Here is a 60948-nt window from a genome sequence, read left to right on the forward strand (position 1 = left end):
CCTAACCTAACCTAACCTAACTCTATACGCCGCCGCCTGCGAGAGCGGGTCGTTAGATGACGAAAGGTCTATATTATGGTCTGGCACATGCGAAGGCAAAGCTATTGGTCTATGTACTGATCCATGCTTTAGAGATGTTCACACCCAAAATAAGTTATAAGACAGTTGTATGGGTTTTCCAATAACAGGTGTAACAAGTGAATGGATTGCGCTATCGAGAGATGAATAACGATTTTTTAAGGCCGGAATTGGATGGTATTGATCTGGACAACGACTACTTTCCACAAGACGGCGCTACGTGCCACACAAGCAACGAAACCATTGATCTTTTACGGAAAAAGTATCCGAACCGTGTTATCTCTCCAAGAGGTGATCATAATTGGCCACCGAGACCTTGTGATTTAACACCTTATGACTTTTTCTTTGGGGCCACGTGAAAGAGAAGGTCTACGCCAAAAGACCAGGGACGATTTAAGACCTCAAAGATGGAGTTCGTGAGGCTATCGAGGACATAGGGCAGCCACTTTGCAATTCGGTTTTGGAAAATTTCATGAAAAGGATATTGTCTTGTAAGCGTAGTCATGGCGATGTTTGCAGTTACTCTGTAGGAGGGAGTCGACTGCTGTAAGAGCGAACAGAACAGTTAACAGTAAAGAGCAATTAAGTGTGAAGTTCATCTTCATCCGATTAGAATTGGTTAATGGGAGTTCTTTTCAAATGAACCAGCTTGGAGATGACTACGATTGTTAGCTTAACTAAGCTTACAAGATTATTGTAAATTCTTTCGTTAAGAAATAAATATTTTATAATTTACATACATATGTACATTTGTAATATTTGCTGTTTTCGTCATCGTCTTTATCATTTGTATTCCTCTAGCAAGCGTCATATTTTACGTTTTCGGTTTTATTGTTTGTATAGTTTCTGATTTTGGTCTGCAGGTAATAGGTAATATTTTCGGTCATCCAAATTGATGATTATGTTATTTTCGATTCAAATTTCCATAAGTGGCTACACAACAAAAAAAAAAAATACAGAAACTTTTGCTTTGTTCAAAGAATAGAATTCGAAGAAAAGACAGCAAGCCTTAAAATTCTGCGATAACAACTAATAACAATTTTCGAATAACATAAGTTTGGTCACTAACTGTTCAGTAAAATTATTTATAGTTAATTTCAATTGACGTAATTTGCTAACAAAGGCATTATCGGTTATCAGTGGAACTTATCAAAAAACCAACAAAAAAAAAGGAGAAACAATTGAGAAATTGATAGTAAATAAGTTTGCATTGTTTGATTACCCCCAGAAATGCATAGAAATATTCCATGTAGTTTGTTATATCAGCAGTTAGTTGTAACAGAGAGTAACTGAATTTGGCAAAAAATCATTGGGGTACACACGAGCAAGTACTATTTTGCCTTATCTCTACTACTACTACTTTTGAATAATTTTTGTGGCTTACCATTTTCGGTTTGTCCTACAATGAAAATAAATGTATGCGCAATAGTGTCTTAAAATCAATAACTGCAATTACGTGCATTGAATGGTGTGCATACATACATGCATACAAAATAACACAGCCAACCAAATTAGAAATGAGAAATGAGTTGATTTCCAAAGTTTTCATATATACATACATATGTAGGTACATACGTGTACGTATGTAAAGCGACTTTTAAAAGTGATGCCTATATGTCAGTAGCGTATAATTCTAAAAGGTATCTTTCTTTAGTCATCTTTGGCATTTGTCTGTCAGCAATACAGATGTACAATTTTACACGATAGAACTTTTTATGAAAATAGTCGATCTTTTAGAAGAAAATATTGCAAAATTCCTGATTTTTTTGGTAGAAATTCAAGAAACTGGTGTTGGTTCTCTCGAGCATAAAAATGGACTGACTGATCTAAAACTAAACGTAGTAGTATTAGTTAGAACTTAATCGCTCAGAGCGTACACTTGTTGGTGTATGCCGATGATATTGACATCATCGGCCTTAGCAACCGCGCTGTTAGTTTTGCCTTCTCCAAACTGGACAACGAGGACAAAACGAAGTACCTCCTGTCATCAAACAAATAGTCAGCACACTCGTGTATCGGCACCCACGTCACTGTTGACACCGTATTAACACCGATAACAATGTCAGCCTTGAAATCCAACGTAGAATCTCTCTTGCCAACAAGTGCTACTTTGGACTAAGTAGGCAACTGAGCAGTAAAGTCCTCTCTCGACGAACAAAACTAACACTCTACAAGACTCTCATCATGCCCGTCCTAACTTATGGCGCAGAAGCTTGGGCGATGACAACATCCGATGAGGCAGCGCTTGGAGTGTTTGAGCAAGATTTTGCATGTTGGCGACGGCGAATATCGCAGGCGATAGAGCGATGAGCTGTATGAGCTTTACGACGACATAGACATAGCACAGCGAATAAAGATCCAGCAGCTACGTTGGCTGAGTCATGTCGTCCGAATGGATACAAACACTCCGGCTTTGAAAGTATTCGATGCGGTACCAGCTGGTGGTAGCAGAGGAAGAGGAAGGCCTCCTTTGCGTTGCAAAAATTAGATGGAGAAGAGCTTGGCTTCACTTAGAGTTTTCCACTGGAGTCGGTTGGCTCGAGAAAGAAACGACGGGCGCGTTTGTTAAACTCGGCCAAAATCGCGTAAGTGATTATCGCGCCAATTAAGAAGAAGAAGAAGAAGTAGTGGTATTAGTAGTATTATTAGTTTTTTATTTTCAATACAATTTGTATAATAATAAATTATAGTACAAATTATATAAGCGACACTAGCTACGAGACGTTCAGTCGTCTTTTTATTAAAAAAATCTTTGTTTTATTTAAGTTCAGTAATATGAAACTATAGTTAAACTAGATTAGTTTTAAGATATTATTGTCCCTTAGAAAATTGTACCCTTGAAGAATATTGTTAGTACTAGGTGAAGATAATGCTGTGTTTAGGTTAATGTTGTCAGACCACTGGCATTCGATTATTTTCTGGCATTGAGTGATCAGGTGTTGTACTGTGTTTGGTCCACCGCATAAGGGACAGCAGGATGGGCTTTTCCTAGTGATCAAGTGAGAGTGGTAAATATTAAGGACGTTTGAAGACAAAATTGTAGGATAGCACAGTGACAATCTTTTTGGGTTTAAATTGTAGTAATGATGATCTTGCGTTTTCCAATCGTCTAATTCTTCAAGCATTATTTTTTCTTTTAATGAAGTTGTAGAGATCAGCTCTTCTAAAACACTTAAGCATTAGTGCTGGGGATTTAATAACTCGTCTGGGATAAGTCTCACTTGAATCTGATGTATTCTTTCTTCAATTGTTGGTAGACCAGCCTCTGCTAAGACGTTTCTTATTGAAGTTGTGCGAAGTGCAAAAATACTCGTTCGCGCCGCTTGGTGATACTATACCGACCTGAAGATGTTTAAAGCCGATTTTGGTTTCCTCTTTGGGAACAGCCCGTAGTCGATTTTGTTTAGTAAAAGTGTTTTGGTTAAATATATAAGAGTATTAATGCGTACATGACATTTCTTACCTGAAAGGTATGTAGTAATGTTTATTCTGCAAGCTTATGCTTTTTTCTAGATTAGAGAAGTGGGAAGTCCTTCGTTCGTTATGGGAAAATGGAATAAATAATATTTTAATGTTTTGTAATTACATTTACAATTTCTATATTATTGATAGCTAATCCGATTCGATTTTTTAACATATCGCTAATTTGCGCCCACGCCCCGACGGAAGAGAAGGACGATGCGACCAAAGATTCTTTCTATGAGCGCCTGGAACGTTCCTATGAGCGCTGCCCCCGCCACGACATAAAAATCGTGCTTGGCGACTTCAACGCCAGGGTGGGCAAGGAGGGAATTTTTGGTCCCACAATCGGAAAATTCAGCCTACACAACGAAACATCCGGTAACGGACAGAGGCTGATCGACTTCGCCGGGGCCCGAAAAATGGTAGTCTGCAGCACCAGATTCCAGCATAAAAAGATACACCAAGCTACCTGGCTGTCCCCTGATCGAAAAACGCTAAACCAGATCGATCATGTTGTGATAGATGGAAGACACGCTTCTAGTGTATTAGATGTACGTACGATCCGAGGACCCAATATTGACTCGGATCACTACCTTGTTGCAGCCAAACTGCGCACACGCCTCTGTGCAGCAAAAAACGTGCATCTACCTACGCAAAGAATGTTCGACCTCGAAAAGCTGCAATCACAACAGACAGCCAGAAGATTCGCCACTCGACTCTCACTCCTGCTCTCAGAGAGTACTGCCCAACAAACCGGCATCCACGAACAATGGAGCAACATTTCTCGTTCTCTACGTACCGCCGCCGAAGAAGAAATCGGATTCCGGCGAGCCCGAAAAAACAATTGGTACGACGAGGAATGTCATGCTGCCGCAGAAAGAAAGGATGCCGCCTATAGAGCCACGCTGCGACCGGGCGCAACGCGAGCCATGTGGGATCGCTACAGAGAGCTGAAAAAGGAAGAGAGACGTATTATCCGACAGAAGAAACGAGAGGCCGAAATACGTGAGTGCGAAGAGCTTGAGATGCTGGCCAACAGGAACAACGCTCGAAAATTCTACCAGAAAGTTCGGCGGCTTACAGAAGGTTTTAAGACCGGGGCGTTTTCCTGTAAGAACAAAGACGGCGAACTGGTGACCGACGTACAGAGCAATCTTAAATTATGGAGGGAACACTTCTCGAACCTATTAAACAGTGACAGCTGCGCATGTCACCGAGAAAGTGAATATCCCGATACCCCAATCGTTGACGACGGAATTGTCGTTCCGCTACCCGATCATGACGAGGTGAGAATAGCGATAACGCGGCTAAAGAACAACAAAGCCGCGGGCGCCGACGGACTGCCGGCTGAGCTATTCAAACATGGCGGCGAGGAGCTGGTAAGGTGCATGCATCAGCTCCTATGCAAAATATGGTCGGATGAAAGCATGCCTGCCGATTGGAATTTAAGTGTGCTCTGCCCAATCCATAAGAAGGCGATCCTGCAATTTGTGCCAATTACCGCGGGATTAGTCTTCTAAATATCGCCTATAAGGTTCTAGCGAGCGTATTGTGTGAAAGGCTGAAGCCCACCGTCAACCAACTGATTGGACCTTATCAGTGTGGCTTCAGACCTGGAAAGTCTACCATCGACCAAATATTCTCAATACGCCAAATCTTGGAAAAGACCCATGAAAGGAGAATCGACACACACCATCTTTTCGTCGACTTCAAAGCTGCATTCGACAGTACGGAAAGGAGTTACCTGTATGCCGCGATGTCTGAATTTGGTATCCCCGCAAAACTAATACGGCTATGTAAGATGACGTTGCTCAACACCAACAGCGCCGTCAGAATTGGAAAGGACCTCTCCGAGCCGTTTGATACCAAACGAGGTTTCAGACAGGGTGACTCCCTGTCGTGTGACTTCTTTAACCTGATGTTGGAGAGCATCGTGCGAGCCGCAGAACTTAATCGCTCAGGCACAATTTTTTATAAGAGCGTACAATTGCTGGCGTATGCCGATGATATTGACATCATCGGCCTTAACAACCGCGCTGTTAGTTCTGCCTTCTCCAAACTGGATAAAGAGGCAAAGCGAATGGGTCTGGTGGTGAACGAGGACAAAACGAAGTACCTACTGTCTTCAAACAAACAGTCGGCGCACTCGCGTATCGGCACCCACGTCACTGTTGACAGTTATAATTTTGAGGTTGTAAAAGACTTCGTCTATTTAGGAACCAGCATTAACACCGATAACAATGTCAGCCTTGAAATCCAACGTAGAATCTCTCTTGCCAACAAGTGCTACTTTGGACTAAGTAGGCAATTGAGTAGTAAAGTCCTCTCTCGACGAACAAAACTAACACTCTACAAGACTCTCATCATGCCCGTCCTAACGTATGGCGCAGAAGCTTGGACGATGACAACATCCGATGAAGCGACGCTTGGAGTGTTCGAGAGAAAGATTCTGCGTAAGATTTTTGGACCTTTGCACGTTGGCAACAGCGAATATCGCAGACGATGGAACGATGAGCTGTATGAGCTTTACGACGACATAGACATAGCACAGCGAATAAAGATCCAGCGGCTACGTTGGCTGGGTCATATCGTCCGAATGGATACAAACGCTCCGGCTTTGAAAGTATTCGATGCGGTACCAGCTGGTGGTAGCAGAGGAAGAGGGCGGCCTCCTCTGCGTTTGAAAGATCAGGTGGAGAAGGACTTGGCTTCACTTGGTGTGTCCAACTGGCGCCGGTTAGCACGAGAAAGAAACGACTGGCGCGCTTTGTTAAACTCGGCCAAAATCGCGTAAGCGGTTATAGCGCCAATTAAGAAGAAGAATCCGATTCGCTAATTCGATTTTTTACTCCCCATAAGTGAAGACGGCTTACAATGGGAGCTAACTCTACCAAATGCTTTTTCAAAGTCAAGAGAGAAGAAAATAACTAAATAAATAATAAAAATGTATCAATATATGGTGTACACTTTATTTTGACGCTGACGATATGTAGCAAAGATGTTAACCGCCAATTTTTCTTGATAATATCCATCTTTGTGATGTTGTTGATATATTCAATTCACATGTATTTATATAAGTGTGTGTATGTGTGATTTTTCTGCGCTGTAGTCATTGGATTAATTAAATTTATCATTTATTGATGTCATGCGAATATAATGTGAAGGCGGTTAAGCAAAGAGAGAGCAAAGAGATATGAAATTCGGTATGTTGTGATGCGAGTACTTACATATTTGAGTAGGTGCATATTCGTGCTTACATATTTGCATGTACATACATATACCTTTCCCCATGTGGGAGTCTTTTAATGAATGTCAAGCGTGCTGAACTTTTGTTCTATTGCCAATTAATGAGCAATTTAATTAATTAGTTAATTGATTAAGAGCAATTTAGTGGCACATTATTTGAAGCGCAGTAGTATTTCTTCGGAGCGTATGTAGGTATGTGCGTGTGTGTGTATATTGAAGACGAGGAAAATAAATCAATACATATATATATGCATGTGTGTACATTTTATGAGATAGAACGCATTTTACAAGATCTTTTGCGAAATATTATTATTGTTCTTCATTAAAAGAAACCATTGTAAGCCTAAGAGCTAAGATTTTCAAAAGCAAGAGTAGTGTGTACAAGCATACAAGGTGGCGCAAAATTAATCATCTTTTTTGAAGAGACCTTCGAGCGTACTTCTGCCTGAGCTCTGTTTTTGTTTTTTGTTAGGTTACCACATCTGTGATTAACATTCCGGCCAAAATTTGATTGCCATTGCTTGATATTTGAAAAAGTTACGCCGTCTTAAGCAAATCTACTTCTGAGCGTGTTTTCGATTTTTTACAATTGTAAATATGGAGTTTCTATCAAATTTTGCGTTAAAAATGTATTCAAAGTAGCGAAAACCTTTGAAATATTGAGAAACTATTTCGGTAACGATACTTTAAAAGTAAACAGCAGCTTACAAGTGGCATGAACGCGTCAGAAGAGATCGTGAGTCCATCGAGGTTGACGAACGTAGTGGCAGGCCGTCGACATCGAAAGCTTAATCACTTGGGTTTGCACCGTGTTGCTGCAAAGTTGATCCCACGAATGTTTGACTGAAGGTCAGATAGTTAATAAGGACTATTATGTAGACGCAATTCGCCAAGAAATAAAGGATTTTTGGGAAGATTCATTTGTGGCATGGTAGATATTGAACCGTAGCACAGTGTCATCTTTATCTGTGAATTTTATACCAAGGACGTTTTTTTGGCTCGCCCAAACAAAAAAACAGCGCAGCGAGCCATATCAGGTGAATTCAATGGCTGTATTCGTACCATCCAACATCCATTGAATTCATCTGATATGGCTCGCTGCGCTGTTTTTCTGTTTGATCGAGTCAAAACAACACTAGAGGAACGCGTTTTAACAGCCGAATGAAAGTAATGGAAAAATCGAAGACGTCTCCAATGGCTACACCGCAAAAAGAGTTCCAGAAATGTTTCGAGAGCTGGCGTAAGTGCGTTGCAGTTTATGGGGAGTACTTTGAAGGCGAAGGAGGAATAAACTTTCTAAATATATTCTGAATTTTCTAAATGTATTCCAGGAACTTTTTGATCAAGGTGGTATTATTGTTACCGTTATTGTTTTGTTCATAACATCTAACTTTTTCTTTTTCCGCTACATATTTGCTCCCTATTTACATGAGATGTTGGACACCCAGGCCTGGTCAGACCTTTTTCAACTTTGAACGTGAATTTAATATAACTAACGACCTGAGCTTTCAAGTTGGTTCCTAAAATTTAAATTTCCATCGATTTATAGATATATCCTTTTAAAAATGGGTCCTCGAACGAGACGAAAAGAAGGATTTAAAAAGTTACACCTTCGGAGGTATTCACATCGTTTTGTGTTCGCAAGGAAGTTGATGGGCTCCGAAAAAGTGACGCGAAACAAAAATTGTTGACTACACATTGGTCTTGCAAACAACGAGAATTGTATGAATAATCCAGCAGTTATTTCTCAAATCACTACTCGTTTGGCTTTGGACTGATTTTGCAACAAGCCAATGGGATCCCTACAAAATGCTGTATATCAAAATTCTTTTCGTACGAAATACTGTAAATTAACGTAACAAAATTCTGCAGTGACAAAATTCTGTATTTACAGAATTCTGTATTTACAAAATTCTATAAAACAAAATTCTGTACTGTCTTAAAAAAATTCTGTATTGAAAAAATTTTGTGCTGACAAAAGTCAACGAAAAAAGGAGTTCTACGCAAAAATACGGTGGATTGCGTAGCCGGAGTCGGACTGATGAGGGTTATTTTTTTGAAGCGCGGCCGAAGGCCGCCCACGCGAAAAGGAGTTCTATGCAAAAATACGGTGGATTCTATCGAAACTGAAGAAAAAAAGTGCGCACTTTTGTTTATAAAATTTGTTGAATTTCTTATCAATACAAAATTTCGTCAATACAGCATTTCGGCAATACAGAATATTTTTTACAGAATTTTGAAATACAGAATTTCGTATACAGAATTCTATAATACAGATTTCTGAAATACAGAATTTTGTATACAGCATTTTGTAAACAGAATATTGTATCATACAGCATTACGTACCCAACCCCAAGCCAATTACTATATATTTTTATATAAAATTGCGGTGTTGTGTATTCGTAATTCTTCTCCTTACAAACGGCTTGACAGATTTTGGTGAAGGCTTTTTTTCATACTTGTAGTCACCTGGAATGTTCTTTGCTGTACGCGAGGTGGCGCTGGAATCGAGATATTCCGAAAAATCGTTTATTTAGTTATTCCTCATTTGGTCTTCAATCTGGTACTGTTGTCATTGTTTATGCTGCTTCTTAAGCTTCAAAGTTATAACTTAAAAGAAAGTTGTTGCGAGCCACTATGTTTCAGCTTTATGCGCCACAAGGTCAGAGGTGACCCTAATGGTGAGCTATCAATATTGTCAAAAATTGAGGGGAATTCAAAAAGAGAGGATAGTCAAAAAAATGCTGGGAAAGCAAAAGCAGTGGGAAATTACATGAAATGGACCTTAATTTTCGAAGGCGGCAGCGCTTTCGTTCATTATACCTGTATACTGTGCTAGGGATTTTTCGTAGTTTATTTAGGGAGGTTGAATTAGTTTTAAAGGTGACACACAGATGGCGCTATTTATCACTTTATCGCGTTGGCAATACTGAATATATATTCATGACAAAGCCTCATCCCTAGGCTTTGTTTATCAGTATCTGTCATTTCGCTGAAGTATAAACAACGCAGTGTTTTCGTGCTCCGAGTATGTCAACTTTCGTGCCGTCGAAACGCAATTTGCGGGAAGCTTTGCTTTTCTGCTTCAATTTGAAAAAAAATACAGCCCAAGCCCGTGAATTGCTGCAGGAGGCCTACCCAGACCATACTCCGTCGATTTCAACATGTCCAGTACTCACATTCGACGATTCAAAAGTGGTGATTTTCACACCGAAGACAAGGAGCGTCTTGGCCTGCCCAAAAAGTTCGAGGACGCGGAATTGGGGGAATTGGTAAACGAGGACTCGTGCCAAACCCAAGAAGAGCTTGCTGAATCATTGGGCGTTGATAAATCAACCGTTTGCAAGCGTCTAAAAGCGATGGGAATGATCCAAAAGCAAGGACATTGGGTCCCGTACGAGTTGAAGCTGCGCGACGTCGAACGGCGATTTTTTACGTTGATCGAGCGACAAAATCGGAAGGGTTTTTTGCATCGGGTGGTGACTGGCGACGAAAAATGGATCCACTACGATAACCCAAAACGCAAAAAATCATGGGGTTTGCCCGGCCACGCATCAACGTCGACGGCCAAGCAGAATATTCACGGCAAGAAAATCATGCTCTGCATTTGGTGGGATCAGGTCGGCGTCGTATATTTTGAGCTGCTCCAACCGGGCGAAACAATCACGGGGGATCGTTACCGACTGCAATTGATGCGTTTAAGCCGGGCATTGAAAGAAAAACGGCCGGAAACGGTAAAAAGGCACGACAAGGTTATTTTGCAACATGACAACGCTCGGCCGCATGTTGCTCAACCTGTCAAAAAATACCTTGGAACGCTTGGCTGGGAAGTGTTACCCCACCCGCCGTATAGTCCAGACATAGCTCCCTCCGATTATCATTTGTTCCGGCATATGAGTCTCGATTTGGCGGACCAGCGGTTCTCCTCGTACGAGGCTACCAAAATATGGGTTGAGTCATGGATAGCCAAGCAGCGGCCAGAATTTTGGAGAAACGGCATCCGGAAATTGCCCGAAAGATGGGCGAAAGTTGTAGCTAGCGATGGCCAATACTTCAAATAAAATATTTTGTACCGTTTTTTCACAATAAAGCCCCAAATCTTCGAAAAAAACCTTTAAAACTAATTCAACCTCCAATATATTTTCTTTAATTTTTTTTTTTTTGTTTTATTTAATATATTTTTCTTTCATTTTATATATATATAATATTTTTTTATTTTATATATATTTTCTTTTATTTCATTTTTATTATTTTATATACAATAATTTTTTTTTTATATTTTTTTATTTTATATATATTTTCCTTTACTTTATTTTTTTTATTTTATATATATTTTCCTTTACTTTATTTTTTTTATTTTATATATTTTTTAGTATTTTTTTAACATTTTAAAAATTGCATACTTTGTATTACTGGAAAATTTCGAGTTACATGCACTGGCTTTCTATTACCCACTCAAGTTGCTGGCACTTGAAACACGTGAGTTCGGCTTCCCTGTTGCCAAGTGCGAATTTTGTGCTATAAAATAACACTTTGCAATGGATGCTTTGCGACAGCGTTGCAAGCAAATTGCACTTGGCCCCCATGCAACGCGCATAAAAATGTGCGCTACAACAAAACAAGTTGATTGTTGTAGTTGTTCGCCTTTCTTCGGTTTTACAACAACGCAGCCATTCGACTTTGTGATGCTGCAACCGCTACTGTTGTAGTTGGCATTGTTGGCAGAGTCAAAGAAAGCCACTGAATTGGAACGCTTGGGCGAAATGAGGTCCATCAGCAACGACAACAACGCGGCAACAGTAGCAGCAGCGGCAATGACAAAAACAACAGTGGCAATGCGGCGCGCAACATTAGCTACAACAAAGTGCAATAACAACAACAACAACGACGACAAAATAATGACAGAATAACAACAACAATAGCCGAATAACAACAACAACAACAAAACAATAACAGCATAACAACAACACGCTCGTCAAGCGCATCAGCAACAACTGCTGTGGCATCAGTAAGTTTGTTGGCATCAATCGCCATACTCGTAGCGGAGACAAACAAACAAACGTACAAACAAAGAAGCCATGTCGTGCGCATTATCAACAGCCGCGAGGCAGGCAAAGTGATCAACAATATAAATGTAATAAAAATTGCAATGTCGGGCAAAAAAGTGCAAACAACACCGAGCGAACGTTAAAGATCAGCAGCAAAGGAGAAAAAAAAACAAGCTGACAAACTGCAAGTGCATGGAGAGGACATATGTTGCCACATGCAGCACTCGCTGGCGCATTGGGTTGTTGTGGCAGCAACCACATTCTACCGTTGTTGTGCTGCTGCTGCTGCTGCAACTGGATTTTATTTATTGTGCGCCGTCATGCGTTTTCTGATTTTCACTGTCGTATATTTGAGATTTTTTTTGTGTTTATGCAAAAATAACACAAAACAGAAATAAATGATTTTTTTTTTATTTAATTTTTCTTTACTTACATCTACTGCGCTGCTATTTAACGGTCTCTTTGGCTTTTGCTTTTTTGCTATCACTTTACAGCGACTTTGTTGTACCCAAAGCAACTTTTATTTAAAAAACTTATTTTTTTTTTGCCGCTCAAGCGCAACCTCGATTCGTTATGCTTGGCCGGTTTTCGATTTGCTGTCGATCGAACAATTTTTCGGCTTTCACTATTGTCTGAAGATGAACAGACACACACAAAGAGGGGAAACACGAAACGTGAATAATTTTCTACGAATTTCATAGAAAGTAAAACATAGATTTTGCATGCAAATTTGCAATTTGATTTATGCGAAAATTCCACATATGTATAATAAGCACATTGCTGCTTTGCAATTAAAGTAGTAGCATTTTCAAAATGATTAGCACGACTTGAATACGAGCTTCCAAAATTTCCAAAAAACTTCTCATGTTCTCATGCAGGCAATCATATTAAAAGTGTATGTCTGACATACATACATGCAAAAATGTATATAAATGTGCATATAATCATATAATATATACTATATATATGTGTGTATATATACATATACGAGTATGCATATTTTTCAGCACATTTTTTTTATTTTTACTTTTTTCATAAATGCCATAAATTGCAGCATTGCGCCTCCCCGAAGGTCGCTTACGCTATTCAATAGCTACGTCTGCTACTCCTATTTCATAACGGCACACATGCCCATACGTATATCATATGTACATATGTATGCATGTGCACATAGTCGTACATGCCCTGCAGTAAAAAAGTGTAGCAGCCTATTCGCTTTTTAAACAAACTCTTAAACTAGTGCAACATGGATACAAAGTGGATTAGTTGGTTGATCATTCCCTCTCACACCCACACAACAACAGTACAACACATAACAGGATAAGTGTGCTGGAATAACTCGGGTTTTACCCGACCACTCGGACTGTTATTGCAGTGATCTAACACTCACTTTTCTCACTTTTTTTGTTGTTGAGTACTGCTATTTGCTGTTATTATTGTTGGTATTCTGTTATACAGCATCGGCACCAGCTGCTGCACTGATTTACGACCAACCAGCATAACGAAACTTTTTCAATGAACTTGAAAGCGAGAGTGTATTTTCTTGTATGTTTAAAAATTGCAATAAAAAAACACAAAGGTTAGCGAGGATATATTCTTGAAACGATAATATAAATGACGAAAAATGATTTTGCCTATACAGGTCTTATAAAAAAACTAGGCCAGTGGCTGGAAACAAACTGTTTTTTGGAGAGAATCTTAAGAGCGAAAAATTCCTTTAATAAATCGATGGCTTTGCGGTAGTAGGGAATGAGTAATGCCATCAGTGATGAGAAAAATGTGAGAGCAATACGAAAGTAATGCGAAAAATATCAAAGTAATGCGAAAAATATGAAAGCAGAATATACAAAAACATTAACATTGTAATAATTAAACAAATGAGCTGTAAACTTGTCCTTCTTAACCCTTTTGCATCATTCGATGGAACAATCGGCGAGTAAAAACTCGCTTTTATCACCAAGAGCGAAATAGTCCGCGCGAACAAAAACTCTCTTTTATCACCAAGAACGGAGTAAACGCAATAAATTATATTTTTATTAAAAAAAATTAATCTTGTCGATGTGTTTTATCTTCTATATTTGTGCGGTCTCAATAGATTGTCCGTATCTTCTCAATAAAATTCGTTTTAATGTTTCCTCACGTATTTTCCGTTGTAATGAACTGTTTTTTGTGGGTATTGCTAAAACTGTTTATGGAATGGATGCTCCTTTTAGAAGGGCGCTAGCTCAATTTAATGCTTATTCTTCTTCCTAAGTCTTTGATTTCTCTTACTCTAAGTTTACTTTTAAGAAATTACTTATAAAAATCTTGTCATAAGGTCTTAATTTGTATCGACCTATATAATAGTCTGTAAGCCTCTTGTTTGTTGATTCAATAAATAAATAAATACAAATAAGAAGTACAGTTTGTCACGTTGAGCATTAGGCACCGGAGCTTTTACTTCAGGCCCGGCACTAGATGCTCTGATTGGTCTACCAACACTTGAAGCTTTCATCCAAGAAGGGGCTTTGAAGGCCACCTGCAGGTTGAAATACCATGGGGACTGGTACGATCCCTGTCCGGCATTGGAAAACAGAGAAGGCGTGGACTTCGATCCAACGATTCTCTCCATGCCCTTTGACTTCATGCCATCAATAGTCGTACTTGAAAAGATATACAGTGTAGTCCTGCCAGAGGCTCACTTGTGGTCAAACTCTGAAAATGAGCCCGGCAAACACTGTTTTCAGATGGCACATTTTCAAGGAAGTCTTCAGCACCGAGCACGGTTCCGGCTCTGGGGTCGACGTGGAATCCAGCAGGACAAAACTGCACTTTGCTCTTGGAATACATGCATCTGTGTTTCAAGCGGAGGTGTATGCGGTTCAAGAAGCGATGAACTTTGTTGTGGATAACAGATCTGGAGAGGCAGATCTGTATGTGTCTGCAGCGACAGCCAAGCTAAGCTCATGGCCTTAGAGAGCCCCCAACCACATCAGAGGTAGTCGAGTCCTGTAAATCCAGGCTGAACTATGCCGGTTGACATAATAGCCTGATGCTAGCATGGGCCCCGGGGCACGTGGGTAACGAGACCTTTGCCTTCTTAGCTAGGATGGGCTCTGATGCCAACTTCTTTGGCCCAGAGCCTGTTTTGCCACTCCCTTCTGCAGCCATCAAAGCCACGGTTAGCAAATGGGTTACTACAACCCACAAGCGAGCTTGGGAGGCTGAGAGAGGCTGCAGATGGACTAAACTGATGTTACCTGTCATGTCCGACCGACTGTCGCAGACCCTCCTGTCATTAAGCAGAAGGGAGTGCAGACAGCTGGTTGGACTGATCACGGGCCACTCGGGCCAGAAAGTGCGCTCTGCCCAGCATGTCGAGAGGAGGATAAGACAGCGGACTACTTTCTGTGAGTCTGCCCGCCCTGCGCTCGAATCAGGTTTGAGGTCTTTGGCTCTGATGTGTTAAGAAACGACCACCTTGGCTCCTTGACACTACAAAATATTCGCAGATTTCTTCGGAGATCGGGTAAATTTAAAGAAAATTAAAAAGGAATCCTGGAAAAACTGCGTGAAGCTTAAGACACCACCTCTTGAAACTCTTCATTTTAATACACACATTCAACGAGGGTTAGCACCCACATGAAATTTTAACCAATTTATTTCTCTACAGGGTACACTTTTACGCTCCTTGAATCTTCCTTATAGAAATTTTAAGCCAGAGTATTTTTCCTGCTGTTTCGCTGCTACTGCAACTAAGAAACTAAAGAAGGAGCCATAGAACTATTCAGTGCACCATATGGCACAGCAACAAATGCGCATACGTACGTTCACACATATATAATATAACATATACATGCATACACGCATACATACAAATGCAAGTTTGCTGGAAAATTTCCTTGGATTTTTTTTTGGTTCTCAGCAACAGCTTAGCTTCTTGCCTTCATGCATTACGCTGGATTTATACAGCGCACATACGTGCAAGCAACCATATACACACATACATACATATTTATTTTTAAGTGTATATGCATTTATCTACGAACTCGTGTCTTCTTATGGGTTCCTGCGCTGCGGTCGTTGGCAACCAACCTCAACGACAACGCTCTAAATGTGCAACTAAGTTACTGCGCTTCCATGGTTTTGCCATAACTATCGCCTCTCCCCACTTACATAGCTGGGTTTTAGAGATTTCCATCTGACGGCAGCAATTTTGCAACGAAAAACAAAAAACATTTTGCGCCAATGCTGCAAGTCGCCTTGTCGATGTTAAAGTGATTATGCAATTCAACATTTCAACACTCAACACTTGAAAGCAGAATTTTTATCTACTTTTGCTTCTTGCATTGAATGCTTCGATATTTATAGGTAGCACTGCGGGGACTTTGCAAAAAAAAAAAAACCAAGAATACAGAATTATTCATTTCGAAGTGAATTTTCTTTCGCGTTGCTAATCTCATCTTACTAGTAGCTGAAGTTATGTCGCGTTACGCGTTGATCAGCTTTTGACATATTATCGCCGTGTGTCCTTACCATGTTGTTGTTGTTGTTTTAGCAGTAATAGAAGCCCCGCGGCTGCGCTTCAAATGGTCCATCCGCTTAGTCCAATTTTGGCATACTCTTTCCGATGTTTCGGCCGGTATCTCACATATAAATGCGTTATTTATTTATTTATTTATTAATAATGAAATATAATTATAAATAACTATATTACAAAAAAGAGGCACTAGCTACTAAGACTATCGGTCTGATGTTCATCTAATATATCTTAACGTTACTGAGTATAACAACTTTAGATTAGGGAACATTAATTGTATTATACAAGATATAGTAGATTGTTTTGGTATATAAACTTGTAAATATCTTTAACATTATCGGGTGAGTATTTTTTAATGCGACGGAAGGTGATTGGTTTTTAAATATGTTTTTCCATTCACAGTTACGTTACGATTCGCAGCGTCTTTGAAGAAGTACGGTCCAATGATATCCCCAGCCCATAAACCGCACCAAACTGTGACCTTTTCTGGATACATTGGTAGCTCTTGCAATGCTTCTGGCTGATCTTCACTCCAAAATCGACAATTCTGCTTATTTACAGACCCATTGATCCAAAAATGTGCTTCATCGCTGAACACAGTTTTTCGATAAAAAAGTGGATCTTAAACTTTCTTAACAGAACAAGCATTTTTATAATAAAATTCAATGATTTGCAAGCGTTGTTCGTTTGTAAGACGATTCATGGTTAAATTATAGACCAAACTGAAAATGTTTGACAATGAAACAAAACACGAAACGTGCGTCAGCTATTTAAACCAACTGTTTAAAGAGATAATAGCTAAAAAATCACCCTTTACTACTTATACTTATACTTATGAACACTCTTTACTAATTCAAGATTTGATTTAAACCTATTTTTACTAAATAATAGTACAAATTTTATTAAAATTCTATTATTACAAATGTTCTTCTAAGCGTTTTTAATACCGTGCAAAATAACATCCTTAATCCTTATTTTCAAAAATAGTGAAAATTTGGACTAAAAAATCGCGATAAAAAATTATTTCATAAAAAGTGAAAATTTGGAATAAAAAATCACGTGATTTTTAGTCCAAATTTTCGCCGCGACCCTTTTTTGTTTCGAAATGTACATATTTACATGTTACAAAAAAACCAATTATAAAAAAGCGTTTTTTTTTTATTTTAAATATATATTTTTACAAACACTGAAAATTTGGAATAAAAATCGGGCGATTTGAAAAAAAATGTATTTCATAAAATAAAAGTTTTATAAAAATAATAAATTTTTCGTCAGGGTCACTTATAAATTGTACGATAGTAAAACATTTTCATAAAAAAAAACCTAAGTTAAATGCTTGCTGGGTTAACAATTGCTTTATACATTTCTCTTCAACGATATTTCGGTACCAGATGCAAATACGACTGTAAAAAAACTAATTTTTAAGCTTTTCCTGGGGGTTCTATAGGAACCTTAGGAGGTTGGGACTTTCATCGTTATAATGGTGTAACCTTAATTTTTCTATTGGGCGTGGTGGACGGTGTCACTCCCCCTCCCCCTCCATAAAATTAAACATATTTATGTTGGGCACAAATTACTTTTTTCACAACAAATATTTGATTAATACCAGTTTTCTTTCTTTATTTTTTATATTTGCATTTCAAATTCACTCGAATGTTCCCTTCACAGCACAAATTATACTCTTTAAAGTTGACCTACAATAAATTTGCATAAAACATCTGTTCTTTAAGTGCTCACCATTTGCAGCAGGCATGTTGACAGCATAAAGTGTCGTCGCGTACACGATCCCATGACATAATTATTCCATTAAAAATTTGGGGACAGAAAATGCAAAGTGGACTCGCTGCGTACAAAGCAATCCACTAATCACAGGAAGAAGAAAACAACAACAAAACGTAGAGAAATCCAAACAACTGAAAATGTTGCGAATGTTGCAGCTTCCGTTATGTATTCACTGCTTATTTGCTTATTTATTGTCCCCTCGACCGACCAGCAAATGGATCAGTGCGGGGAAAATGAATGACTCAAAGTTCCAAGAATACACAGAATCGGGGCACAATGCAGAAGGATTGAATGAGTGAGTACACCCAATTGTAGAGCAAAGGCACACAAAGGAGTTGTTGACGAGTCGCAAGTTACTTAGCACGCTGGCATTTCCGGCTAGCAAACGTGCATGCGTCTGTGCATGCGAATTGAAGTGTCCAAAAGTAGGTGCTGCAGAGAGTCAGAACTTTTTGCAATGTCTTCCTTTGAATGCTGCTTTAAGTTTTGTTACTTTGTTTTTGTTTTTTTTGTTAGCTTTGTTATTTGGTTATTTTTGCTGCTGCAGCAGCACGGTGTTGTGGTGCGACGTGAAGTGGCTTTGCGTTGAAGTAGTGCTGTTGTTGTTGTGGTGGTGGCACGAATGCAAAAAAGAAACGGAGTCGAGAAATTGTGTAAAGTCGTTAAACAACTTTGCAGGCACACAATTGCGGCAAAACACTTGGGTTAGCAATTTTCGTTGGTTTTTAAATGTAAATGCATTTGTGCATACAGATAATTTGCAGCTTTTTGTTTTTAATTTTATGATTAATTATTTTTTGTTTGCCGCTAATTCACTTTACAACCAACTCGTTGCAGTTGAAGTGGGCAAATAGCGCAAAAAATTTACACAAATTGTCGAAATATTTTGCTAATTCGTAACTATTCAGATTTATTTATATTTTATCTAACACTTTTTTGTTTCACATACATACATAGATTTCGTATTTATTATTATTTTTTATTACAATAATTTACACAATTCTTTCGCACAAAACAGTTACTGCTGCTCGTTGTTGCTCCTTTTGATCATCAATTTGATCACTCAATTTTTATTTTCATGTATTTTTTGTGTGTTTATTTCCCCTACGCCTTGCATTGTTGGAGAAAAACCTGCTTTCTGCCTGCTCACTTCTACCAACCAATCCGTTTACATGCCTTCGCCAGACAGCCAACAGCCGATTTGAGAATGCGAGCAAAGTGGAAGGAGAACTACTACTCGCATGTGCATAAGTGTGCGTGTAAACAACTCGTTGGCGCTTGGCTGTTGTTGCTGCTACCACTTTTCGTGCGCTGGCTTCTACTTCTTCCGCCAATTGCCTTTGCTATCTTTTTCGGTGTTTGTGAATAAAGATTAGCCGTGTGTTAAGAAAATTCCCGGTAACTACTGCTATTATTGTTGTTGTGCCGTTGGTTTCTTGCACGTACCTTAAACGTATATAGGCACATAAATTGTTTGGATGTATTTCTGCTGCTTATTGCCAGTTCAATTAGTAGTTATGATCGTTTGAACAGCTCAAATAACCGTTTTTTTCCTTTTCTTTTGCTTTTGTTACTGATCTTTCTTCGTGCCTCTCCTACTTCGGCACTATCTTCTGTGTTTCAATCAATGCACGGGCTCAATAAGTTATTGACCTACGTCAACAAAATTCCGGCAAAAGGTAAAGGAGCAGCCAGTTGTGTGAATAACTATGTTGCTGAATCTTCTATTCGCTTAGTTGTTGTTGTTTTTTGTATACATACTAACATTTGTGTTGCTATCGTTTTTTAACGCTTTTTCTACTTCCGGTGTTTGCTAATATTTGATGGAATAAATTTCTATTTGCTTAATAACTTATTCAAGCACTCGTTGAATTCTGCGAAAAATTGATTTTACGCTGGCTTTTTTTATTTTTATTTATATTCCGCTGCTACTTTGGGTTTTTGGTTGTTTTTCCCCCCCTTTTTTGTTTTCTTATTCAGGTATGACTCAAACCACACTCATCGAAATCAACACAAATACTCGTGCATAGCCCGCATTCTTTTCACGCAAACACCTTCGAACCGTAACGCATTCACGTAACAATAACAACACACAATAAACACATATGCAGAATATATCGGCTTTTTTTTTTTTGCAAATGCTTTTGCACTTTCTTTGCAGAAAGTTTACATTCACTTTACGAAAAACTTATTTGATTGTGAACTTTCGTTACATATTTCGTAAATAAGTCGAATTATTGTCTCGTTTAAATTGTTATGAAATAACTATGAGAACGAACGATCACTCCGCACATTTCTCCAACCGCCTATTTTCCCAATTTCGTTTACTAGCACACTGACCACGACAATTAACGACGACGACACACTAACATGGTTGGCCAAATACACCAGCCATTAATTTTCACTACAGTTGTTCGTTGAATGGAAAAAACTAAACTGAAACTGGTTTGACTGCGGTATCGCTGCTATAGTCGCGGCTAGTGCCTGCATTTGGCTAATAAGATGTGGACTAATGTTGTCTCTTTCGCACGAAATGAGTGGAAAGATATGAGAGTGCTGCCAGAGGTGGAGAATTTATGAATTTTAAGTTGGGTATAATTTAAAAATAATTATAGGCTTTACTATGCTCTAATGAGTATTAAAAAGTAAAATGAAAACAAAAACAAAACAATACAAAAAAATTAAAATAAATTATCATTATTTATATTAATATCAAGCCCATGCATACCAAATATTTTTATTTCAAAAATTTTTTATTTATTGTAATATTTCTTATATCAAAAATATTCAATGATAATGAACTTCTTACTATGACCCTTACAAATGCGACAGCAAAAGTTACAACAGGGCAAGGAGAATGTGCGGAATCGTTCTCCATTGCCTCAGGAGTTGAACATGGAGATGCCCTCTCAATCTGGTGCTACATGAAATACTAAACGAAATAAGCCCGAATGGAAGCATCTACAACAAGCCATTTAAAATGTGCCTATGCAACTGATATACTAATAATGGCACAAAAACTAGAAATGAGTTGCAGGCTGCGTTTAAAAAGCTGGAGGGAAGAATACATCTAGCTGGACTGATAATCAATGCAGAAAAAACTAAATATATTGGGTCCGATCAAGACAAAACATTTTATCCAATGATCTGGAGTGGGGGGCATACACATACCAATGTGTAAAAGAGACATGTTAGTAACAATCAATGGCAGAATACGGGCAGCCAGCAAAGCATATAATGATAATCTAAAATTGCTCAGATCTAAAATATAATATTATCGCGTGAACAAAAATTAAGAATGTTTAAAGCACTGATACGACCTGTACTTACATATGCCAGTGAACTATGGACGCTGAAAACTCAAAATTTAAAACAGCTAATGTGCTTTGAAAGAAAGGTGCTCCGAAATATCTATGGTCCACTTAGACTGGCAGATGGCACTTACCGCATTAGGCACAATGCCGAACTGGAAGACATAGTTAAGAAAGAAACTATAATAAGATTTATTAAGTGTCAACGACTTAGATGGCTGGGGCATGTGGCTAGAATGCCAAGGGAGCGATCAACGTGAAAGGCACTAGATCTTCGCCCGAATGGAGAATGAAAAAGGGGACGCCCGAGGAAAAGGAGGCTTGAAGATGTGGAAGCTAATCTTAGGAAAATGCGCGTGCAATGTTGGAGGGAAGTGGCTGTAAATCGAGAACGATGGCAAGAAGCTGTGAAGGAAGCAATGGTTGACCAAGGACTATGGCGCTAATAAGAAGAAGTAGAAGAAGAAGATGTAGCACTAAATGCGCCACAACGTTAAAGAATCAAACAAAACAAAATAACAAAAAAAAAAGTAGCCTTAGGCGTCAGATTAGCAGCTTTTACAATATTTAGCTAGTAGGTAGAGAAGAGCGTTCCCGCATGCAAAGAACCTATAATAGGGGGCTCCTCTGCTAAAGTATTGTAACACAAACGCTGTCTTGGGCAGAGGAAAGAGACTTGAGTCTGAAATTTTTCTTCTCACGTCATTGCAAATGTAGACAATACTTTAAAGAGGTGAAACAATACAAAAAAAAAAAAATCAAAATACTCCACTTTATTTAATACTTATTTTCAACATGGCGGCTGATAAAAAAATAAAAAAATTTATCTATTAGTTTGGGGAAAAATAAATCCATTATTTTTTCGGTAGATGGCTGTAGGGATCGATATCTCGTAAAGTATCAACCAAACAATTTGAAGTTTATGCTCGTTGCCAAGGTAATATTTCACACAAAAAAATTTCGATTGCTGCTTTTTGCTTGTTCCACTCAGTTGTGAGTTACAGGGTGTTAACAATGCAAGTCAACAAAGAGAAAACTCGGTACATTTTATAGTTTTTCTTTGATAAAAGAGAAAATATAAGCCAAGCCGCTGTAGTTGTGAATGCTATTTATGGTGCCAATGCTGTAACCGCTAATTACGTGTAATTTTGGCTTCGTCGAGACATTTTTTCCGTTCAGGCATTTTTCATATTCAAGAAAATTGCGGAGAAATTGAAAATGTCGACAAAATCACTGAAATAATCAAAGTAGATCGGCTTGTTTGTAGCCCACAAGCTAAAGATCGACCTTCAAACAGTTTTAAGCCATTTGCGTAAGAATTAGACACAAAATAATGGATTTTTCCCCCCCAAACTATTATATGATCGTGCAACTAATTGCTGTTGTTGTAGCAGCATTGGCCGGATATAAATCCAGATCGTTCCGGTACGTACAACGGACTGTCTTGGGAACGTGCAACTAATTCTTCTTCCTTGCTTATGTTTTATCAATAAAACTAATTTTTTGCTTAAACAAAATAGTGAAACAGTTTATTTTAATGCTTCTCCAGCAGCATATAGTTTGAATATTCTGTGTAAAGGAATAAGACAAACTAAAAATGCCATATTTTTAGCAAACAACTGTTTTGGTGTTCACTTCATAGCTTTTTTGCGCTTACGCACTTTTTAACGAATGATATCTTTTAAAGGGGTTATATACAGTTAGAATTTTCAAAAAATCGATTTTTTTTATTTTGTTCTCTTAATGTACGTACATATATTGAAGAATACACACAGAAAATTTAAAATCGTCCCGGTGAATATTTCCGAAGTTACACGCAAATTTGAAAAGGCTTTTCAGAGAGCTTGAAATATGCCGAGTGCTCGATATGCCGAAAAAGAATATGAGCAGCGCGTGAACGTTTCCGATCTCAGAGTGCGCGAGATGGAAGAATGGCCCGCAGACAACATCAGCTCGGGTTATTAGAAGCTGCCGAAGTGGCAGAGAGTTATATGGTTATATGGCCCCGGAATAAACAACTCCATGTAAGTTAAAAAAAAATTAGTTTATCCTTTGTAAAGTGATTTTCAAAGTTTAAACGCGTTTTTCTTCAAATGATGTTTTCAAAGTCGGTGACCAACACTACTCGAAAATGGAGAAACCGATCAGTCTCACATTTAACATGAGCTTCTTAAATATATTTTATAGTAATTAATAGAAGATTTTTTCTCACCGATAAATACTTTTTTTTTACAATTTAAGGCCGAAATTTTGGTCAAAAATCGATTTTTTTTCTTTTTTTTTTTTTTGAGAATCCGGCATTTTGTCAAAAAAATTTATTTTGTTTATTCCTTCTATTAATTACTAAAGTTAACATTAGTTGAACGAAATCTATTTGATTTTTCATTTCAGAGGATCCAGTTCAGAGATATAGTGGTCACCGTAGAACGACTTTTTTGAGAGGAGCTCCTGGAGATCAGCTGTAGCTCCTTTTCAAACAAATATATTTAGTAATACTATGACTTATAAAACAGCTAAAAGATAACATAATATGTGTACACATTTTTAGATCAATAAATTTAAAAGTTTTCTCAGAAATAATTCTGGAAAATTCGCTTTTTTCGGCCTTCTAACTGTATATAATCCCTTAAGAGTATAAAAAAGTTCAGAGTAAATAATTTTCAAATATTTAAGAAAATTTTAAAAAAATTTAAAAAATATCATAAATATGGCAAACCTTTTCGTCGTCGTACCACTTGTTGCATACCCGCACCTGTGAGAGGGAGTGTGAGAAGAGCAGCACTACAACATAAATGCATAAAATTGAGTGAGTTTTCGCTGGTTTATGTCTTCGATAAGAAGTACATTTGAATTTAAAAAGCCAAAGCAAAAAATCCGTTGTGCATTTGTATTGTAGTTTAAGTCAAAATTACTTAGTTCTAAAAAAGAAAAAAATATCTCACGAAGTGTAAAGCTACATAAATAAACTGAATAAAAGTGCATCAATCAACAGTAGTATAGAAATGCCAATTCTAGCTCAATTTATGAAAGGAAAATTATGAGAGGCGCGTGCCTGGGGAGGTGTAAGGTGAGTGTGTCGTACTCAAATGTAGGGCAGACCAACATAACAAAACGAAAAAAAAAAAATTATAACAAATATTATTTGGTTTTGTTTTTAAAGCACCCAACTATTTTTTTTTTTATAACTTAATATGAAAATGTATATAATTGTGAATTTTAAAAACTAACACTCACTTAGTTCATCGTTCACAAGCTGTAGCCTCTAATAATAGCTAATTTTTCCACCAACAGTGTGCATTTTTTTTAAATTGATTACAAACAATTACCAACCGTACACATATAAGTATGCCTTTTGATGAAAAAATGTGGAAATAATTGGAGTCAACAAGAATTTGAACGTCGAATAAAAGTGGCGTGTAAGTTTACAAAATCTAGCGCCGAGTTACTGGAGGCAGGATTGGATCAAGGGGAAAATCTGCATCGAAACTTGCACCTCTGTCTTCACTGACGGTTCCAAGATGGAATTGGGAGTCGGAGCAGGGGTTTTCTCTAAATCAGCCAACTTATCTATCTCCTTTAAACTGCCGAACACTGCTAGTGTTTTTCAATCAGAAATCTTTGCGATCTTGCAGGCATCAAAATGCTTAAGGAACGCGGGAGCGAGGGAGATATTAACATTTTCTCCGATAGTCAAGCCGCGATTAAGGCTCAGAAGACGCCATGGTGCAGAACGAAATTAGTAAACTCCTATAAAGAGGAGATCAAATCACTTGGGTGTGCAGGTTACATTTCTCTGATCTGGGTTCCAGGACATAGGAACATAGAGGAAAATGAAATTGCTGATGACTATGCCAGGAAGGAGACTGGACTGGGCTCAGAGACCTCCTACCCGGTCATCGGCATGCCCTTGACAGTTGTTAAAGGGGAACTGCACAAATTATTTCTCAGGAAAGCGCAGAAAAGATGGAGCTCCATTTCTTCATGTGCTATTTCGAAAACCCTTTGGCCCCAATACGATATACGAAGGACTCAGAAAGTTCTTTGGACCCCATCGCCATTCAATTTCCAAACTCGTAGCTGTGTTTACTGGTCACTGGACGATCGGCACACACGCGGAAAAACTAGGGTTACCATTTAAGCCCCATTGCAGAAGCTGTGGGGACCTTTCAGACAAGGAGACCGTTAAGCATTTTCTCTGTAAATGTCCGAGTTTGGCAGCTAGAAGATTAAGGTCACTGGGAACTCCTTTCTTCGACAGCCTGGGGCAGTGCGCCAACCTAAATCCCATCAATCTTCTCATTATATCAACTGCTCTGGTTGGCTGTAGATATCTGCCTGTTGGAGGTCTCATAATGGTATCAAAACGGCGCTTTAGTGCTACTTGAGGAGTGCCAGGTGCACTTCAACCATTTCACCTACTTACCTACTGGAGCAGAAGGGTGTGTTTTGTAATCCCGGTCAAAATCCGCGAAATCCAAGGTCAAAACCATGCTGATCATCTTTTTCGACTTTCGAGACATCGTCCACAAGGATTTTGGGCCTCCTGGAAGCACTGTAAACGCGGCATTTTACAAAGAAGTGCTCCTTCGGCTGAAAAACCGCGTCGCCCGGGTTCGGCCCGACCTCGTCAACAATTGGACCCTTCATCACGACAATGCACCGGCGCCCACCGCCTTCCTCTGCACCTCTGCATTGGCCAAGATGGAGGTTCCGGTGCTTCCTCACCCTCCCTACAGCCCAGACCTGTCCCCTCCGAACTTCTTCTTGTTCCCGCGCCCGAAAACAAAGCTGAAGCGGAGACGTTTCGACTCCATCGAGGCGATCCAAAAAACTGTGACAGCCGAATTGAACGCGATTCCGGCGGATGAGTTTAAAAAATGTTTCCTGCAGTGGAAGGACCGCTACCAGCGGTGCATTGACGCACAAGGGCCCTATTTTGAAGAATATTAGTTGTAGAAGCCAAAAGGTTTAATAAAACTGCTTAAAAAAAATAAGGCTCATTACTTTTCAATCAAACCCTGTATACCTTGCTTGTGTTGGACTAAAAAATCGAAAATTTGTTAAAAATATAAATTCAAAAAATCATAAAGATCGGAGCACTGAAATGAAAATTACAGGCCGTGGAAGCGCGCAAATTATCCATAAATGAAGTGGACGCAAAACTTTAGACGCGATTATCTCGAAGTCGTGTTTTTTTGAAAATTACCTTCGCGGTGATCATTTTTTATCAAAACTATTTGACCGATTTGCATAATTATTCGAAGTTACAACCTCGTGAATCCGAACGGTTCACTTTTTATAAATATTTGCATAGTTCGCTGGAATGAATTTTTTTTTTTAATTTTTCAACCCCTCAAAAATTGTTTTTTTTTTTTTTTGGTGCAAATCGGTTTTCACATCGAGAAAAAATTTTTTGGGGTAAATAAACCCTTCAGATTCACAAAAAAACATTTTTCTACAATAATCATTTAATTTTTTTGATTTCAGTTGATTCAGTTGATCACCGCAAGCCTCTTCTTAAAAACATCGTTTCGGGAGAGGGGCGATATCAACAATAAATATCCATCGGATTTGCGTCTAGCGAATTCGAAAGCCATTGAGTGGACGGAATTAAGTGTGGAACATGATTTTTTAACCATTCTTGCTTCACATGAGCTTTATGAGACGGTGCCGAGTCCTGTTGGAACGTCCATGGTCTACGATCGAAATGTTTGCGTGTCCACGGCTCTAAAGCAGCTTCTAAAACATTTTCCCGATAATAAGTCGCATTCACTTTGACACCAGGCTCGATAAAAGCCATTGGAGAGCCTCCATCAGTGGTCACTGCGGCCCAAACCATTACTTGCGATGGGAAATTGCTTCGAGTAGCCATACATACGTAGGCACAAATTCTCGTATGAGCGTTCGGTCAAGTAAACACGATCGTTTTGAGTGTTTATGAACTGCTCAATTGGGAAATTTTTTTCATCAGAAAACACAATGTTAGGAAATTCGCCACGTTCGTGCAAGCGCAACAACTCCTTTGCTCTTTCGCACCGAACTTTTTTTTGCTGGGGTGAAAGATCGTGTGCTTTTTGGAACTTGTAAACCTTGACCTTGAGCTCATTTTTCAATATGCGTCGAATGCTGTCTTGCGATATTTTCAGTTCTTTGGCCATTTTTCTTCCACTCAGACGTGGATTTCATTCAAGTCGAGCCTTCACTTTCTGAACCATTTCTGGCGTTGTTGCGGTTTTTGAAGTGAAACTTCTTTAGGCGCGTCGGGGGCCCCAAGGCAGATTGAAAATAGGCGAGTGAAACGGTAAGTTCGGAGCGTTACCGAAATCCGTCAAATTGGCGGGGCCAAGGGGCAGCTGCTCCTTCCCACTCTCGCCTATTCGCTCTCTCGCATCGTAAGCATGGAAGTAGACTGGCGACATGCAGGCAACCGACAATCGACAACCGACAACGGGTATTATAGATATCCATAGCCCGTGCAAATGAGTGCTGTGTGTGAGTATCAGATAAAGCGCCGATTGAATGTGTGTAAGCGGGAAAGCAATAAGAAACTGCTGTGAAGTAAATAGATGGTAGGTATGGAGGAGACGAAGCGATACAATGAGTGCGTTTGCTAAACGAGTGACGATAGTTGAAGTAGAAGGTTGTAAAATGACATTTAAACCATTTCGGTGATCAAAGCAAATTGATTAACGCGCCAAAAGTAGGCAAAAAATACCATTGGAAGTGCAAAGAAATGTCAGCGTCAAGTGCAACACTGCACCCAAGTGTCAAATTTGAAGCTAATAAGGACAAAAATAAATAGTACAAATTTATGTGGAGTGATATAGAAAAAAAAAATGAAAACCTGAATTTAACACGAGAGAGAGGGGAGAGATCTAAACCGGGGCTCCCATGCATGAAACAACCAACTTAGAAGTTTCACTTCTACCGTGCGTGAGTCTGACAGACCCTAGTTTTTTTTTTGGTCCACCTCCATAGCGTTTTGCAATGCCACCAGAGTCATTGTACTTTTTATAGTGCGATGCACAAACATTTAATTCACTTTGAGGTGACTGAGCTCACGAACAACGGCTGGTTGTGGTTTTCCAGCCAAATATAACGCAATCATACTATTACGTTTGAATTCCATCACAGAAAAAAAAATTCAACAAAACTGAGACGCAAATGCTTTTGATGGCTTATAAACAATACATTGAACTGTCATTAGAACAATTTTGACGTTGATGTCATGAGCTGTTTTACAGATACAAGCAGTGTGAAGTTGGTAACACTTCATATCGTTCACCCTGTAATAACATTTTTTTAAAAAACAAAACACCAAAATGTATTCTTCGAGAGTTACCCTTCAGTATGGTACATGCCTCATTTGAATAAAAGTTCTAAAACATATTTAAATTAAAAAATCACAAGATATACTCGTATGACCCCTTATAGTAGTTCAAAAATTGTATACCAAAGCTGTCTTATGGTTATGAAACGCACCTTATTATACAACCTCTGCCATTTTCAATAAAAAAAACATTGTTTGTTTGTGAATGTAAATTTTTTTTAATGTTTTTTAAAATGATTTCATCATTAGTCATTTGATTAATTGCAGGTTAAGTACTAAAAAACTATATTGGGAAAGAAAATACGCAAAATGCAATCTTAAAAGGTACATTGTAGGAGTTAAAAAAAAAAAAAGTTATGTGCTTGAATGCAAAATAATTATGCGAAATTAAATGAAATAATAAGCGAAATTTGCAAACAAAAATAATGCTGAATGAAATAGGCACAAAACGTGTTAAAATTTTTTTTTTTGTTTTGATGTTTTTTTTTATTTTTTTTTTTTAATTTTATTTTTTTTTTTGAGAAATAAATTAAATTAAATTAGCAAGAATATTTTGGCAGTCGTTAGTATTGCATCTGTATACTTTTTGTAAACAGTAATAAATACAGGGTAATTAAAAAATATTGACGATTTGCAAAACTTAAACGCTAAAAAGTGTAAAAATTAATTGCGCAAATAAGCTACAAAAAAAAAAATACTAGAAATGTGCAATTTACAACAAAAACGTGAGTTAGATTGCTTAAGTTTATGGATTTAAATTTTTGACGCATTTCTGAAAATGTTTGTACGCCTGTCACTTTTCAATCTCTAAATTAATTCTAATACTATATTATACGTGCGTGCGTGTGTATTTGTTTAATGCATTGAATTTAATGAAACAAAAAAAAAACAAAAAAAAATATTGCAACAATTGTCTTTGTATTGCTTTTCAATTTACTCAGTCTCTGACTTTTGTTCTCCTCGAATACACAAAAACACAAATATTTTCCATGTCTTAACTCTCCAACTCGTACAAAACAAGCAAACACAAAATGCAAAAAAAAACTAAGTAACTATTAATTAAAATCTATTTTTACGGCAACAACTAAAATCCGCCAAATTCTGCACCGCAGTCCAGCAGGCCCAAATCGAAATCATTCAAGTACAACTGATCATCGTAGTTGATGTCGAAACTGTTGTTGCTGCTGGTTGGACTAGCATCCAGTGAATCCAATGGCGACATTTCCGGTGCCACCAATGCCATCAAATCCAAATCAACGCCACCCGCCAAGCCGGGCAAGGTGGCATCCATACTATTCGAATATCCATGCGCATACTTTAATGTGTCCTCCTCAGCTTCACCAACGGCATACTCATCGCCATCAGCATCGCCATCAGCATCACCATCACTTTCGCCACCTTCTCCATCTGCATCTGCGCACTTATCTCCATACTTCGCTTTGTTTTCCACTGCTTGCAGTGCGCCGCGTTCTGTTGTTGTGCTAACTCCTGTTAGTTGCTGCATAGACTTCGCCGTGGCAGTTGGCGTTAAGGGAGGAGTAGGCGTGCCGGTACGCTTATCATTTAGTTCCTTGCCCTCCACGGTTTGGGTGTGCGTGCTAATTTTGTGCGTACGCATGTGGTATTTCAATTCGAAGTTGAACATGAATACGGCCGCACAAATTTCACATTGAAATTTGCTTGTAATATCTTGGCCTGGCTGCTGGTCGTCCAGCTGCGCGAGCTCCTCGATGCAGCGTTGCTGGCGTGCCGCTTGCACGGCGTTGCGTTGGCGCAAATATTTGAGTTTGGTATGCTTTGTTGAGGTGCCACCACCACCAACACCATAAATGGCCAGTTTTGCACGCGTCGTGGCATCGGCGCTGTTCGTCTGTTCGATTTCTAGACGATGCACGCCATATTCGTGCTTAAGCAAATGGAAGCGACGATCGAAGCATTTGCCTGTATAGAAAAAACAAAAGTTTAATAAAAATTGAATTAAAAAAAAATGAAGTAAAATTAAATTTAAGTAATACTAACCACAAAATTGGCATAAATGTTTGCGATATTTATTGTCCTTTGGTAATAATTTCAATTCTGTAGACTCGCTCGTGTTTCTTGTGGCAGCCAGTTCTTGCAATTGTTCGGCATTAATTCGTTGAAGCGGTATATATTTTACTAAGAAAAAATGTAATTTTAATTAAAATTGATATACACGAAATGGCTTAACGTGGAGCATAAATTTGGTGTAATGTTTAGCTACACGAGATTTCGACCCAGGACAACCGAAAGGTTTTAAATTCTAAGTGTGTTTTCCCCGAAAAAAATTAAATTTGAGCCAAGGAGCACCAAGCGATTTTGTGGCTCTAAAAATACTCAGGCTAAAAACGCCATTTCGTATTAAAACTCTGGAAAGAGGGTAAATAGTCAAGGAGGAAAGGAGAAAAAGAATCACAGAAAGAGATAGGAAAGAATAAAGACAGAGACAAAGATAGTTAGTCCTGTGAGAACTTTTCAGATTATGTTTCTTTCTTTCTGTTAACCTCCTCCAGTTTTAGAGAACGAATATTACACATTCTCACGCCATCGGCACCCAAAATTCGCAACCTTGCTCTAGCAAAGGCTGGACACTCACAGAGAAAGCGCTCTGTGCTATCCGTCTCCTCTTAGCAAGACAGGCACATTGGGTCCTCAATGATTCCAGTGGTGGCTATATGCTAACCTCATGGGTTGTATCCTGTAATAAAACCGACCATCAACCGAACGTTTTTCCTTCCAAGTTTTAGAGGAAAGTTCGACAGTTTTCTGTTCGGACTTATCACAAAACACTTTGCAATTCTGCAGCGTTCCAGACCGGACTATCGCTCTTTATGTAAATTGCATACATAATCGCTGATCCACTTCTTGACTCCTGCAGAACTGATTGAACGATTATTGGCTCTAGTCTCTGTGGGAGAACCGCTGATCCACAGTTGGCCAATTCATCGGCAATTTCGTTTCCTTCAACACCGGAGTGTCCTGGAATCCATATAAGTACAAGCCTGTTTTGTCTTGCGACAGAATTGAGCTTCTTCTTACATTCTTGAACAATCTTCGAGGTTTGCCTCGTGGTCTGCATGGCCTTCAGTGCAGCCTGACTGTCACTGAAAACTCCAATCTGTCTCCCACTCCATTTTCTCTCGATTCTCCATTCGGCTACTTTGAGGATGGCAAAAATTTCCGTTTGAAAACAGTTACCATTTCCCCCATAGCATAGCCATGGTTATTACTCTCGTTTAAGTACCATCCGGCTCCAGACACTATTTCATTTTTGGACCCATCGGCATAGAAAATATCCGTCAAACCTTCCTGCATGCATTCTGGATTGCTCCAGTGCTCACGCAATGGAAATCTGACGTCGAATTTCCTTCCAAATGAAACTGTGGGTATCAGGCCGTCATAAGGTGCCAAAAACAGTGGATACTGCTCAGATAACAACTAAAAGATTTCTCTGTGACCCAAAGTTCAGTTTTCGTGCCAGAAACCATATTTATAGTCTACACATTGCTTTTATTGCTTCTTCTGTATCTTAAGATCCAAGGGAAACAAATCAACCATAGCATTTAGAGCATCTCCGGAGGTTGTACTCATGGCACCCGTAATGCATAAGCATACACTTCTTTGCAGCCTGTATAGTTCCCGGAGCCTGGATTTAACCATAGTCCGTCGCCATCAGACCACAAAGGCGTAAGTTATGATTAATGCGCGATTCACCTTCAGTGAAACGTGTGTCTCCCAAGTCAGCGTCTTATCCAAGATAACATATATAGAGTAGAATGGGGTAAGATAGGTATGGGGGCACAATAGGTAGGTGGGGTTTTCGTCGCACTGTTTTTGCAGAGGTCACTCGTCTTATGTGAATTGAATACGTGGTGGGGATCAACGTTCGCGACTTTCATTTCGGCCGTCACCATTGATTAGTTATCCTAGTTCTGGCGTCGTTTAATTTTTTGTGAGCTTTTCTCCGACATAGCATTTTTTTTATTCTACGAAGCAGTGCATTTAATGTATGTAAATATTTGTCAGGTGAGTTTTATTTTACGTAGAAAATAATGCTGAACACGAATAACGTGTTAGTTTTTTGATATTTTTGTTTTTAAAAAAAATATCGACACTAACATAAAACATGTGCTTGGGGGCACTATAGGTCAGCCTTCTGGGGGCATTATAGGTCACTACTTTTAATTGAATAAAATAAATTTTAATTGTTTTTGCAGCAAAATGGTGCGTAATTATGTGCGAAAAACGCCGAAACGAAGTGAAGAGGACGTAAAAAACGCAATCGCGGCAGTCCGAGATGGCGCTAGTGTTCGATCAGCCTCTAAACAATTTAAAATTCCGTTCCAAACCTTACGTGCTCGCGTGATGAATTAAAGAAAAATTCCTAACTTTTATAATATGTGCAGTGTTCATACTCTATAAATAAAAGTGAAAACGTTAATTTCCAAGCCATGTACATTGTTCTTTTCCCCTCACATATAGTGACCTATCGTGCCCCCCGATTTTAAAAATATCAAAAAAAAGTACCTTTGTCTTATTGAATGCAGCTTCCAAAATATTTAGCCAAACATAAGTCAGTATAACCAAAATGTTAGCAGATAAATAACCTTTCAAAATCTTGCTTATTTTTCAAAATCAATGCAAAAACACCGTAGCAAGAGCTCTCCAAAAAAAAATGACCTATCTTACCCCATTCTACTCTATATATAATTGGCGCGTACACCCTTTTTGGGTGTTTGGCCGAGCTCCTCCTCCTATTTGTGGTGTGCGGAAGGACCTACAATTTCAAGCCGACTCCGAACGGCAGATTTTTTTTTTATGAGGAGCTTTTTCATGGCAGAAATACACTCGGAGGTTTGCCATTGCGTGCCGAGGGGCGATCGCTATTAGAAACATTTTTTCTTAATTTTGGTGTTTCACCGAGATTCGAACCAACGTTCCCTCTGTGAATTCCGAATGGTAGTCTCGCACCAACCCATTCGGCTACGGCGGCCGCAAAGATTACTCCTAGATATTTAACTTCATCGGAAAGACCAAGTGTCACACCTTTCAGTGTTGGAAGACTAAGTCCATACAATTTCCGTTTTCTGGTAATCAAGACTATGGTAGTTTTGCTGGGATTGACGGAAAGACCTTGTCTCATGCACCAGTCATCGATTTTGTCCAAAATCCTCTGCACTTTCGTATATATAAACTATAACTAAGCACCACCTAGACTGACCAAGCACCTTCTTTGTGTTAGGCCCGGGAGTCAATGTGTTAAAATGTAAAAAAATGTCTGTTTGCACGTTTTTACCCCCAGCCATGGGCTCCTCTTGGCGACCCGCTCATAGGTATTTTAAATGCTGCTTGGCTTAGGAAAGTTTCCGAGGACAAAGACCAACCATACTTACAACTTCCAGTGGCATGCCAATTGCATAAGTCAAGTCATGCAAAATAGTCTGTACAGCGTCCGTTGTTTTTAACGTGAGTACCTACCTCCCGACGACAGTCCAACACCACGGCGCTCAAAAGTATAACAGATCAAATGAATGCTTTGATTAGCGCCTAAAAAAACACAAAAAGCATTTAACGGTACCAATTGGCAGTGCGGAAAGAACACACTGACCCCCTTGGTAAGGTCCGAGGCCTATCTAAACCTGTGCCGTACTATGGGTTCGGCACCCGGTTGCAATGCAACTCCAAATCGAGTCAAAAAGGCTTTATCCCCATTTGGGTGCTAAACCACAACCACCACGATACTCCCCGAAGGGCCTACCTCAGGAACAGGTCGGCGCAAGCTCCGAGGGCTCCTCTTCGCCGTGGTACCAGATTTAAGCCTCCGGGTGTCTGTCTCCCAGACTTCGTAGCTAAGACTACTACTAGTTGAGCTTCCATACAGCTCGTGCTGGACTGGTGGTCATACCCCAAACCCCACAACAGCACACACAAACTAAAACTAATCAACTGAGCGCCTAAAAATTCCTTCGCCGTCTAAAAACTTCACGCGCATACTGACCTAACAGTTCAACATTCCGACGGCTGGAGACAACACCACTCAAATCATACCGTCCATTGGTTCATCTAACCCCCACACCCACAAGATCCTTAATGTCTGAGTACAATAGTCTCATATGTCTGTACAATAGTACGAGAAATCAATCAGCCTGGATCTCGGGGAATAAATGCGAGAAGACACCACACGATGTTCTGATAAAAAATAATGAAAGCCAACCACTAAGTTTACTAAACGCTCGGTACTTCCTTAGATTTGTAGGTCTCAATTCAATAAATATTGTAAAAAAAACAGTTAAGGTTAGATTCCACACTGCCACGTGCTTTAAATAAATTTCTGTCTACATGAATAAATCAGTTTGTATTTAATTTTTTTTTAATTTCCCACCTAATTCAATTTTATTGACTCTTATGCACATCCGTCCCACACTCTTTACTCACCAATCAAACGCCGCTCCACAAGTACTTTGTGTTCTTTAGCCATATGTTCCAGCACATTTTCGCGCGTCGAACTTTTGAACGCACACATTGGGCATTTACAAAAAACTATAAAAAGAGGGAGAGAAAAAAAATCGATATCAAATACAATAATTCATTAAGCAAATATTCACTTCAATAACACACCTTTGTGCGATTTTCGATGCTGTTGCAAGGCATCATAATTGACAAAACATTCCCCGCATAGGTGGCAGTGGTATTTTGGACCCTCCACTGCTGCTCCCGCTACTTGGTTACTGCGCGCGATATCGCCGCCACCCCTCTCGGCATTCTTTTGGCAAACTACATGCAAATAAAATTGAGAAGAAAAAAATAAACAAATATTGAAAATAAAAAAAAACAATCGTTAAAGTTTTGTGGTAAGTGCACGTTGAACCTCTCGTATCGCAAATGAATAAAACATTTAATGAAGGAGTGAGAAAAGGAAAAAGTAGATTAGGGTGCTTCACCAAACACACTTGGGGTTTTTCGACGAAAATTATGAAATTTATTATATTTTAAGATTTTCAGCAAAATATTTTGGTAAAATACATATTAATATTTACGTGCACGGGACTGATTTAGAAATACCTCCAAAAATCGATTTTTTTTTATAATTAAAATTGGTTTTTAGAAATACGAGGTGTGTTCAAAAAGTATTGCGAATTTTGTGTTTTTTCAAAAATTATTTATTTATTCATTAATATCTATTTTGTCCCTTCAAAGTAGTCCCAATGAGATATTATGCATTTGTGCCAACGTTTTTTTCAATCTTCGAAGCACTTCAAAAAATCATTTTTTTTATCTTGTTCAGCTCCTCCTTTGATGCCGTCTTTATCTCGTCAATCGTAGCGTAGCGTCGTCCTTGCATGGGCCTCTTCAGTTTCGGGAACAAGTCATAGGGGGCCATATCTGGGCAGTACGGTAGCTGTGGCATCATTAGTGTGTGGTTTTTGGCCAAAAAGTCGCGCACAAGCAAGGGGCGAGTAGGGGCGTTATCGTAATGCAAGAGCCAATTTTTTCTTCCACAAATCCGCGCGTTTCTGGCGGATTGCTTCGCGCAAATTGCGCATAGCTTGCAGATAATATTCCTTATTAACCGTTTTACCCTGTGGCAAGAACTCATGATGCATAACGCCCCTGCAATCGGGGAAAACGGTAAGATAAACTTCACATTCGACCGAACTTGGCGCACTTTATTCGGTCTTTTCGTGCGGCAGCTTCCATTGAGATGATTGAGCTTTGGTTTCCACGTCATAACCATAAACCCACGATTCGTCACCAGTTGTGACCCTCTGGAACAAATTTGGGTTGTCGCGGACAGAGTCCAACATCTCATTAGCAATGTTCATGCGATGCTGCTTTTGGTCGAAATTGAGCAGTTTTGGTACGAATTTTGCGACGACCCATCTCATACCCAAATCATTGAAAAAAATCGAATGGCACGAGCCAATCGATATGTCTAGGTCCTTAGCAACTTCTCTAACGGTGATTCGACGATTGGCCAATACCATTTTCTTCACTTCATCAGTTTTTTCGTCTTTTGTTGCAGTGCTCGGGCGTCCGGCACGTTTTTAGTAGTTCACTTCTTCTCGGCCTTCTGAGAACATTTTGTACCACCGATAAACGTTGCTTTGGTCCAAAGTAGCTCCGCCATATGACACAGTCAACATTCAGAATGCATCCGCGCACTAAATTTCGTTTTTCACATAAAATTTGATACAGGTTCTTTGATCCATCTTTTTGAATAGGTAAAATATTTCAATTTGAATATACATACGTAACCTGCGATAATTCAAAATTCGCGATACTTTTTGAACATACCTCGTATATAATGCAGTGAAGAATGCTTGGCCTCGAAAAATGTTTAGAGCTTTTTGATTGCAGTTTTGTCGCGTAGGTAACTCGACTAACGCTTTCGGCTTGAGACTTTTCCTAACGGGACTCTAAACGTCAACATTTTCCGAATTTTTTATGTAGATGCTTTTGAGTCGGCATTTTGTTATATATAAACTTTTGCGAACGGCACTTTAACCGACATATTCCGATCGGTTTTCATGCTTAAAAATTTTTCATTATATTTATGAAGCATTTTTTTTGCAAAAGAATTCGCAGCAACGAGAAGGTGACTCAGCGAAAGTTTAGTTATATTGAGTTTTTCGTTGTATCAAAGTTCGTTATATCGAGGATTCACTGTACTTTCAAAGCGGTCCAACGGTCTCACTATTCTTCTGAAATACAATATTTTGGCGGACGTCTTAAAATGTCGTTTTGCACTACTTCCCATCGACTTTTACGCGTTGCTCAAAGTGCAATCAGGTTAAAGGAGGTTGGCCTCTGGAGGCAAGCTCTCAAGGAACATGGTAGCATTTTTGGGCAGTTAAAACCATATTTTTCTGAAGTTCGCACAGGTCTTGGCTGTGCGCAAACTGGAGTTTGAGGGTCGTGCTAGGGTAATCTTTGCAAATAGGCAGGATTGGAACGAGAGAAACCTCTTCATTTCTGTCTTCACTGACGGCTCCAACATGGAATGGGGAGTCGGAGCAGGATTTTTCGCTAAATCAGCCAATTTATCTATTTCCTTAACATTACCGATTACTGCGAGTGTTTTTCAGGCCTCGGAAGTCATTGCGCTCCTGAGATATTAACATTTTCTCCGATAGTCAACCAGCGATCAAGGCTCTAACGCAGCCATGATGCAGATCCAAACTAGTTAACTACTGTAAGGAGGAGATCAAATATCTTGGGTGTGCAGATACAATTTCTCTGATCTGGGTTCCAGGATATAGGAATACAGAGGGAAATTGCTGATGACCTTGCCAGAAAGGGGACTGAAATGGTAAGCTTAGAGATCTCCCAGCCGGTCATCGTCATCCTCCTGACTGTTGTTAAAGGGTAACTGCACAATTTATTACTCAGAAAGGATGGAGCCATATTTCTTCATGTGCTATTTCGAAAATCCCTTGGCCCCAGTACAATAGAAGGAGGACTCACAAAGTCCTGGAAATTCCACGCCATTCAATTTCCAAACTCGTAGCTGTGTTTACCGATCATTGGACTATCGGCTCACACGCGAAAAGCTAGGTTTACCATTTAACCCCCATTACAGAAGCCGGGGGGACCTTTCAGAGAAGCAGACGGTTGAGCATTTTCTCAGTAAATGTCCAAGTTTGGCCGCTAGACGATTAAGGTCACAAGGTGCTCCTTTCCTCGACAGTCAGGGGCAGTGCGCCAACCTAAAAATCCATAAATTTTCTCCATTTCATGTTGTTATTTTAGCAGTAACTTTGCCCTGTCAGTGTAGTGTAAATCACCGGTCGCCTTCGTCTGGCTCATCTAACGGTAGGCCCAGGAAACTTGCTGTTGGGTTGGGTCCAGAGGGAGAGGGGTGTTAGATGAATGGGTTTGATGGGGCATGTGAAATGGTGGTTAGTGTCGTGCGGGGTGCCTTCACATGCCGGACATGTGTTTAGTATGTCGTGGTCAATTCTGGATAGGTAGGAGTTTAACCTCCTACAGTATCCAGAACGACCATTGGGCACACTACAAACACTCACAGCAAAGCAGCAACAAGTCAGACTTTACAATTTTCGAACATTGTGTTTTCTGGCGAGAACATTTTTCAAAATGAGCAATTCGTAAACTTCTAAAGGATAGGGACCGACCGGTCAAACGATAATTTGAGACATCGATTGGCCACCAGGAGGCAGCACCCGCCACAGGAAATGGTTTGGGCCACTGTTACCGCAGATGGGCGCTCTCCAATCTTTTTTATCGGCATCAAGGTAAATACGAAATATTATTAGGAAAGTATTGTCGAGGTTGCTTTGAAGTCGTAGGCAGATAAACATTTCGGTGGCAGACGTTTCAACAGGACTCGGCTCCGTCTCACAAAGCTCGAGTGGACCAAGAATGGCTAAAAACAAACGTTCCGAACTTCATAACGTCCACATAATGGTTCTCAAATTCATCAGATGCGAATCCGATGAATTATTCTCTTTGGGCCATTTTGGAGAGCAAGGCCCGAATAAAAGATTCACCAGTCTCGACGCACTGAAAAAAGCCATTGTCCGCGAGTGGGCGAAAATACCTGCAAGTCACATTCGAGCAGCTTGCGATTTGTTTCTAGACCATCTCAAAGCCACAGTCAAGACAAAAGGTGGTCATATCGAGCAAAAGTAAATTGATTCTCAATTTTGTATTATTTTCACAGATTTTTTACTTTGAATTGAATAAAAGTAATTTTCCAAACTAAATTTATGGCCTTTTTAATTGATACACTTCAAGTGCCGGACCCTGTATATAATAAATGGAAAGCGATCTCAATAACAGAGTCGCATTAGATGAGCATTTGTCTTTGCTTTTACTGAGGGCGACATAGTAAATGGAAAACTTTTAAGGCGTTTTTCTCGACTACTGTACACTTCTTGAGTTACGACATTCTACCACTAAATGAGCGACATGTACATACAAAGATATTTAGGATTATTTGACGTCGTTCGAAAACTCTGCCATGCGATAAGCTACTTTAACGCCTACTCGCACTTAAACATCAAAATCAATTTTTTTTATATTTCCCCTTGCACGACCGTTTGCGTTCAAGGGCACTAACAATTTCAATTTATTTATTTATAGCGATTGCACGCGTTCATATCCATAAGCGTTATTCATAGAAAGTAAATATTGCATACCTTCTTGACCCGTTCCAATCGGCTCCAGCGCACAGTGGTGTGCATTACGCATATGCTGTGCCAGTAAAAATTTGAAGTGGCCAACGAAATTGCACTTGCGACAGCTGTGTTGTGGCGGGCCTGAAATGCACCAAACAAAAGATATTACCGCAATTAATCTATGAATGCATTGCCAAAGAGAAAAGCGCGAATACTCGCTCTGCCTGCTCACCCAAGTGTATTTGCAAATGTTTGTTCAGCTCCTGCCGCACGCTGCACTCATAAATGCAGAAACCGCATTTGTATGTCACCGGAGCGCCAGATGCAGTCTGCGCGCGCCCACTCCTGTGAAAACGTTCGAGATCATGTGAAAGCATTTCGGCGACCACATAAGTGTAGCCTTCATATTTCGCCAGATGACAGCGTACGGGATGCTCATTCGCGCTACAATCACTTGATTTCACCGAACACAAGTCTTCGTCGATTTCAATGCCGCTGTCAAATGAACGCACAAAACTACACTCCGCACCATCCAATGCTGGGCTAATGTCCAGTAATTCATCTGAAAATGCAATAATGCGACAATGAAAACTAAAGACAAAACTGCGGTCGGTCGTGAGGTCATCTCGAATGCGCATAATTGGAGTATTTGAATTTGGTTATTATACTTCTATGTATGTATGTATGTATGCAGGCATAAATATGTGTGTAATAATTTATGTATTCATGTACATAGATATGTATTTTATGATTTAAGTCGTAATTAAGTAATCAAAACAAAAGCCTGGTGTAGACGGAAATGACATCATAAATATGATAAGTGAAGCGCCCAAGATCGGGTTTCTGCAGATCGCCACTATTTAGTTGCTCCGCGCGCTTTTCCTCTTTGAGCAGAATTGCCAGCGATACAATTATTGGAAGGCTCTCTAGTACTAACATAAATGTTAAAATTTTAACCTAGTTGTTACTTCTTCGCCGGATCGACGACGAGAATTTTTACGCTTAAGCTGGCCGAAAAAAGGGATATTTCTTCAGTTAAGGCGTTAGGGATAGTCAGAATTTTCAAGAAACTTGATTGTTACATTTTCTTGAAGCATAATATCTTAAAAATATTGTGTGAAAATTTTAAGTGAGTCCAATAAATACTTTTCGAGCTATTCAACAATTAACAAAGGGCGCTCGGACGCTCCGGCACTCAAAACTATCTTTTTTAAACTGGTGATCAATGTAACTTAAAAACCGCTTGGTAGATTTCAATAAAATTTATACTGCTTTTGAAAACATAAAAATTTCGATTTTTTTAAACAATTATTGTCGATTTTTTTCCCGAAAATCTGAAAAATATTTCCACCTGAAGCTGCCATATTGTTAATTTTGAAAAAAAAGCTTCGATCAGGCACAAGATTATCTATTAATAAAACTAATTTCTCTTATCCGATTGATTTTAGATGAATCTCCAATGGACTTCTGGAGAAACGGGCTCCACACAAACAGCGATAACTTTTACAATTATTAATTCTTTTTTGAAATTTTGCTAAAGTCAAGTCGAAACATGATGTATTAATGCTATGTTCTTATTTTTGTAAAATAAAGCAATTGACTAGCAAAAAAAAAAAATATTGAAATCATCATTTTTTCGGGCCTCTGACTAATCCCATAATAAAAGTAATGAAAAATCATCTTAAGTAGCAATAAATACAAATGCATAATGACGCGGGTTGGTGCTTGCCTACCAATCAGAAGGGTACAGGTTCGAAACACCAATTGATGCTGACAGTCGCTCCACGGCAGACAATGACAAACCTCCGAGTGTATTTCTGCTATGAAAAAAGCTCCTCATAAAAAACCATCTGCCATTCGGAGGTGGCGTAAAACTGTAAGACTCTCCCTTTGTGGAAAAAGACCACACCAAAAATAGAAGGAGCTTAGCCAGACACACAAAAAGAGGCCGTCGATCCCTAGTCTGCCAGACATCCAAAGTGATAAGAGTTTAGACCGCGACAAAGGCAGAGGAGAAAATATTACTCAACTAAGAACTTTAAAAATGTACATAAATAAACTGAGCCAATAGCTAAACACTACCTTGGGCACAGGTCTTCTCTCAATGGTCGGTCGACAGTAATCGAACAAAGAAAACAAGTTAATCGTGCTATTTTTTGGTTGTTGTTTTTTTTGTTGTTTCGAAGGCAAAAATGAATAAATACTCGTACTCGTAATACTTGTACCGACATCCTGAGGGGCATTCCGGATTCCGTGAAACACTCTTCCGAAAAGCTTTTAGATCGTGCAACACAGTGTATCGAGGCCAAAGGGGACTATTTTAAATAAATAAACTCGAAGTTGTCAGAACAAAACTCCTGTCGTTTCTATTTTAGCTCAGTCTTGTTTGTTTTGGACTTCACCACTTGTAGAGCCACTGCGCATTATTGGTCGATCCACCTTGATTTGACTATGAATCTGCCTTTGTTGTCTAACTTTCTTTTCTGCAATTTGCTTCAAGTTAGCTATCGAGAACTCCCTGAGCATATGATGTCCTAGAGCGACTAAATTTGAGAACTCACATAGAGAGTGAAAGACTCTTTCTTGGTTACAGCTTCTACGTCGACACTGCGGAGCATTTTCTCTGTAGCTGTCCGGGGTTTTCCAGAATCAGACTTAGGATAATGAGTTGCGATATACTGAGTATGTTTGAGGTTCATACTCCTCCTCTTTCGGATCTCTTAAGATTCATCAATGAATTCAAGAGATTTGTGGAAGAGTGACCTCAAACTAATTTTTCCGTCTTACCATCCACATTTCACCTATCCTCTCTCTATTCTTTCGATTGAAATCTATCCGGGTGTAGTACAATGGTCGCCTGACAGAGTGCTTGGACTTGTCCAACCCCCCACAAATCTCTCGTTGTACGGCCACCACATCTTCCTGGCATGGTCTCCCAAGGGCCAGTGGCCGGTTGTTGTTGACGTAATTCTGAATATGCCTGTTCGTGGCTTTCTTAACGACTCGTCAGTTCTGGATTTGTTGAAATTGGGCCACGTTTGTTTAGTTATTTTACAGGTATTCGTGGTAGTTCATCTGGCAACGGCCTGCTTCTGTATTAGCAAGAAGATCTCTCTTTTGCGCACTCCTTGGCGACAGCCTATTTTTACCGCTTCGGATTCGTTATAGAATGGCCCCTGTCTTTCCAGTTCATCAGCTTTCTCAATTCCTTCTATTTGCCTATGGCCAGTTACCGAGATGAGAGTGATTTTTGTCGTGCATGCTGAGGGCTGTCCAACGATTTTTTAATCGGTTATAGGTGACCTCATCAAATTGGTCTTCTTGCCGCGGGGATGAGACTTAATCGTTGGTTTAACCCCCGTATTAAGTAGGTTAACCCACCACGAACTAAGAGGTAAGCTCCCTATGGGTATTGACTAGCCATCCATCCGCTGAACGGCGTTCGCCCTTCAATCACCATGCGGAGACTACCGTACCGACGATCCCACTGTTATTCCTTAGTCTGGTATCCCATCATTTCCTCTCCTTGATCCCCTAATTCAGGGTGTTATGCGTCACCATGCCCAATGGATGGTCTACATCCAGGGATATCCGGCTGTATTCTAACGGCGCCCTCCTGAAACTGGGTCACCTGAGGAGGTAGAATGACTTTGTCATAGTAGAGGGGACTGGCATGGTCGACTTCTCCCCTTTCCCCCTAAAAAACCTATTCCGCCACAATCGCCACGTCGAGCAAAAATCGCCCGTCAACTGTGGTCGACTCTTAATGCTAAACGCACAGAATCTCTGTTAAACGCAAATAAACACAGTCTTAGGACTCTGATTTCAGTCATAACGGGGCATTGCCTAATAAGTAGGCACTCCCAAAGGATGGGTGTGCAAGCACATAACTTCTGCAGAAGTTGTCGTGCTGAGGAAGAGATAATCTTGCACCTTCTGTGCCATTGTCGTGCTCTATCCAGGCAAAAATTTACTGTTCTAGGAAGATCTCAGATCTGCAGAGATGGGAGATATTCTACAATTTTTGAAAAGCACACACTGGTTTTAAGAGAAATAGGGAAAGCTCCCCACGCGCCATCACAATGGGCTATGAGCCTGAGTGTGTCCCTCAGTGGACAACCGCTTCAACCTAACCTAGCCTATAGGTCACCTTAAAGCTAAGATGGCTGCGTGACTACCTAAAAAAATATATGATTCCGATGGTTGTTGTGGATGATTTCTAATTATCCTGCAAGCTTCCTTTATCCCGAGAACTTCTGCTTGAAAGATACTATTCCAATTCCCCAGGCGAAAAGTCTTGGAAGTTTCGAGGTCTTGCGAATATACACCGACGCCGATACCGCAGTTCATCTTGAATGAATCTACGTTTTACACCGTGCGATAAATTTCAACTTCAACTTCAAACTCATCCAATTCCATTCCAATTCCTCAACCCCAAAAACTTACCCATTCCATCGTTACTCCCACACAATAGTCTGCGCATTATTTGCATTGTGGCTGCTAAAACAAACAAAGACAAAACACACAGCAAGAGGAAACGGGCGGCCGCGGTATAAGCGCAGACACAAGAAATTTAGCGAAGTCCTCAACCATCTGTGTGATCCTTCTGCCAGAAAAATGTGAAAGACAGATGGAGCTCCAAGCATTAAGAAGGCGTTGTTCCTAAGCAACGACAGATGGGCATTCCCACTACTTAGGACTGGTAGCGGCATGCTAATCACCTAGCCTGCCAGAAATCAAAATAGATTAACGAAACCAACGCAAGACTGAGTCTTGTCGAGGCCCTATGCTCCCGAAAGGAGTGAACAAGGAAAAAAATGCAATTTATCTTGGAAAACTGTCACACAGTTAACCTCTGTAATAAACGAACCAAGAATTTCACTTCGCTTTCCTATTGAAAAGCAGCTCGTAGATCATCAATTAATTTATTGACAGCTAAAGATCGAATAATATTTACAAACACATACATATCTATCGAATAACGGTTCAAAAAAACAACCACCAACTGTATGATTCATACACGTTTTTGGAGAGGAGCTATCAATTAATTAGTATGAATGGATTTCATTGTTAATTTGTGTGCCATTATTTATTCGGTCTATGATTTTTATTGTTATTGTGATAGTTTCTGCTAGAGCAGCTAACGCGCTTCAACATGGGTATTTGGATATCAGGCGAGTGTTTGCTTAGCTGCATACATTTGGATGTGCGTACAGTGTGCGCCAAAATAAAGTGTATACGCACCCGACTTAAGACCTGCAGAATGTTATCAAGTAATTTATGTGTTATTTTTCTAATTTTGGAATCTCATCAAGTACGTATTTTGGGTTTTTATCTATTTTTAATTCCCGAATGCCCCCAATTTTTTTTAATCCAAAATTCTTTAAAAAAATGCACAAGAAAAACGTTCCTTTATTTCGCAGCTGTCAAAATTTGTTGCTAAAGTAATGGGCCATGCAAATCAGATATTCTTTAGTCACTTTTGAATGATATTAAGAAAATTCACTATTTGCCTTCTTCACAGCTGTGGGTCCAGCTTTGGAGTGAAATTTCGAGAGCAATTTTTCCGTGATGTAATTTAGCGGCCGCTGTGCTGATGAGCTGGTTAGACAGTGGACCTTGGAGACGGTTTTATTGCAAAAAAAAGGTTTGCGGTTTCCTTGAGAACCTCTGGTCTGCTCCTGAAAAGATGGGCATCGCGTCAACACAGCAAGCGCTGGGCTAGTGCACGAGATCTTGGGCGAAATCACGAGATCCTTCTGGTCAGAGGTAGATCGGCGGTGCTCAAGGGAATTTCTAAGAAAGCGCAGCTCTCGAATTTCGTGGGTAGCCTTACCGGACATTTTCCGTTAGGTGTCCATACGGTGAGGCTTGGGATTGATTTAGGTCCTTTCTGCAGAAGCTGTCTGGAGGACGAGGTGGAATCATCTCAGCACCAGAACAAGCTTTTTCTAATAGCGGTCGTCCCTCGGCAGGTAATGGTAAACTTCCGAGTGTATTTCTGCCATGAAAAATCTCCTCATACAAAACCAACTGCCCCTCGAAGTCCGTTTAACTGTAAGTTCCTACATTTGTGAGAAAATATCAATACGCATACCACAAATAGGAGGAGCAGCTCGGCCAAACATCTAACAAAGAATGTACGCGCCATTGAAAATTTTAGATGAGCTGTCCGAAAGAACTGAGTTGGTAGTTGTCAAATAGGGTTCCTTTGTAAACAAAAATACAAAATTAGGTTAGGTTTATGTAAACTTGGAAGTGGATAAAAAATGGATATCAAAGAGTTGGTTATAGAAAAAATTTAAAGAAAACTCTAAGAGCGTGTCTGCCAAATTCAGAACCTAGTAACGGTACGACGCCATTCGCAACCTTTTGTATTCTTGCAACCTTATCGTCAAGCAATACTGAATATATACTTATAATTCTACAACAACAAAAATAGAACAGCTCTAACCCATTTAAAAATATTTATAATATACATTAAAATATTCCACTGTCTTTCTTGCATATTTTTTGCTGATCAAAGTGTGAAAAGAAAGAATACTACAAAAAATTCTGTTCAGGGAAAATTGTTGGATGAATTTGTTTCAATAATTGCTAGAAGTCGTAACACAATTAAACCAATAATTGATAAGTTCAAGCTATCTGACAAAGTAGAACATCGACCATATGCTGGCGCACCGACGCGGCGCAGAAATGAAAATACACTCGGCGTTGGACAAGTTCGAACTACTAAAGCGTGACAGGGACTCTAAAGAATATCTGGAGTTAAAATTAGTAGCTGCTCAATTTAACGGCAGCTGTATGCGCCTCTACAACAACTCCCTACAAATATTCGCTTAATCAATCTTACTGACTCAATGGTAGAAAATTTCATCGGAAATGGCAGTAATATTAATGGAATCTAAGTCGAGATAGCTAGAAGCGGTCTAGTCCAGTCAAAAGAAGATTTAACTTAGTAATTTTAGGAGAATGCGAGTTTATGGTTTTATTATGTAAAACCCATCACCGTGAACTTAAATTTGAGTTTTCGGGGTCGGGGGTTGTGGTCGGGGGGTGCAACTGGTTTTTGCGATTATCTCGTGAATTTCGAGAGTTACGAAAATTTTGTTAAATACTTTTTTGTAGATAATATTATTATCTACAACTTTCATTCAAAACTTTTTATTGTATATTATATTAAAATTAATCATAAAAAAGTTATAAACAAAATTACGCGAAAAATTAAGGGATGAATTTTTTTCAAGCGTATTAACTTTTTTTTTATTGATTTTATGGAAAATATACATCAGAGCTTTTTTATAGAGCATTCTTTTGTGAACATTTTTGTCCATAAGTTTTTTTCGCTATCTTTATTTACTCTTATGATTTTGAGCTGCTAAGCGGAGTAACCATTACATTAGCGAAGCGCGTACATGATTACACAGGCCGACAAAATTTAACCAACATTCAGACCCAGAAACCAGACTATATATTTCCGAAGGTTTATGATGCGCTGAATCCAAATCTGGCCTCAGAATTGTTCTATCAGCTCTGGTTTTCGAGATATCCTAACCTAAAAGTGCAAAAAACACCGTTTTTGCCCATATTTGAGGTTATGTAGCCTTGCAGATGTTTTCTTTCACCAAAATTAAAGGATGGCATCTTTAAATACAAGCCTTCTTTTTTCAAATGGCGTTGAGTTTCCTCAAATATCTTTTTTTTTTTCCTGAGATATCGCATTTTGAAATTTTCATGTTTCTAAATTTTCCTACACCTGAAAATCGATTGAGATAACATAGACATGATATAGTCGATTACTAATTTTCTTGAATTGAGTCTTATTTTTCTTAAAATTTTGTCTCACACCATAAGTGTGCTAAAATTCTGGACGTATGTAACCCATTAAGTATCTAGGTCTCATTTCCAGCTTATGTGTCGCTTAAGGGGGGAAGCTGGTCTAGAATTTTGAAAAAATCGAAAAATTTTTTTTTGTCTTAAAAGGTGCTTTAGGGTCTTAGAAATAATATACCAAATGAGGGATGCCAGCAAAAATGTCGCATACTCCTAAAATTACTTAGTTGGCTATTTTTTTTGTCTCTTTTGACTGGACTAGTCTATTATAAAATAAATAAATAATACACTTCTGTTAGGTGTTTGTGGTGTGCGTCTTAACTGGTTCAAGTCGACTCCGAACGAAAGATGTTTTTTATGAGTAGCTTTTTCATTGCCTTATAGGGTTAGAAGTAGTCAGAATTTTCAAAAAAATTGATTTTTGTTTTGCATTTTCTTAAAGCCAAATATCTTAAAAATATTGTGTGAAAATTTGAAGTGAATCCGACAAATACTTTTCGAGTTATTCTACAATTAACAAAGGGCGCTCCGGAGCAGATGGCAAAACTTTAAATGCGTTTTTCTCAAAACTATGTTTTTTGAACTGGTGATCACTGAAACTTAAAAACCACTTGGTAGATTTCAATAAAATTTATACTGCTTTGAAAAACATAAAAGCTCGTGCCTGATCGACGGATCTTTTTTCAAAAATTTCGATTTTTTTAAATAATTAATTTTTGGTTTTTTTCTTGAAAATCTGAAAAATATTTCCTGAGGCCGCCATATTGTTAATTTTGAAAAAATAGCTTCTCTCAGGCACAAGATTATCTATTAATAAAACTAACTTTTTTTGTCCGATGGATTTTAGATGAATCTCCAAGGACTAGTGATGATCACCGCAAGGGACTTCTGGAGAAACGGTCTCCACACAAACAGCGATAACTTTTACAATTATTATTAGGTGCGCAACTAACTACTATCTACCAAAACAAAATCACTAATGTGTCGAAGCACTTTGTTTACCATATGTCTAAGCTTGGTTTATGACGTTTAGGTTATGTTAGAATCGACTAGCACCCACTGCTGGCGGCATCTATTGACAAACAGCGGGAACTTAGTTGCGCACCTAATAATTTTTTTTTTTTAATTTTGCTAAAATCAAGTCGAAACATGATGTATTAATGCTATTTTTGTTTTTTTGTAAAATAAAGCAATTGACTAACAAAAAAAAATTATTGAAAATCATAATTTTTTCGGGCCTCTGACTACGCCTAACCCCTTATGCCATTAACGTGTTCTCTTTTTTGGTGTTTATGCACGAAGATTCGAGCCTACGCACTACCGAATGGTAGTCACTCACCAATCCATTCGGCTACGATGGCCGCCCGAAGTGATCTGTTAAGGTAAAGGAAGGAAAACGAGATTTTGAAGAAGTGAAGTTTTTAATTTAATCTTATTTTATTTTAACTGTACACTTTATTTTGGCGCTATGAATATGACGAACCTTTTTATTTTTATTTTTTATTTTTTTATTTTCTTTTATTTTTTTTTATTTTTTACTTTTTTTTTTGTTATTGTCATGAAATAAATTAAAAACTTTATTCCTTACTCGTTAAATTTTCAATTATTTTGGGCGACACTGCAATATTTCTTGAAATCACCTAACATTGCAGCGCGCACACTTAATTTTAACGCGCACTGTACATTCGTACATGGCATTTGAATTTTTTCTACTACTCACCATAAGGCTTGTAGATAAATATTTATGAGCAAGATGTTGTGCGGTAGCTGACTTCATGAATAAATTGTTTGAATTATTTCAAGCATTTACCAAATCAAGTTCAATTTGTGAGAGTATGTGCATACATACATACATACACATGTACATACTTATGTATGCATGTAAGTACGCTCTTTTGTTTTCAAATACGAAATTTTGCTTTATCGGAATCTCCGTCATTTTTTACATTTTTACTTGTATGCACCCACATAGATGTGTGCATATGTATGTGCGCATGTGTGTGCATGTCTTATGGAAATTTGAATGCATGGAAAACTAGGATTATGCATCGAAATGCCACTTGAGAGACTGCTGTGTGCTGGCTGGTAAATACTTATCAGCGTGCAGCGAAAAGGGGACGTGCTTTAATGGGATATTCGAAAGAACAAAAAAACAAAAATAACTAAATTAGCCCAAAACGTATTTGCTGCAATGACATTTTGTTTTTTTTGTTTTTTGAAGCAAAATGGAAGGCATAATAAAGAAGATAAATAAAATTCGCATTCCACACATTTGCAAGTGACTTTTGCATTCACTTTCCAGCAAACGAAAGCGAAACTTTTGGATACTTGAAGATATAATACGAGTATATGCAAATGAACTCAATATCTGTTCGATAGGCGTACCAAAGACTTCCAACTCCAACACTCCAACGATCATTCATTAAGGCCGGACATTGATTTGTATGTAGAAACAGCAGTGAGCGTATATACACACACTCATATGTAAATATGTATGTTTTTACATCAGACAGCCAAGCAGACAGCGTAGGCTTCCTCGATATCGGCTGTCGCTTCAACGCGTAGGCAGTTTTGTTGACAGTGGAGTTTTCAAATTGAAACACCTACTCAAAACTATTATATTACGTTTGAAAATTAATTAACGGCATTGTTGTCTATGAACGCAGCTCGAATACGCTAGCCGCAAATTCATACACACATATGTGTACAGACCTACATGCATACTTGTGCATGTATGAATGTATGATACTTTGTATTGTACATTAGGGTGAGCAATTTATTTATTCAAGAGTTTTGTGAATTACTTTTGGACCAACGAAATTTTTCATTTGTACATATCTTATGCAACTATTTACAAGTTGGCGCAAAATTAATCATTCAAGTTTGTTTTTGAGTAACTTTTTTACTAAAAAAAAATTAAGTGATAGGCATCTTTTTTTCACGTTTCAGCACTCCAATGCTTGTAGATTTGTATACTGCAGCCGTCTAGATCACAAGCGCCAAATATGAGCAACGTACAACGCCATTTCCAAAAATTATGAATTTTCCGATAGAGTGATTAATTTTGCGCCACCTGGCAAACGTGATTTCTTTACATCCCATTTACGGCTAAACTATATTTTTAAGGTATACAAAATTATATATCATTCGGCAGATATTTTGACGCTGAAAATTAGTTTAATAAGAAAATAATAATAAGAAAAGTTTCGTATATTAATTCCACAAAACTTTCAATTAATTATTTTGCTATTTGAAGAATAAAACTGTGTTTAAATTTTAAAATTTTTGTATTTTTTTTTTTTAATAAGTATTATAAATATTCTTTTGTCAAAACCCTCTCAGAAATGAAACGACATTTTTTATCAAAAATTTCAAAATAGATTTTTCACGATATTTTAATAAGAATTACGCAGAACCGAATTTCTGAAAATTTTACAATATTCGCCCTCAAAGAGAAAAATATCCAAAACAAAGTGCGCAAAGAAGTCAAAATGGAAAATTGCGGCTTATATCGCGAATCAAGCCTTTGCTATGCTAAATAGTTTTTATTAAAACGTTTTCACTACAGATTTTTCAAAATTCAGCATTTTATTTATTTGTTCTGTTTTTGTTGCTGCAAATGTGAACCCCTCACAAATAAAATGTCATACAAATTACCCTTCTTTGCAAGTTTAAAAGGAATCGATATACAGACCGAATCTGAAAATAGGCAACACGGCAACTGTTTAATTTTTATTTTATTTTTTGTTTTTTTTTTCGGGATAACTAGCAAGTACAGCACTCAGACAACATTAAGTCCATTGTACTGCACTCGAAAAAATATGAGTAGATCTTGTGATGCCAAGGACCCAAGGTGGTCGCTTCTTAACACATCAGTGTCAAAGACTTCAGGCCTGATTCGAGCCAAGGCGGGGCAGACGCACAGAAAGTGGTCCGCCATCTCATCCTCCTCTCGACATACTGTTCAGAGTATACTGTCTGAGATGCCTAGCTTTTCCATGTGCTTCGCCCACAGAAAGTGGCCCGTCATCAGCTGTTTAGTTAGTCTCGATGCTGTTTTTTTTTTTTAACATTATGAGTTGTAGCCTGAGCTTTTTCAACATCATCCCCGCTTCAAGGAGTAACGATACGCTTACCGCGATCAAATAAGCTACTGTGATGAACATTTTCTTTACCCGAAGACAATCTTTACCCCCAAGCCCGCTGCGACTAAGATGAATATACTTAACGAAAGCTACATTGGAGAAGGAAAAAGGTCAATTCCCTAATAAGAATATCAAAAACTCGGTGCAGATTAGGGTACTAAAAGGCTTTTTACGCTAGTAAAAGACCTTTAGTAGGACTCACGTTCTTGGCCCATTGGATTTGTGCGTCCGTTCTCTCCTAAAACCAATTTCAGTTTAGCAGAATCAGTAGAACTTTGACACGCCAAATATGCGAAGAATTTGCGGCCTAGAGTATAGTAGTCTTCATATAGCTAACAGAGTAGGACACTTCCTCGGTGAGCGCCACAGAGCATCGGCATGCTCGGAGGTATGTGCTGCGAAATACTTTTTCTAATTCTAGATTTTTATATGTATAGTATGATTTGTCAAAAAAATATCGGGAACCGCAGGTGTGCTCTGCGATTTTCACTATGGATAAAAATATCGAACAAAGAAATTGTCTCCAATTTTGTGTTTTTAACGAGATTTCGTGTGCCAAATCGTTGAAAATGTTGCAAAAAGTCTATGGCGAGTGTGCTTCATCAAAAACATAGATCTCCGAGTGGTATAAGGATTTTGCAAAGGGCCGAGAAGTCGTGGAAGATTTGCCCCAATCTGGTCGTCCATCAACGTCTTCAACGGATAAAAACGTCGACAAAATCAAGGAAATGGTGCTGGAAAACCATTATTTAAGTTTGAGGGAGGTAGCTCCAGACCTTAGCGTGTCTCACGAATCAATTCGCAACATTTTACACCATCAATTGGGCATGAGACACGTGGCTGCTCGACTCGTTCCAAGAGAGTTGAATTTCTTTCAAGAAATTCATCGGACGAAGGTGGCTGAAGTCATGCTTGAGGAAATGAGTTCGGACCCAATGTTTATGCAGTGCATCATAACAGGTGATGAGACGTGGGTATATGAGTTTGACATGCAAACCAGTCAACAGGCGGCTGAATGGTGCTATCCACATGAGCCGAAACCCAAAAAACCACGTCACAGTCGGTCAAAAGTGAAAGTTATGCTACTCGTTTTCTTTGATTATCATGGCGTTGTGCACTCAGTATCTCGGAACTCGTTCAAAAAAGTTCTACGGTAAAAAAAGAATATTATTTGGAAGTTATGCGACGTTTGAGAGAGAGAAAATGTGCTTAGGAAACGGCCCAATTTGTGGAAAGAAAACTCAAGGATCTTGCACCATGATAACGCAACGTCTCACAAGACTCTTATTTTGAACTCTATTTTGGCCAAAACTCCATAAATATTATCGAACAACCACCGTATTGACGGGATTTAGCCCCCTGTGACTTTTTCCTTTTCCTAAAACTTAAATTGCCACTTCGCGGACGCCGCTTTGAGTCGATAGAGGTCATTAAGGAGAATTCGCTGAAGGAGCTGATGAAGATCTATTTCGCGTTCAATGGTGCTTTGATGACGCGATTAGTCCAGTTGGAATATGTGTATTGCTTCAAATGGAGCCTATTTTGCGTTTTATTAAACAATTCCAGGTACTTTTTTAACAGAATATATTTTTCAAATATTTTTTTGAAGGCGACAAAATAAATTTTTTTGATTAAACAATTATTTTGCGTTTTATTGACCAAATCCCGGTATTTTTTTGACAGAATGTATTTTTTAAATATTTTTTACATAAAAAGCCATGTTAAAACATGATACCATTAATCATTACGCAAATCTAAAGTGTACCGGTGGCGATAGATTTTTGGATTTAAATTTTTTTTTTCTGAGACTTTCTTGAAACATGCGTTGTTTTGCGATTTTTAAGAAGAATCAAATTAGAAAAAAATTGTCTAAAACATGAAATCCCATAGTAATTTTTGCAAACAAAATTCGTCCCACCCTAGCGTACACTGGTTGGTACTTACCAACAACTTCTGACACCCCAGTCATTGTTTGTCTTATTGCAGCTTAGCATTATTGACTTTTTACTATTTTTGCTGGCCAAATTAAGCTTCAAAATGTTGATACAATTTGCTTTTAATACACCAAAATGGCAAATGGCAATTGTCATTCTTTGCACACACACACACACATATGTATGCTCACATGCACCAATATATATGTATGTAAGTATGTGTTAAATCATATTTAATTAATGGGAAATAACGTTTAATCGTTGCAGTGGAAACGCTTTTATGGCAAAAAGTTCTTTTAATATAGTTCGATTTTTGTTTCCAAGCGTTGTTTGCGACGTGGGCAAAGGAAGTGTGGCTGTTTGTGTCCAAAAAACCAGAAAACCTACATGTTTGGGAGTAGGTACAGAAGTATACGAAAATAGAAGTATATAACATTTTTCTATTATTTTTTCCTGCGCTTTACTCCAATTCAGACTTTTATTCTTCTTATTTGTTTGCGAATTCTAAAAGCTTAGCTTGAGCATAGGCAGCTAGAACGTTACTTCTTTTGTCATTCATTCAAATTCACAGCAGTTGCTTGACACTTCTTCTTTGCATTCACTCCAACTCGGCATATCTTTTGTTGAAATTTGCTTAACTGACCACTTTTCGCTGCTATGCCGCCGCTGTAGTTATGAATTGAACATTCACGCCACAGGTAGCAACCGCATACGCACTTACACATGTGGATAATTTCTGCTTAATTTCCAAATTGCCTAACCTTTACTAATCTACATGCATGCATTCTTTTCTTCCAAATAAAGAGTAATAAGAAGTAAAAAGCCTAAACGACTAAGCGGAAAGAAAATAACAGTTTACTTACCGAATAGTGAAAGGGAAGGGTATTAACGATATTGTACGGAAAAATTTTGCTAGTGACCGAAAGAAAAATAAGAGCTGCTGAACGGTTGAATGCCTCAGATACTCAAGAATGAAAGCACACAAGAAAGAGAGAAAGAATTTCACTACAACGGAAGTAGTGTTAACAGCTAGACTCGGCTTAAAATCATAGACCTTTGCTGAAAAGTGAAGCAAAGTTGTTGGTGTTGATCTAGAAGCCTTATCTTTCAAGCTAAACAGTTTTAGATAAACATACATACAAACATAGTGCCCACCGTAGCCGAATGGTTTGTGCGTGGCTACCAGCTTTTGTGGCTAGCAGTGTTTCGAAACCCACTGTGGCCATGAAACACCAAATGATATAATAGAAAATATTCTTCCTAATAGCGATCGCTTCTCGACGGGCCAACCTCCGACCGTATTTTTGCCTGAAAAAGCTTCTCATAAAATACCATTTGACATTCAGAGGCGGTCCATTCATTTGCTCAAAAATATAAACACACACATCACAAATAGCAGAGAAGCTCGCCAATTGCAAATATACAGACTGTGTCAGAAGGAAATAACCGTTTTTTTTCTTGTAACTTCAAGATATGTATATTTCGTTCCGCTTTTTGCCGCGAAATAGTCCCACTCAAGGGCTACGACGCCAGTGCTAACTCAGGTTAGTGTCGTTCGAAACTTTCCCGTAAACGCAACCAAACAAAAAAGAATGAGAAGTACGCCAAGCGTTTTGAGGCGGCATTTTTATGCATGCATTCGAAAGGGCCGAAATTATCTTAAGCCGCGGCTGCAAAAGTAATTAAAAAATGAAAAAAGTTTGTTGTGTTGTAAAATCCGCGGAATAAAGTATACAAAGATGTTGATGACTTTTCCGAGCGCGGCATGAAGCTAGTGACGTCAAAAAAGCAGGATGAAGTGATCGTCCAACTTTTTGAGCGGGACCCTTCTTTGAGACTATGCCAAGCACAATCAGTTCTTGCTAAAAAGGGAATAGATGTGAGTATCAACACCATCGAACGTCGACTGAAGGAGGCGAACATATCCTAACGTCCCACATCATCAAAATCACTGCACACCACAGAAAAACACATTGAGAAACAACAAAACAAGAAAATGGCGTCACAGTATTGGATTGGCCTTCCCAGTCCCCATACGCCAAACCTCATTGAAAATGTGTGGGGAATTATGAAAACGCAACTTGTCGAAAGGCCAGGCCATGATTTAAAGCAATTCGTGTGTCAAGTACGCAAAATCTAGTCCTGTTTGTCGACAAGCTACGCAGGAGATTTGATTCAAAGCAGGAAGAAGATGCCAGACTACACTCCACAACGATGGAGACCTAACGGCTTATTGAGTAATTACAACTCGTAGTTTTGGACATACTTTCATGTAAACAAATTTTAAAGAGGCAGATCTGTATGTATCTGCAGCGACAGCAAAGCTGCGCTCATGGCCTTAGAAAGCCATCCAACCACTTCAAGGGTAGTTGAGTACTGTAAATCCAGGTTGAACTATGTCGGCAGACATAATATCCTGATGCTAACATAGGTCCCGGGGCACGTGGGTATCGCGGGTAGCGAGATCTCTGACACTTTAGCTAGGATGGGCTCTGAGGCCAACTACTTTGGCACGGAGCCCGTTCTACCAATCCTTTCTGCAGCCATCAAAGCCACATTTAGATAACGAATTACTCTAACCCAAAAGCGAGCCTGGCAGGCTGAAAGAGGCTGCAGATGAGCAAAACTGATATTACCTGCAGGTCCTTCTGTTATTAAACAAAAGGGACTCTAGGCAGCTGGTTGTACTGATGACGGGGCACTTTCTGTGGGCGAAGCAAAAAGGAAAAGGTAGACATGACAGAAAGTGCACTCTGCCCAGCATGAGGAGAGGAGGATGAGACGGCGGTCCACTTTCTTTGTATCGAAAATTTCGTTCTGCGGAAAAAATTAATACACATTCTTTGCTCACTAAAATCAGCCATTGTAAAAAACAGCAATCGAGAGTATGACATTAAAATTTACACACACGTCCGGCCAAGGACTGTCACTTCAGCAGCAATCGCGGAACTTTTTCGGTGTATATTTCTGCTGTTATAACAACAACAACAGTTCTATCGCTTAAAAAGTATGTCTTCCGAATCGATGCATCCGCATGATTGAAATTGGAAAGTCACCTTTCAATTTGAGCACAATAGTACAGACTACATATACACCTGTGTTCAAAATAATAGAAGCGCTACGATTTACTAACTTGTAACTTTCATTTTTTTTTTCTATTTTTCTATAAAGGAATAGTGCATTCTACAACAAAGCCCATATAACTCAAAGCACAAAAATTTGTACCATATTCACAAAAAATTAACACATTTTAAACAAATTTTTCATCAGTTTGTTCAACTTTTTAATCAGAATTTTCAGAAAAAATTTCTGAGTATGCAGTTTTTTACGAAGAAAAAGTTTTTTCTAATAGCGGCCGCTCTTCGGGTCGCAATGTCAAACCTCCGAGTGAGTTTTTGCCACGAAAAAGCTCCTCATAAAAAACCATTTGCCGTGCGAGTCGGCTCAAAACTGTAGTTCCCTCCATTTGTAGACCAACATCAAGACGCACGCCACAAATAGGAGGATGAGCTCGGCGAAACACCCAAAAAGGGTATATATGCAGTTTTATCGCCCATTAAATTTTAGTATAACAAGGTGTAGGTTTGAAATCCTCAAAAATCGCGTGAATTAAATTTTGTTTTTTTTGCAAGTGTTCAGAAAAAATTGTCAAAAATCAACGAGAGTTTTGAGACACTTGCGACTTGCACATTGTTATACTAATAAAGAGTTATCCAATAACAGGTGTTTTTTAGATTAGATTAGAGATGACTAACGATTTTATATGGCCGGAATTGGACGGTATTGATCTGGATAAAGTTTATTTTCAACAAGACGGCGCTACGTTGCGCACAAGCAACGAAACCATTGATCGTTTACGGGAAAAGTTTCCGAACCATGTTATCTCTCGAAGAGGTGATCACAATTAGCCACCGAGATCTTGTGATTTAACACCTTATGACTTTTTTCTTTGGGGCCACCTGAAAGAGAAGGTCTACGCCAACAATCCAGGGTCGATTCAAGACCTCAAAGATGGAATTCGTGAGACTATCGAGGACATAGGGTAGCCACTTTGCAATTCGGTTATGGAAAATTTCATGAAAAGGATATTGTCCTGTAAGCGTGGTTGTGGTGGTCAATTGCCTGATGTTATTTTCCACTATTAACGGCATACCTTCCTCTTTATAATGAAATAAGCATCCGATCATTTATATGATATTAAAAAATATCATTTTTCTTTTAATATCAAAATAACACCTCCTATTAGATAACCCTTTATTAAATGAGCTACAAAACTGCATACCCAGCAGTGCTTTTAGTTATATGTATGGATTTTATTAAAAATTCTGCCAAACTTTTATAAAAACAAAAGTAATTAATTTAAAAGAATAGTTAAAATGGGTAACTCGTAGCTTTCCTATTATTTTGGACGCAGGAGTATGTGTATACATATATTTATACATACATACATGCACATAGATTATTAAAAATAACATTTTAGGCACATTAAACATTGGCTAAATTTCACTTTCATTTGAATTTCACTTCAATTATTCATAAATACTGTTTTAAGCAATTGTAAATAAATCGTTTTTAATGCATCGCTGGTGGTTATTTACTAAGCGTTTGTCATTATTGAAGGTTATTCGCAAATGTTTATTTGTTATCACCAAAACTGTGCTTTTATATTTTCACACGATAGTTATTTTTTTCCCCCTTATTCACTCCTCGCGTAGGGCCTTAACTAGACTCAGTCTTGCGTTGGTTTCGTTAATCTATAATTTTTTTTTTTTTTTATAAAGCAACATACATTTTAAAATCCATTTCATGTATTCTCAGTATTTATTTTGGTTATGAAAGCATTTAAAAATATTACAGCAACTATTTTGGTAAGCTCACATTTTCACCTAAAAAAAAAGGTTTTGTTACATTTTAATTCATTTGTAATTTGCGTTTATAATTTCTAAGTACTGAAAATTTATATTCATTTTTTAATTCAGTTTTTTTATTTCGCTTTTCACCCGCTGTACACTTAACGAACGATGTTACCGTTTTTTCCAACGCATGTTTTACATTTTGCCACACAGTTTTTTAAATAATGCACAAAATATAATTTTTCTTAAGCCCACTTATTATTTTTTCATTAAACTCAAACTATTAGATTTCCGAAAATTCGAATAACGCAGAATTTTATCGAAAAAACACCTGCAATAGCACAGCTGACATTGTCGCTCTTCGTAATTGTGGGTTAAGCACAACACAAAAAAACAACAGCAGCAATAAGAAATAAACAAAAACAAATGGCACTGCCTGACTCATGACGCACACATGCACATACCTACATACATACATACTAAACATGGCTTAGTATATGCATGCATTTATATCGCCGTCGTCTTTACACACTTACCCCTCTCTGCGCACTTAGTCGTTGTAATCGCTGCCGCTGCTGCTGCTGCTGTCGCTGTCGGCGCCGCAGCCACTGACTTCGGCAAGGATATTGATATGGGCGTGTTGTAGCCGATACTTTTTGCACTGACACCGGCACGACCGACACTTAAGCGGTGTTCTTGCTGAACTTTCTGTTATAAAATAAATGTTTTTGCACTTCTTTCAATGAAAATATTTACACCATTTTTTAGTAGCACAAAATAAATTCAACAACAAATGATACAGCTATGGATTGAAATTGTGCATTTAGAAGTAAATATGTATGTACATCTGTATTAGTATACAACTACGCGCATACACACGCACACACCTCTTCGCGACGACGCCTACGTTTCGCTGCTGGCCCCTCCTCACCATACACATCACTGCCCGTAGCCGGTATTTCTGGTGTTTGCCGTTGCTGCTGTTGCAAAAACTGTTGTTGTTGTTGTCGCACCCGTTTTGCCGGCAATGCACAACGTCTGCGTAGAATTTTGTCCGCATTCCGTACGCAGCGTATGAACTCGCAGCACATCTCCAGCGTATGACAGCAATCGAGACAGATGTGCTGGGGCAGTTCAATGTCCGCAAGCGAAGCGCCAATGCGCGCACACGCGTTCAAGCAATCGAGCAGGGTTGTGGTGCTGATACTACTGCTACTGCTACTGCTGCTGCTGCTGCTATTACTACTACTACTGTTGGCCAACGTTGTTGCTGTTGTTGTTGGCATGCCATTGACTTTGTTTCCTCTAGCCGATACTGTTCTGGCCGACGTCGATTTGTATGAATCACTGCCGCTGCCGGTTGTTGACGAAGTTATGAACTTATCATCGCGCAAATCCACCATGGCCAAGGTGTCCAGCGGCACAAACTCCACGAGTGGGGCATCCTCATCAGAGCATGACTCCAGTGACTGGCGTGTTGTGGGCTGCTGCTGCTCAGACAGGCAACAGCGACACATAATTCGTCGTGGCCGCACCCGTTGGTACGTTTGCTGCTGCTGCTGCTGCTGTGGCGCCATTGTCACTCCTCCTCCTAATCCTCGCTGACTGGCAGTTCGGCTGTATACCAACTTTGGTGTTGTTGCCGTCGCCTTGCATAGCTTGTCACTGCCGGCGGCGCTGTATTCGCTATAATTTCCGCTAGTGTTGCTGCCACCGCTACTCGTGCTGCCATTGCTGCTCACACTGTAACTTCTGTTGCCGCCCATCGCTGCATTTTATTCTATAATCTACTCGATTTTTCACCTGCGAACGGGCGTGTATAGCTTATTTTTGGCGTCCCGGCTTTTTTTTGTTTATAAACAAAATGTTAATTAGCGCAACTCGCGTACAAGCATCGCCGCTTCGGAACAGTTGCGTTCGCACCGCGTTTTCACTTAAATGAGTACGTACACGTCGATGAGCAAATCTCTACTGCTGCAATATGAGTATAAAAGCCAACGAGTTGGCAAACGATGGCGATGGCGATGGCTATGCCGCTGACGAAGGCGACCTTGCTGCGTGCATATCGACCAGCCGGTACGCTACACCGACTTGTGGTGGGCATGCGCATTGCTGGCAACAGCTGCTACTTGAGTGGCATTTGTTGTTGCACGGACTACCCTAACTAATATTATATAGTAGTACTGCATTTTAGTATGTATGAATGTGTACTCACACAAATACTGGAGAATGTGACTGGAATGTGGAA

At 38.9% G+C, this 60948-nt stretch overlaps 1 protein-coding gene across 1 annotated transcript; it reads right to left on the minus strand.

Moving 5' to 3' along the window:
• Window positions 1–29337: 29337 nt before the first annotated feature.
• Window positions 29338–60657, minus strand: LOC128867739 (uncharacterized). Its single transcript, XM_054109198.1, has 8 exons — window positions 59588–60657; window positions 59237–59408; window positions 40168–40497; window positions 39957–40076; window positions 35413–35568; window positions 35230–35334; window positions 30796–30933; window positions 29338–30717 (listed from the first exon to the last, which is right to left on the minus strand). The coding sequence occupies exons 1-8, from the start codon at window positions 60464–60466 to the stop codon at window positions 29861–29863; spliced, it is 2757 nt and encodes a 918-aa protein (XP_053965173.1). The 5' UTR covers window positions 60467–60657; the 3' UTR covers window positions 29338–29860.
• Window positions 60658–60948: the final 291 nt, after the last annotated feature.

This window comes from Anastrepha ludens, chromosome 6 (assembly GCF_028408465.1).
Source record: "Anastrepha ludens isolate Willacy chromosome 6, idAnaLude1.1, whole genome shotgun sequence".
NCBI lineage: Eukaryota > Metazoa > Arthropoda > Insecta > Diptera > Tephritidae > Anastrepha > Anastrepha ludens.

What these genes read in the sequence shown, in the direction of transcription:
- LOC128867739 (XM_054109198.1), bottom strand. Translation starts at nt 60,466, where the DNA reads ATGGGCGGCAACAGAAGTTACAGTGTGAGCAGCAATGGCAGCACGAGT. An exon ending in GTAGGCGTCGTCGCGAAGAG is followed by an intron (nt 59,409 to 59,587) that starts GTGTGTGCGTGT and finishes ATTTTATAACAG; the next exon opens with AAAGTTCAGCAAGAACACCG. An exon ending in GACTAAGTGCGCAGAGAGGG is followed by an intron (nt 40,498 to 59,236) that starts GTAAGTGTGTAA and finishes TTGCATTTTCAG; the next exon opens with ATGAATTACTGGACATTAGC.